This window comes from Aegilops tauschii, chromosome 2 (assembly GCF_002575655.3).
Source record: "Aegilops tauschii subsp. strangulata cultivar AL8/78 chromosome 2, Aet v6.0, whole genome shotgun sequence".
Taxonomy (NCBI): domain Eukaryota; kingdom Viridiplantae; phylum Streptophyta; class Magnoliopsida; order Poales; family Poaceae; genus Aegilops; species Aegilops tauschii.
The window spans coordinates 156,065,933-156,138,021 of NC_053036.3; the positions used below are offsets into that span (position 1 = coordinate 156,065,933).

General features: G+C 46.8%; 1 long non-coding RNA gene across 2 annotated transcripts; it reads left to right on the forward strand.

Annotated features, from left to right (window-relative positions):
• The first annotated feature begins 12,310 nt into the window (after positions 1–12,310).
• Positions 12,311–53,078, forward strand: LOC120973192 (uncharacterized). Of its 2 annotated transcripts, XR_005767339.2 has the most exons (4): positions 12,311–12,774; positions 12,834–12,932; positions 49,342–50,817; positions 52,846–53,078. It is a non-coding gene; the product is annotated as an uncharacterized lncRNA (long non-coding RNA). The 2 variants fall into 2 exon arrangements; XR_005767338.3 differs by lacking the exon at positions 52,846–53,078 and having other exon boundaries at positions 49,342–51,241.
• The last annotated feature ends 19,011 nt before the right edge of the window (positions 53,079–72,089 follow it).

A 72,089-nucleotide genomic window follows, 5' to 3' on the forward strand; every position in this document is an offset into this window, starting at 1 on the left:
GCATCAGCATGAGCCATCAGCCAATAAAAACCATGACGGAAAGCCTTGGCCACAAGGGACTTTGTACCGGCATGATGGCCACAATCCCCTTCATGGATTTCACGAAAGATCTCTTGACCCTCCTCAGGGGAGACACAACGCTGAAATGCTCCCGTGACACTGCAATGATGCAACTCTCCATTGATAACGATCATTGACTTAGCCCTCCGGGTTATTTGCCTGGCCAAAGTTTCATCCTCAGGCAACTCGCCCCGGGTCATATAAGCCAGATATGGCATCGTCCAATCTGGTATGACATGAAGAGCCGCCACCAATCGTGCTTCCGGGTCAGGGACAGCCAAGTCTTCCTCTGTAGGCAACTTAACCGAAGGGTTATACAGGACGTCCAGGAAAGTGTTAGGCGGTACCGGCTTTCGCTGAGAACCTAGCCGGCTTAGAGCATCAGCCGCTTCGTTCTTCCTGCGATCAATGTGCTCTACTTGGTAGCCGTGAAAGTGCCCAGCAATTGCATCAACCTCACGGCGATAAGCCGCCATGAGAGGATCTTTGGAATCCCACTTGCCTGATACTTGTTGAGCCACCAAGTCTGAGTCACCAAAGCACCTTACCCGGCTCATGCTCATCTCCTTAGCCATCCGAAGACCGTGGAGCAAGGCCTCGTACTCAGCCGCATTGTTAGTGCAAGGAAACATTAACTATAGCACATAATGGAACTTGTCACCTTTAGGGGAAGCCAGTACAACACCAGCCCCCGAGCCCTCCAACTGCCTGGACCCATCGAAGTGAATAGTCCAATATGTGTTATCCGGCTTTTGCTCGGGCACTTGTGACTCTGTCCAATCATTGATGAAATCCACCAAGGCCTGAGACTTAACAGCAGTGCATGGCACATATTTGAGACCATGAGGTCCAAGTTCTATAGCCCACTTAGCAATTCTCCCTGTGGCCTCTCTGTTTTGAATGATATCGCCAAGGGGGGCAGAGCTGACCACAGTGATTGGATGACCCTGAAAATAATGCTTAAGTTTCCGTCTTGCCATGAACACACCATATACCAGCTTCTGCCAATGCGGGTACCGCTGCTTGGACTCAATGAGCACTTCGCAGACATAATAAACCGGCCGCTAAACCGGATGCTCCTTACCCTCCTCCTTGCGCTCCACCACAATAGCCACACTGACGGCTCGTGCGTTCGCCGCCACATACAGTAGTAAGGGCTCCTTATCAATCGGAGCAGCAAGGACTGGGGGCTCTGCCAGCTGCTTCTTCAAATCCTCAAAGGCGGTATTAGCTGCATCATTCCAGACAAAGTTATCAGTTTTCTTCATCAACTGATATAAGGGCATGGCCTTCTCACCCAAACGGCTTATAAACCGGCTTAACGCAGCGATGCGACCCGCCAAGCGCTGAACGTCATTTATACACGCCGGCTTAGCCAGGGAGGTGATGGCCTCTGTCAGAAACCAAGAAGCCCAAGAGTTTGCCTGCAGGAACACCAAAGACACACTTGGCCGGGTTAAGCATCATCTTATAGACCCGGAGATTATCAAAGGTTTCCCTTAAATCATCTAACAGGGTTTCCTCTTTGATGGATTTAACCACAATATCGTCCACATAAGCGTGAACATTGCGTCCGATCTGTTTATGAAGACAGTTCTGCACACAACGCTGGTAAGTCGCCTGTGCACACTTGAGTCCAAAGGGCATAGACACATAGCAGAAGGCTCCAAAGGGAGTGATGAACGCCGTCTTCTCCTGGTCCTTAACTGCCATCTTGATCTGATGATAACCAGAATAAGCATCCAAGAAACTTAAATGTGCACAACCTGCCGTAGCATCAATGATTTGATCAATACGGGGGAGGGCAAAAGGATCAGCCGGACACGCCTTGTTCAAGTCCGTGTAGTCCACACACATCCGCCAGGTGCCGTTCTTCTTGAGTACGAGCACCGGGTTAGCCAACCACTCTGGGTGAAAAACTTCAACGATAAACCCGGCCGCCAAGAGCCGGGCCACTTCTTCACCAATGGCTTTCCGCCTCTCTTCGTTAAACCGCCGAAGGAACTGTCTGACCGGCTTAAATTTCGGATCAACATTGAGAGTATGCTCAGCGAGTTCTCTAGGTACACCTGGCATGTCAGAAGGTTTCCATGCGAAGATGTCCCTATTCTCACGGATGAACTCGATGAGCGCGCTTTCCTATTTTGGATCCAGAGTGGCACTGATGCTAAACTGCTGAGATGAATCTCCTGGAACAAAATCGACAAGCTTAGTTTCATCAGCCGACTTAAATTTCATCGCCGGCTCAGCCTCCGTAGTCGGCTTTTTCAGAGAGGTCATATCTGTTGGGTCAACATTGTCCTTGTAAAACTTCAATTCCTCTGTAGCACAGACAGATTCTCCATAAGCCGCATCACCTTCCTCACACTCCAGAGCCACCTTCCGGCTGCCATGAACCGTAATGGTCCCACTGTGGCCCGGCATCTTAAGCTGTAAGTACACATAACACGGCCGTGCCATGAACTTGGCGTAAGCCGGCCGTCCAAATATGGCATGGTATGGACTCCTTATCTTGACCACCTCAAAGGTCAACTTCTCCACCCTGTAGTTGTTCTCATCACCAAAAGCCACTTCCAATTCGATCTTGCCGACTGGATAAGCCGACTTACCAGGTACCACACCATGGAAGATAGTGTTTGACTGGCTGAGGTTCTTATCAACCAACCCCATACGGCGAAAAGTCTCATAATAGAGGATGTTGATGCTGCTGCCTCCATCCATGAGTACCTTTGTGAACTTATAACCTCCCACCTGAGGAGCCACCACTAAGGCCAAGTGGCCCGGGTTATCCACCCGGGGAGGGTGATCCTCCCTACTCCACACTATAGGTTGCTCAGACCACCGCAAGTAGCGTGGGACCGCCGGCTCAACAGCATTCACAGCCCTCTTGTGAAGCTTCTGATCTCGTTTGCACAAACTAGTCATAAACACATGATACTGTCCACCGCTAAGCTACTTTGGATTGGTCTGATAACCCCCCTGCTGCTGTTGATGACCCTGGCCAGACTGTTGATTAAAGCCCCCTTGACCGTTCTGAGGACCAGAATTTGAGCCGCCCCCCGGGCCATGAAAGCCGCCGGCACCTGAGCCGCCGCCCGGGCCATTGTAGTTTTTAAAGGCCTTCATGATTGCACAATCTTTCCATAGATGAGTCGCTGGCTTCTCTCTAGAGCCGTGCCTCGGACAAGGCTCATTCAACAGCTGCTCCAGTGAAGGTCCTGACCCGCCGCCTCGGGGAGGGGGCCTCCCCTTGCGTCGCTGGTTATTGCCTTGCGTGCTGGCGTTGGCCACAAACTCTAGGCTGCCATCTGCCTTGTGCTTGCCTCCTCCTTGGTTCCCCGGGTTAAACTGGGGACCCTTGCCGTTGCCGTTCTTCTTTCCCTTCCCTGCCCTTTCATCATCTGAAGGGGGATCCTTGGTACCATCAGAATCGGCGTACTTGACAAGAGCTGCCATTAGTGTACCCATATCAGTACAGTCGCGCTTAAGCCACCCGAGTTTCATCTTCAGGGGCACAAAACAACAATTCTGCTCCAGCATTAAAACTGCTGAGCCGGCATCCATTTTGTCTGATGAGTGTATGATCTCCTTAACCCGGCGAACCCAATGTGTCGTGGACTCACCCTCCTGCTGCTTACAGTTAGTCAAATCCACAATTGACATAGACTGCCTACAGGTATCTTTGAAGTTTTGGATGAACCGTGCTTTCAGCTCCGCCCAAGACCCAATGGAATTCGGTGGTAGCCCTTTCAACCAAGTGCGGGCAGTCCCATCTAACATCATGGTGAAATACTTGGCCATGGCCGCCTCACTGACCTCCAGCAGCTCCATAGCCATCTCATAACTCTCAATCCAGGCTGCGGGTTGTAAGTCAGCCGTGTAGTTAGGCACCTTCCTAGGGCCCTTGAAGTCCTTAGGTAGACGTTCATTACGGATAGCTGGCACTAAACAAGGGACACCCCCGGTCCTGGTAGGGATACCCACGTCGATGGAGGTCGTCGGATAAGCCGGGGGGGTCTGATAAGCCGTCAATTGAGGCACTTGCTCCGCCTCTTGCCATGCTTTGTCCTGGTATGCCACGTGAAAGGCTCCGTCATAAGCCGGGCCGTGGCCAGGGGGCGGGTCGTGGCGTCGGACGTTACTTGAGCCGGTCGCTGAGACCATGTGCCTGCTGTAACTCGGGCTCTGACCCGGACGAGGGGTCGAGTGCATCCTGTCCCGGCTATAGGAGTACGCCTCTTGCTGCGCCAGTGCTGTCTGAAGGAGTTCCCTGACCCGGCGGGTTTCAATAGAAGTCGGAGAGTCGCCGTCAACTGGGAGAGCCTCCAGCCGTGCTGCCGCAGCGACCATGTTCTCCAGCGGGTTATTATAATGACCCGGCGGTATTGGCACATATTGAGGCGGGGCAGGGGGCACCTGGGGAGGCCCCATCACTCGTGGCTGAATAAGGGGTCCAGACCCGGGCGCTATGACCCCTGGCGGGTTACTAGACCCTGCACCTGGCGTGTTGAAGAGGTTGCGTGGATCGTAAACCGGAGGGAGTCGGGACTGGGCCTTTTGATGCCTCCTTCTCATGACATCATTGGCCGCGTTCTGATCCATCGTGAGTTGGAAGGACTGCGCCTGAATCAGCTGAGTCTGGGCATCGAGAGCCGCCCGCTCCGCAGCCAGCCTGATCCCTTCCGCTGCAAGATCCTCCTTAGCTTTTATTAGATCCAATTTTAACTGTGCCACCTTGGCATCGTGCTGAGCTTGATCTGCCGGGTCAACCTTGGCGGTTAACAGGGCCGTCATCTTGTCCGTGAGATCCATTAGCACCTGAGCCGGAGAAGGCACCGGGTATCCCACTCCAACAGCGGGGTTCTGAACAGGCTGCGCACCAGCCATAAAAACTCCAACCTGACTTGGCGGCTCAAAAAGGTCTGGAATACTGTCACCATCCGAACAACCCATGAGCCTGCCATCTTGAAGTTGGTACAACGAGTTTGACTCATCGGTGGCCGACTCGCCGTCAGAGCCGGCGACCGTCTCCTCACCAGATCTAGATCGATCGGAGAGTCCTCCATGGATGCATCCCACAAAAACGCGCCTGAAGGCAGGCCGGGCCTGGGCGGGTTGTGCGCGCTGAGCCGTTTCGATGAGATCGGCGCAGAGATCCGGTTCAAGGCCCGGCTCACCAATCTTGCCAATGAAAACATGAATTCCGCCGAAGGGGACCCGGTACCCGTACTCAATTGAGTCGGCGTCGGGGCCCCAGTTTGCATCGTCGATGTAGAGCTTGCCGCGACGACTCTTGGTCATCCGACCCACAGCGTATCCCATGAGCCCTTCGAAGCTGCCCTTCAAGAACTCATATCCACCGTGCGTTGGCCCCATGGTGGGCGCCAACTGTCGTGGAATTGTCACGGCAGATGTCCTCGAGCTAGGACTTAGTCGTGGAGCCATCGCAGCTAGGAAGCTTGAAGGGGTTATGCGGGACAAGGAACACGAGGGTTTATACTGGTTCGGCCCCTTACGGTGAAGGTAAAAGCCTACGTCCAGTTTGAGGTGGTATTGATTAGGGTTACGATTACCAGGGAGCTAAACAGCTATGCCCGGCTCTCGATGAGATTGTTGTCACCCCTCAACCGCTGCCGGGTCGTCCCTTTATATAGGGAGGCGGACGCCCAGCAGCCCTTAGAGTCCCGGCCGGCTCATAAGAGTGTCCGGCTCGGACTCTCAACTATACTTGCCTTATACTACAAGTTCTACCATAATAATGATTATAACTACGGGCCTTAAGCCATATCCGGGTCTTAGCCCATCTCTGGCCCATCGTCTTCAAGCTTGGCTCCGGGCTTCTGGCAACGACCATACGAGTAACCCGGCCCCTCTTGGCGGGTGACTCTAAGGTCTATATCCTCAACAAAGTGCCTCCTTATTACGCGGAAAATAATGATTCCTCCACCTGACAGCTGGGACCCACCGGACGGGCCACTGTATTTTGCAAAAAAACGTTTCCCCCTGACTGATGGGACCCACCAGCTACATCTTTGCACGCAAGGAAGTGCGTCCGGGCAAAAAAAAACAAATTGCCCACCTGACTGCTGGGACCCACCAGCTACATCTTCGCACGCAAGGAAGTGCCTGAGAGTCGGGACCCACCTGGTCGAAGCGTACGTAGCATTGTTATTCTGGTCACGAACTTGTACGTACATATATACTGGTGGATGTAGAGGCGCGCACGTGTCGTAGTAGAGGCGCGTACGTGTCGTAGTAGAGGCGCGCACGTAGCATGTACACGTACGTACAGCGGCCAGGGTGCAAGAAAGAAAATACGGCCACGTATGTGTACATACGGGCGGGGTCTCGAGCGCCTACTCGCGCATACGTACGGCCAGGGCTCGTGTACATGGCTGGGTCGGAACGGAGAAACAGCGTCGTCGTCGTGTTCATGGGGAGGCAACGGAATGCGTCGTGTTCATGGGGAGGCAACGAAATGCGTCGTGTTCATCGGGAGGCAACGGAATGCGTGGGAGCCAACCGGCTGGGTCGGAACGGAATGCGTGGTCGTGTTCATCGGGAGTGCTTGGACGGAACAGGCGATGGAAACGAGGCCTGGCGTACCGCACAACGGAGGAAACAGACCTCCTACGTTCGGAACGGGGTCCTGTTGATCCTGAGGGGTCTGGCGTACCGCAAAACGGAGGAAACGGACCTCCTACGGTCGAAACGGGGGTCCTGTTGATCGGGAGGGGTGTGGCGTACCGCAAAACAGACGAAACGGACCTCCTACGGTCGAAACGGGGGTCCTGTTGATCGGGAGGGGTGTGGCGTACCGCAAAACGGACGAAACGGACCTCCTATGGTCGAAACGGGGGTCCTGTTCATCGGGAGGGGTGTGGCGTACCGCAAAACGGGACTCCACGGGATACTGTTCATCTCCACCGTCGACCTCCTCCAGCCTCCACGGGCTACCGTCGACCTCCTCCAGCCTCCATGGGCTCCTATTCATCCAGCCTCCACCGCGCGCTACTCCACCGGCTACTGTTCAACCACCCCTCCACGGGTACCCCTCCACCGTCTACTGTTCATCCAGCCCTCCACACCACGGGGTCCTGTTCAACCACCTCTCCACGGGCACCCCTCCGCCGTCTACTGTTCATCCAGCCCTCCACACCACGGGGTCCTGTTCATCCAGAGGCAACGTCACCGCTCACTGTTCATCCAACCCCTCCCCCCCCAACGCTCACTGTTCATCCCAGAGGCAGCATCGATCGGCTTCAGTTAGCAGCAGTAGCGAAGGAAACGCTTGATCGGGTTTGGTTAACAGCCATCGATCGATCGCTCGGGTTCAGTAACGCGTAGCCTGCAGTGCAATCGCTCGGGTTTAGTTAGAGCCCAACGCCTCGCTCGGGTTCAGTTAGAGCCAACGCCTCGCACACACGCGCGTACGTGTACGAGAGAAACACGCATCGCTCGGCCCCCGACCTCCCACCGTAACCGGGAACTCCCCAAAATTTTCCTCCCCCTCGCTTCTACCACAGTTTTTTCCGTCATGGACGGCCCAAAGAATGTCATGCAGCTGCGTCTCCGGCCCGCCCAGGACGAAAAGCCCATTTTCTGTCATCATTTTTTGTCATAGAAGTAGGAGCCCACCACATCTATGATGCTACCGGGTTTTGTCACAATTATCGTCATAGAAGTGTCATGTATGACAGAAAAAAATTCGTTCGGCCCGAAATGTCACGGATGTGTCTTTTTTTGTAGTGATGGTAAACAGAGCATTTGTAAACACAGGATTTCTGTCAACTTGGTGTTTGGTTTACAAGAGTTGGAAGAGCAGAGGAATGCAAATAAACATGGCCAAAATAAAGTGAAACCATATGAAAGCGTGTACAGTTAGAATGTTATTCTGCCACTAATGCACTTGGTCTTGTTCTCATGCATAGGATTTTGAAAAGTAGGTCGAGGTGGATGTTTTGCTTCATTCCTTTCAACAAAATGCATGAATAATTGAATAGTAGAGTGCCATTGGAAAATTCCTATTGCTATGTTTTTTCGTTGAACCAAAATAGCCCTAATGGATCGACATGAATGTATAATAATAAGTGATGCAACAAGTGTACAACCTCTTTGCCGTAGCCATGTCGACCTCAGCATCATTGGGTTGGTCGCTGAAGCAGTTGAGGCAGAGGTGGTTGTCGGAGGTGTGGAGGAAGATCTGAGGAATCTGTAGACGGCGTCCAGGGCACTGCTCTGTTGTGATGGATCGTTCTGTCGTTGGAGCAGCCAGGTGAGCCGTAAGACGTCAAGGCTGAAGCAGCACAAGACAGACATCGTCAATCTCAAGTGGGATTCTAATAGCATCTCCAATAGATGATGTAAAATAGATGTAAAATTTACATCACCAAAAACCACCTGACTACAACAGATGAGGTAAAAACTGTTGACTCTGAACTTAACTGTTGAAACTGAAATTTACTGTGGAATCTGAATGTTACTGTCGAAACTGAACGCAATGGTAGTAGAGAGGAACTTGACATGTAGTTTAGGGAGGGCCTGCAGTTCATCTTCAACGTGCACCCCCTGAGCCGGCAGCCACCACCGGCCGAACCGCCGACGCCAGCACCGCCTCGCCGCCCCGAAACAACTCCCCACCGCGAGCCCCCCCACCCCCTGAAAATCGACTGACCCAAAAGTCGATTCAGTCGACTGAAGTGTAGCTAAATCGGAGCAGAGCAGCAGCACGAGCGAGGGGGAGAGCAGCAGTAGCAGCGCGAGCGAGCGAGCGAGAGCCGGAGCAGTAGCAGATCCGGCTGGTGTGGACGCCTCTGCCGAAGGGGCCTCGCACTGGGGGAGAGCCGCCGTTGAGATGTCGCCCGCGGCGCCGGCTTCAAGGTAGCCGCCCCATGGGGGTGCGGGATGGAGCACCGTTGGCGCTGGGAGGTCGAGCTAAGGAGAAGGTGCGATGCGATGAGTGTACAACCTCTATGGTGGCGCCGAGGCGTCGGTGAGGATGTTGCAGTTCCGGTGGAGCAGGTTAAGGCGACGCTGTGGGGATGGAGCAGCCGCGATAGACGAGGCGATCATCGGAGCAGCTCCTTGGAGGTGGAGGACGGGGCGGCTGAACCGGCAGGAGGACGAGATTGACGACGGATCCTCATCCGGGGAGGTGGACGAGGGACGTCGAGCTATTGCGATGGACGACGTCGTCGGGGAAGAGGCTCCGGCTAGGCCGCGGTGAGGTGGCAGACGGAGGAGGGTGGGGTTTTGCGGCTGGAGCGGAGAGGTTATGGCGGCCTGGGATTTCGAATGGCAAAAAGGAGGCGATGGGAGGGGGTGAACCATGACTTAGGGACGCGCTTGTCCAAAATGTAGGGTGTGTTACAAAAGTACCCCCCACCGATTTGAACTAGCGGCCCTTTCGGCTCAAGGTTAGAAGGGGGATTTCGCGTGTCGGGATTTGGCAGCTGGAGGGAGTTTTCGCGCTTGTTGTAGTTTCGGGATAGCAAGGCGCGGGTTGTGAAGGAGCCAGTTTTGGGAGCACGATATCTGAATTTTCGGGATATAACAAGGCGCGGGTTGAATTTTAGGGACAAGCCTAATGTGTAATATTGTACTTGTACGTACCAAATCAATTCGCACTTCCCTCAACCAAAAAGAAAACAAAAAAAATAAAACTATTCACACCACACAAAGAGAGAGAGTCTTGCCCCGTTTTACTATAAAAATGTTATTCAAAGCTACTCCCTCCTTCCATCTATATAGGGCCTAATGCGTTTTTCGATGCTAACTTTGACCAAATATTAGACCAATAATATATGACATGCAACTTACACAAAGCACACCGTTAAATTCGTCTGTGAAAGGTTCTTTCAATGATATAATTTTCACATTGTGCATGGCATGTACTATTAATCTTGTCAATAGTCAAAGGCGGTCTTAAAAAACGCATTACGCCCTATATAGATGGAAGGAGGGAGTATGAATCCATGTTATGTCCAATTAAATTTTTTCGCTTGCTGTATAATGCATGTAACCTACTCATACCAACATTTTAGTGCATTCCAAATGTCTATACTACCGCTGCAATTCGAACTGAATTTGAATTCGTTTCTCTATTTCAATAAGAATCTACAATCATGATTGTTGCCAACTTCAACCATCATTCGTGTATTACCTTAATAACACACCACATGATTAGTATAGAGATAGATATGAACTATGTGTACTACATGAACTCGAATTCTATTTTTTGAATACACTTGATGGTGATTCCAAATAATAGTACATTTGATGTACTAAGTATATATTCATAATCTAAACCATGTTCCATACGTGTACACCGTGTATTTCACACATAGTATAGTGCCCCGCCCCTACATTATGCACATTAGCCCAAATTATGATCAATGTTCTATATATTATACGTAGTACTAGGAAGATGCCCATGCGTTCCACAGAACATCAACATGATCAAGGGGAGGCCTAATTTGCAAATATGGAGAGGGATGTGGGTTTTTTTTCAAAATTGCCATAGTTTCCTTCCTATCCGTCAGATATAAATCGTACGGCCTATATTGCAGGATGGCAGGCACGCCATCATCAACAACTCCATTTTTTTTATAAGAGTAGAGATAAAATATATTATATGTAGTATAACATGTTCATAACCACACCATGTGTATCAACGTTATATCTATTCACACATGCGTCGGTTTAAAACACTATGATAAATTCTTCAAATATCCGAATTCGCTTTTTATAATGAAGTATGATCTCTATTCGTCTTTTACACCCACACAATCCTCTTATCTTTGTAGCTAGCCAGCGCTAATTAACTTTCTCAAGTGCATGCACACACCCGCATCCCTCTCACCCTCCCTTAGCATTCTCTAGCTCCGTCGCGCAAATTTGTCTTTTCACTTTAGGTCGTTTACCCACGGTGTGTGTAGGCCCCCAGCTCCTTCTTTACGGCACACATCGATCGATATGCCTCTCTAGCCAGGTGTGCCTAGCACAAAACACAAGCTTCCGCTCTTCTCTTATCACCGTCCATGCCTCACTCCCACCACTCTTTTCATCGATCTCGTACTCGCACACTCCTCCCCCCTCGATATAGTATGACTCTCGCACCACCTCCTAGATGCATCCCTCTCTCTATATCCTTCTCCCCGTGCCTCATTTTCTTCTAACACACACATGCATGTATACCGATCGATCTCCCAACATATACCTAGGTCGACTTTAACTATTCCCCACCCCCATCGATCGACGTACCTCACAAGTTATGTCTCTCCTTTCTCTGACAAGGACGATTGATCTTCCTATGTAGTTATGTCTGCTTACCACAGCCATATCGCCCCCCTCATCATTCATGCCTGCCTCCTGACCCGTCTCTCACACGCACATGCACAGACAGGCAGCCATCCCCTCTCTTATTGATATTGCAGGCGTGCCCTCCGGTTGTCTAGCAAGCCTATCCCACCATTTGTTGGAAGCAACTCCACTACCACCCCCTCCAACACTCTAGCTCTGTCTCTCTCCCAACCTTATTCCTCTCCTACACATATGCATGGATGCCGATCGATCTCCCTTAATACAAGAGGTAGATCGATCTCCCTTAATACATGAGGTAGGCCTCTCTCCTCCTCCACACATATACCAGCCATTGTACCTCTATAGTTAATTAGGCCTCCCTCCCCCCCAACCACACACCGATAGTCGAGCGCTGTAGGTAGGTATCCATGCCATAGAGACAAACTGCACATGTCCCCTCTCACGTTCCAGTAGGCCAGCCACTCTATATCTTTGACGTGGGCACACACAAATTCGATGGCACTCTTTATCGATCGTGCGCGCGCAGATACACACATCATCCCTCTCTTCGATTCTATGGACACCTCAAGCCGATGATACCTCCACTCTCTTCTCGTGGATCGCCCCCTCTATATATATGATATATCCAAGACTCTATTTCACACACACACTACACCGCGGTACAGTATTCCCTACTGACGTGTGTTGGAAAAGATGTCTATTACCGACCGATCATTAGTTGGGAAAACTCTCGTCGGATTGTTGGTTGGGAAAACACTCGTACGGTAACAGATTGTGGGTCGGGAATGCATGCACAATTGCCATCGAGCCATCGGTCGGGAATTCTCGTGTATCCATCGAACTGTGGGTCGGCAAATAACGCCGACCGACCGCCTGGGGTTAAATGGCCAAGCGCGCGCAGACGTAAATTATTAGCGCTAAATTTTGGCCCAGCCCGCGAACCTCACTGCTCTTTCCCTCCAGGTACCCTGAAATCCCTAAATCCCCCACCACGAGCAGCCACTCGCGCCGCCCCAACAGCGCGACGCTCACTGTTCTCTCCGGCCGGCCGCTGCACCGCGCCGTCGTCCTCCAAAACTCCCGCCGCCCCACACCGCCGATCCCCCACGAGCTCGAACCCTCTCCTCAACCAAGGTGCTCCATCCCCACCCTGTCACCAAGAACTCCGGCCTCGTCGTCGTCCTAGGCACCGGGTAGATCCAGGTGAAGACCAGGCTCAACCGGTGTCAAAAGCTCCTATCGGTTGTGGCGGGGTGCTGCTCCACGCCATCTAGCTTCTCCACCGCCGCCCCCGCGTCATCCTGCCTCTCCACCAGTGCCCCCACACCGGCCTGCTCCCCCGCCGTCGCCGCCCACTCCCTGCTGCCGGTGCCGGCGATTTCCCACGGTGAGGTAACTCCCTCCCCCCCCCTCTCCCTTTCTCGAACCTGACAAACAAATTCATCTCCCAGATCGGAACACATCAGCACCGGCAGGTTCTTCTTCAGAAGGCAGACGTCTAGCGTTCATCTTCAAGAGACCGCATCCATTTGATGTGCAACCACAATCTAGTGAGTTTCTCTGCCCCAAGTCCTGACGACCTCCTTATCTGTGGATGTCAAAAGATGTGTGGGGGATTGCTGGAATTTTATCTATTTATGGGCCAGCCCAATAACAATTTCAGAAATTCCTAATAAATCCTAGAGTCCCACTTAGCCCATTTGTGCAAGGCAAGGGATACTACTAAAGTTTAGTCCCACATTGCTAGTTTAGTGGGAGTTGGACCTCCTTATAAGGGAGGTTCTTTCCCCACTTGTATGAGCATGAGAACAAGAGGGACATCCACGCGCACTCCTCCTCCGCCGCCCGCCTCGCCATGCCATGCCTCGTCACGACGCGCCGCGGGTTGCGGGAATGAGCCGATGTCTAAATTTTTGCCACGCACTACGGGTATATGAAAGGCCACTCGGGAGCTGGAAAGTTTTTGCTGTAGTGGATATTGAATACAAACGCTGCACCCCTCGGCTGCTGCCCGTTCGTTTCGTCTCCCGCGTTCCCTTCAGCTTCCGGCGCAGCCTCTCGCCTCCTTCTCTTGCGCCTATAAAAGGGAGGTCGCTCCTCTCAGAGAGACGCACCAGAACCTCTTCCTCCTCTCGCCACAAGATCCTGAGCACTGCGCTGCTGCTACGATCTTCCCCATCCTGGCTTGCGGCGTGTACCGCAGGTCGGGACAGTAGGCCTCCGAAACTGTACCTCTTTGAGTCCTGTACGGGAGAAGGGTGATAAGGTTTTTGGGGAGCGCTCTGCGCGACTACTGGCTTCTTCATCACGGACTCCGACGACTACTTCCCCGACGACGACTTCTTCCCCGACGTCGACTACCTCAGCAACGACATGGTTGCAGAGGATGTCGACCCCAAGTCCAGTGCTTCTGCTGCTGCTGTCCCGTACGTGTTCTTGCTCTTTCTGTTAGATATCATGACACAATTCTTTGCTCTAGTTTATGCCCTACATATGATAGGTTCTACTTCATATATGCAACTTCATCTAGTTTCTGTTCTAGATGTGTTTAGTTCAAGTTCATATATGCAGATGCTATTTACTTTCTCTCCGTCAGATTGCATGACTTGCTTTATCGCGGCTATATTAGTCATGCTTTATCTAGTATTTCTGTTAATAAAATCATTTGGTAAATTGCTCATATTTCCAACAGTTTTTGCAACTATGAAATGACCGGTGAGGCAACTCTCTGTAAATTGCTCATATTATAGGCAATTTACCCTGAGTGGTTTTGCTGCTTCCATGAGACCTCCTATGTTTGAGGGTATCCACTATAAGAGGTGGCGCGTGAGAGCAGTCTTATGGTTTCAAACCATGAGTTGCTATGACGCCACTCTTGGCAAACCTGGAGGAGAGCTTGATGCTCAACAGGCACAAGCCTTTCAGAAAATGGATACTCTGTTTAGGGCTGCTCTCTTGAGTGTTCTTGGTGAGAACATAGTTGATGCTTATGCGTCAATTGATAATGGAAAAGATATGTGGGATGCACTCGAGGCCAAGTTTGGGGTCTCGGATGCTGGCACTGAGCTGTACATCATGGAGCAATTCTATGATTACACGATGACTGAAGAGCGCTCCGTGGTTGAGCAAGCTCATGAGATACAGTCATTTGCTAGAGAACTTGAGCACTTCAGTTGTATGCTACCGGACAAGTTTGTTGCCGCAGGTATTATCACTAAGCTTCCTCCTTCACGGAGGAACTTTGCTACCTTACTGAAGCATAAGAGACAGGAGTTTTCCTGTCACGCCCAATATGCGATACTATCCTAAAGAGACTCGAAGGCCCCACCAAGGATAGAACCGCATATTGAAACGCTTTGCAAGGTGGATATCATTACATCAACATTACATAATATTTGGGGATACATACAAGGCATACAAATGCCGCAAGAATACATCAATACAACATACATGAGATCAACATCCGACTACGGATGAAACATAAACAGAAACTCAAATGACATCCACCCTGCTAGCCCAGGCTGCCGGCCTGGAACCTATCCCCTGATCGAAGAAGAAGCAGAAGAAGAACTCCAAACAAGCGAACATCGCTCTCGCATCATGATCATCGCATAACCTGTACCTGCAACTGGTGGTGTAGTAATCTGTGAGCCACGAGGACTCAGCAATCCCATTACCATGGGTATCAAGACTAGCAAAGCTTAATGGAAAAGGAAGGGGTAAAGTGGTGAGGTTGCAGCAGCGACTAAGCATGTATGGTGGCTAACTTACGCAAAGAAGAGCGAGAAGAGAAGCAAAGGAACGGTCGTGAACTAACAATGATCAAGAAGTGATCCTGAACTCCTACTTACGTCAAACATAACCCAGAAACAGTGTTCACTTCCCGGACTCCGCCGAGAAGAGACCATCACGTCTACACACGCGGTTGATGCGTTTTAATTAAGGTCAAGTGTCAAGTTATCTACAACCGGGTATTAACAAATTCCCATCGGCCACATAACGGCGGGCACGGCTTTCGAAAGATAATACCCTGCAGGGGTGTCCCAACTTAGCCCATTATAAGCTCTCACGGTCAACGAAGGATATTCCTTCTCCCGGGAAGACCCAATCAGTCTCGGAATCCCGGTTACAAGACATTTCGACAATGGTAAAACAAAACCAGCAAAGCCGCCCGAATGTGCCGACATATCCTGATAGGAGCTGCACATATCTCGTTCTCAGGGCACACCGGATTGTCCAAGCTTCCGATAGGCCAGCCCAGAGTTGCCCCTGGTGGCCACCGGCGACTGACAGGTTGGACCAACACTCGGAGGAGCACTGGCCCGGGGGGGTAAATAAAGATGACCCTCGAGAGCGCGACTCCCAAGGGAAAAGAAATAGGCTGACCAAATGGTAAAACCAAGGTTGGGCCTTGCTGGAAGAGTTTTATTCAAGGCGAACTGTCAAGGGGGTCCCATAAATCACCCAACCATGTAAGGAACGCAAAATCTGGGAACATAACACCGGTATGACGGAAACTAGGGCGGCAAGAGTGGAACAAAACACCAGGCATAAGGCCGAGCCTTCCACCCTTTACCAAATATATAGATGCATTAATAATATAAGAGATATTGTGATATCCCAACATAAATATAATCCAACATGGAGCAATCTTCATCTTCACCTGCAGCTAGCAACGCTATAAGAGGGGCTGAGCAAAGCGGTAACATAGCCAAACAATGGTTTGCTAGGAAGGGTGACAAAGGTTAGAGGTTCATGGCAATTTGGGAGGCTTGAGGAACAAGAGAATAGGTAGCGCAGCAAAGCGATAGAACGAAGCAACTAGCATAGCAATGATAGTAATGAGATCCAAGGTGACGGTCATCTTGCCTGAAATCCCGCTAGGAAGAAGAACGAATCCATGAAGAAGAAGACACGAAGACGAACGAATCCTCACGATCGCAACGACACGGGAACTATCGAGAAGAAGCACACAACAAGGTAAACACACCACGCATGAACAAGGCATGATGCTCAACCAAGAATGATGCATGACAAGGCTAAACGAAGCTACTCATGACAAAAGATGATGCATACAAGAACAACACGTCAAGGCAAGTTTAAATGAGGCCGGAAACAACACATAACAATTCCGGTAAGTCCTCATATGCAAATTTCGAAATTGGTCCAGAACTGAATAAACCTTATGTTCAAGTTATTAAACAGCAAGTTAAAGAGCACCATGATGATCTACACGAAATTCTAGTCAAGTCACATATAGAGTTCATTAGATTCGGAGTTACGGCCTAGAAGATATGAGCAAGACAAGATAAACATGGCATTGATGCAAAATGCATACAAACATCAAGCAAACACCTCAAAACAAGGATGCAACATGATAATATGAGACTACATGCAAAACTAAGCAAGTTTCATATAGAGCATGCTCAAAACGGAGCAACGGTGCAACACATACACTCCAAACAAGACATAGCAACAATCTGTCCAAAACAGCAACTATGCATCTAGCAAACATCAAATCAATATGCTAAAGCAACTCAACATGAAAACAAAAGGCATGGGCATGATGTACAGGTAAAGCACAACAAAACATGAACACTGAGCTATCTCCAGAAATCACTAGAACATGCTCAAAAGGACATGACAAGATTGCAAATAATAACAGGTTCACAGACTTGGTGAAATTACTGGACATGGCAGAAATAACATCAGGTTGCAATGTTCAGAGCACAAAATCAACATGCTACATGAACTTAACATGGCAAAACAAGGCGTGGCATGAAGCTACTAAAAACATATAACAGAAGTCCCTTACTGACCATAAGCCAAAAAGGACCATAAGATATGATGGCATGCAAGTAAACATAGCAAGTTTCGTTATCAGGTTTCAGACTTTGCAGAAAACAGAGCATGGCAGAAATAATAATATGTAGGCCTCTTTGTGAGCTTGCTTCACTCACTACAGAGCAATGCACTACAAAACAAGCACACCTAGAGCAATATGGCATGTTTATAAAGCTATCCATGGGAAGAACAAAAGCATAGCATGTATGGATCAACTACAATAAGCTTGGAAAAATTGCATATCATGTTAAGAATCTGCTAGAAATATTTTATAGCAGAAGTAGAGCAAGATTGAGTCATGCTATGGCACTCCATAATTGCAAACAATTGCAGGAATGGATCTATTACAACAATAGCTACAAAACATCCTTACTGAACATCTTCAAAATATGCATGGATCTCTCTGTAGCATCAAGTTTACATGGCAACAAAATTACAGCAGACAAGGACTTAGAGAAATCACTGTCCCTGAAATCAGAAATATTACGGGGCCTACTTTGCATGCTCGTGCTAGTCACCACAGAGATCACAAAAATATACATGGACTGCACCAATGGAAAGATGGCATGGCATACTTCAAAACACATGTAGAGCTCATGCTCATAAGATGCACAGATTTAATGATACAAAAATGACAAATCTCCAAGTTCTGTTAAGAACCAGAGAATAACAGCAACTAGCCCTCTTCCAACAGAAATTTGGGCATCAAGATGACCTCTAATGAACATGGTGTAATTGAACAAAATGAAGAGCATCACGAGGCGAACAATTTGACATATTAAACGCGCGAATTGTAACTACATGCAAGAAGTTACACACAGTTGAACATGCACACATAATAATAAAAACTAGGGACTTGGGAATATTTTCGGGGTCAACCTCGGGCACACTGTAGATCTGGATCGAGGGAAGTTGCTCGAGCTCGGGCCCGATGCGCCGGAGGGAGGAAGGAGACGCGCGGCCGGGCGGTGGCCGGGGCCGGCCGGAGACGGGCCCGCACCGGCGGAGGGTGGCGCGGGGACACGGGGCGGCCAGCAGGCGGCGCTCGCCTCTCCGGCGAGCTCGAGCTCGGGCTCCCATGGAGGCGCGGCAGGAGGGCGGCGGGGCGAGGCCAAGCGGCGGCGGGGCGAGGCCAGGCGGTGGCGGAACGGGCTCGCGGGGGCGGGGTGCCGGCGCTCGAGGGGCTCGGCGGGCGGTGGCGCCATGGCCGGGCGGCGAGGCCACGTCCGCGGCGGGGACTGCCACGGGCGGCGGCGGCGAATCGGGCCCGCGCGGGCCCCGGATGGGCTCCGCGGGCCGCGGCGGTGGTGGGACGGCAGCGGACAGGTGTCGCGCCCGGATTCATCGCGGGGGCGGTGGCGGACATGTCCGGTGGGAGGAGAAAGCGTCCGGCGGCGCGAGGGGAAGGAGGCTAGGGTTCATCTGTGCGAAAATCTCGGGAGAGACACACATATATAGGTAGAGGGAGCTAGGAGAGTCCAAACGAGGTGCGGTTTTCGCCCTCGCGATCGTGATCGAACGACCGAGAGCATGGCGGAGGCTTAGAGGGGTTTTGGGGCTGTTGGAAGGGGGGTTTGCTGCAATACCAAAACGGACTTTGCGGATGCCCGGTTAACCGTTGGAGTACCAAACGACCTCCAAATGGAACGAAACTTGACCGGTGGTATACCAAGGCCACTTGACAAGACTCGGTCCATTCCGAGAAAGTTTGACACCCGCACACGAAAGAAAACAAGAGGGGTGCATCGGAGGAGATAGGAGCGCCGGATTGCAAAATGGACAACGGGAAAAATGCTCGGATGCTCGAGACGAACACTTATGCGAATGCGATGCACATGATGACATGGTATGAAATGCAGATGATGACATGGCAAAATGCAACACGCAAGCAAATGACAAGGCAATGACAGCGAATAACTGGCAGTCACCTGGCGCATCGGATCCGGGGCGTTACAACACTCCTCCACTAACAAGAGATCTCGTCCCGAGATCTTAGGACCGAGACGGAAGGGGAAAGGAGATGAGGTGAAATAAGAACAAAAGAGAGAGGATGAACAAAGTTAAGAACACTCGAGAAGGAAAAAGGAATGTTGAATGAGACAAGAGGCAAAAGCTCAAGGAATAAGACTGAATTCGAAACCACTCCGGTTGGGAGAAAATAGAAAAAAGAATAAGAACGCAAGAGGAAATCAAAGAATCGAGAGCACTCGAGAAGAAAAAGAACGACGAGAATGATGAGAATCAAATGCTCACGGAATCAGATATTCTCTGAAACCATTCCAGTCAGAACGAGATAAGAAACCAATAAGACTGAAAAGATTTAGGCAGCACTCCGGCTGAACAAGGAGAGGATCGAACATGAACTAGAGAAGATGAAATGATACTTGATGAAGACACGATACAGACCTCCGGAAAGGATTGAAAGAGTTGAATGAAAAGAACGGAGAAGAAAATGACACTTGTTCCATGAATGAAATAGAAAGCAACCTTAGAAGAAGGGATTGAACGGGATTGTTGAGAAAAATCAACAATGAAAAGAATAAGCTTGTTGTGGACTTATGTTTAACATCTCAAAATTTTGAGGTAGTAAACTACCACAAATGGAAATGATTGGATAGCTGAGGAGAACGAAGAAATGCAAAACTCCACTTCAAAAGAATACAGAGAATTAATTGCACTTCGAAAAGCAAGAAGGAAAAGGTACTTGAGCTCCTTTGATAAGGATCTTGATGAACACTAGAGGAATGAATTAAATCATGACGAACCACCATGAAGAACTCCGGTAACAAAAGAATGCCGAGATAAAATAGACGGAAGAATAGCATAAGCTCTGAGTCTTGCGATGATTTAGAAGGAGGTTCCGACGAGATGGCCGAGTAATTTGAACTCTGGAAAAGAATAGATGAAAAAAACACTTTGCACCGAGAAAGTGATGAGATGATCAATCTCCGAAAAGAAAAGATTAATCCACCTGAAGAAAGAATAATAAGAATTACGTTATGCTTATCCTCCACCAATTAAATTGATGGGAAAACAATGGATTTACATACCACTTATTCTCGTTGGAAAGATTAAGGGGGACATAACGCAAAACTTGAGCAAGTCTTCATGAACCACCGGTAGTATTTGGAAAGAACGACTGAATTGATGTGATAACAACAGAAAGAATCTTGAACGAACCACCGTAAGAATTCAAAACTGACTGACGAAGGAGAATGACTCACCGGGAAAAATAGGAAAGCACGAATATACTTCAGGGAATCAAGAAGCAATTGAAAGGAAGGGATCACGAGCTGATAGAAGCATACTTGAACGAAGCACCGGAAGAATAAGGAGACGAACGAGAAGGCATGAATATAGAATAATCGGAGAACGGATTAGAAAACTTAGGAAGAAGAAATATTCCGAAAAGATGACCTCCGGATAACTGAGACGGAAAAACAGATCCTGAAATACTCCGGATGGGTGAAAATAATTGCATGACTTGAAACAATTGAGAGGATAACGTCAAGCTAGCGACAAGAATCTTCGAGAGAACGAACATGATTTAAGAGAAGCTCTTCTCGGTCTTCGAATATTGAGAAAGATGACGAGAAAACACCAAAATTGATGAGATACTCCGGGAGACTGAAAATCGAAGAGGTAGAGTCAACAATGAAAATAATTTGAAATTGGAAAGCGTCTGACTGATGAAATTGATTCTTACGTCAGACTTCGGAAAGGATTTGAGAATAACTCCGGAAAATTAGAAGAGTCAGGTAAGATCCTGGGAAAAGACATGTGGGTTAAGGCCCACTGAAAAAGAAACGCCTTTAAGAAAGGATTGTTGATCAGATAGATGATGCACCGAAACAATTGAAATATTATGAATAAGGTGACAACCTCGAATTAATTTGAACACAGACGAATCTCCTGAGATGTCTTCATCCGTCCGGAACGATAAAATGACGGGAGAGGAACGAGCAACGGAAAACATTTGAGCCGAGGAAAGAATATAATTACTACCGAAAATTGGAATTGAATCCACCGGAGAAGAAAAGAGAAGAAGAATGTCGAGCGAGACGAGAAATCCACCGGTTGAAATAATTGACGAAAGATTGAAGAGGTCCGCATGAATGAAATAGATGCTTGAATAGCAGCTCAGACTCCGGGAATAAAAGGGTTAGGGCGGGAAAAGCACAGGCAGCTGGAATGACGAATAATTGAATAGAGAAGCACCGGTTGAAATGATTGAGGAGAGAATGCAAAGATTTCGCACGAGTAGAATGGATACTCGATTACAGGCTCCGGTTCCGAGAAGAAGGGTGGGCGGGTGGGAAAAACAAGGACAACTTCGGACAGGGAAACAACATCGGTTGAAAAGAGAAGAGGATTAATCTAGCAAAAGATGACGAGGATCGAAAACACTCGAAGAGAAATGCGCCGGATTGAAAAAGGATGGACAACGAACGAAAACTAACCACGTGATCCTAAGAAAAATTTGAAAGGGAAGAGAAGTAAGTCGAAACACCTACGTCAAGATTCTTCACTAGAGCAACGAAGGGGCAGAGGAGTAAAAAGAATTCCTACTATCCGATATAACTAGACTCAAAAAAAGTTTTCTAGACTCAACAACGGCCAAACTACACGATCAATCAAGGGGGGCTCCTAGGGTCGGTCGAGGCTCTGATACCAACTTGTCGTGCCCAATATGCGATACTATCCTAAAGAGACTCAAAGGCCCCACCAAGGATAGAACCGCATATTGAAACGCTTTGCAAGGTGGATATCATTACATCAACATTACATAATATTTGGGGATACATACAAGGCATACAAATGCCGCAAGAATACATCAATACAACATACATGAGATCAACATCCGACTACGGATGAAACATAAACAGAAACTCAAACGACATCCACCCTGCTAGCCCAGGCTGCCGGCCTGGAACCTATCCCCTGATCGAAGAAGAAGCAGAAGAAGAACTCCAAACAAGCGAACATCGCTCTCGCATCATGATCATCGCATAACCTGTACCTGCAACTGGTGGTGTACTAATCTGTGAGCCACGAGGACTCAGCAATCCCATTACCATGGGTATCAAGACTAGCAAAGCTTAATGGAAAAGGAAGGGATAAAGTGGTGAGGTTGCAGCAGCGACTAAGCATGTATGGTGGCTAACTTACGCAAAGAAGAGCGAGAAGAGAAGCAAAGGAACGGTCGTGAACTAACAATGATCAAGAATTGATCCTGAACTCCTACTTACGTCAAACATAACCCAGAAACCGTGTTCACTTCCCGGACTCCGCCGAGAAGAGACCATCACGGCTACACACGCGGTTGATGCGTTTTAATTAAGGTCAAGTGTCAAGTTATCTACAACCGGATATTAACAAATTCCCATCTGCCACATAACCGCGGGCACGTCTTTCGAAAGATAATACCCTGCAGGGGTGTCCCAACTTAGCCCATTAAGCTCTCACGGTCAACGAAGGATATTCCTTCTCCCGGGAAGACCCGATCAGTCTCGGAATCCCGGTTACAAGACATTTCGACAATGGTAAAACAAAACCAGCAAAGCCGCCCGAATGTGCCAACAAATCCTAATAGGAGCTGCACATATCTCGTTCTCAGGGCACACCGGATTGTCCAAGCTTCCGATAGGCCAGCGCAGAGTTGCCCCTGGTGGCCACCGGCGACTGACAGGTTGGACCAACACTCGGAGGAGCACTGGCCCGGGGGGGTAAATAAAGATGACCCTCGAGAGCGCGACTCCCAAGGGAAAAGAAATAGGCTGAGCAAATGGTAAAACCAAGGTTGGGCCTTGCTGGAAGAGTTTTATTCAAGGCGAACTGTCAAGGGGGTCCCATAAATCACCCAACCGTGTAAGGAACGCAAAATCCGGGAACATAACACCGGTATGACGGAAACTTGTGCGGCAAGAGTGGAACAAAACACCAGGCATAAGGCCGAGCCTTCCACCCTTTACCAAATATATACATGCATTAATAATATAAGAGATATTGTGATATCCCAACATAAACATAATCCAACATGGAGCAATCTTCATCTTCACCTGCAGCTAGCAACGCTATAAGAGAAGTTACACGCAGTTGAACATGCACACATAATAATAAAAACTGGGGACTTAGGAATATTTTCGGGGTCAACCTCGGGCACACTATAGATCTGGATCGAGGGAAGTTGCTCGAGCTCGGGCCCGATGCGCCGGAGGGAGGAAGGAGAGGCGTGGCCGGGCGGCGGCCGGGGCCGGCCGGAGACGGGCCCGCACCGGCGGAGGGTGGCGCGGGGACACGGGGCGGCCAGCGGGCGGCGCTCGCCTCTCCGGCGAGCTCGAGCTCGGGCTCCCATGGAAGCGCGGCAGGAGGGCGGCGGGGCGAGGCCAGGCGGCGGCGGGGCGAGGCCAGGCTGTGGCGGAACGGGCTCGCGGCGGCGGGGTGCCGGCGCTGGAGGGGCTCGGCGGGCGGTGGCGCCATGGCCGGGCGGCGAGGCCACGTCGGCGGCGGCGAATCGGGCCCGCGCGGGCCCCGGATGGGCTCCGCGGGCCGCGGCGGCGGTGGGACGGCAGTGGACAGGTGTCGCGCCCGGATTCGTCGCGTCGGCGGTGGCGGACATGTCCGGTGGGAGGAGAAAGCGTCCGGCGGCGCGAGGGGAAGGAGGCTAGGGTTCATCTGTGCGAAAATCTCGGGAGAGACACACATATATAGGTAGAGGGAGCTAGGAGAGTCCAAACGAGGTGCGGTTTTCGCCCACGCGATCGTGATCGAACGACCGAGAGCATGGCGGAGGCTTAGAGGGGTTTTGGGGCTGTTGGAAGGGGGGTTTGCTGCAATACCAAAACGGACTTTGCGGATGCCCGGTTAACCGTTGGAGTACCAAACGACCTCCAAATGGAACGAAACTTGACCGGTAGTCTACCGGTGGTATACCAAGGCCACTTGACAAGACTCGGTCCATTCCGAGAAAGTTTGACACCCGCACACGAAAGAAAACAAGAGGGGTGCACCGGAGGAGATAGGAGCGCCGGATTGCAAAACGGACAACGGGAAAAATGCTCGGATGCTCGAGACGAACACGTATGCGAATGCGATGCACATGATGACATGGTATGAAATGCAGATGATGACATGGCAAAATGCAACACGCAAGCAAATGACAAGGCAATGACAGCGAATAACTGGCAGACACCTGGCGCATCGGATCCGGGGCGTTACATTTCCGTCCCGGATCTCATTGGTACTCTTGATGTGGAAAAAAAAGCGAGAGCAAAGGACACACGTGCTCGAGGTATTGAGGGAGGATCTAGTGCCAATCTGGTACAGAAGAAGAACTTCCAGCCCCACAAGTTCAAGAACAAGGGCAAGTTTGATGGTAAAGCAAAGTTTGATGGGAAGAACAAGGCTGTGCAACACACTAACTTCAAGAAGAAGAATGACAAGAAGAAAGGTGCTTGTCATGTGTGTGGGGATCCTGATCATTGGACTCCTATTTGCCCTTATCGCTATGACAAGCGTCATCCTGGGAAAGGCAGCAAGACCGCTAATGTTGTCATTGGAGACACTGACATGAAGGATGCTGGACCGCAGGGACTTCAACCGTGCTGATGGGCAACGGTTCAAGTGCTTCTGTTCGTGGTGTTGGCACGGTCGATCTGAAGTTTACTTCGGGGAAGATCGTGTGGCTGAAGAACGTGCATTATGTCCCCTCCGTCAATAAAAATCTTGTTAGCGGATCTCTTTTGTGTAGAGATGGCTACAAGCTTGTCTTTGAGTCGAATAAATTTCTAATATCCAAGTATGGAACCTTTGTTGGTAAAGGTTATGAGTCAGGAGGCCTATTTCGTTTATCCTTATCAGACGTTTGCAATAAAGTTGTTAATCATATTTGCAACAATGGTGAATCAAATGTGTGGCATTCACGTCTTTGTCATGTTAACTTTGGTTGCATGTCGCGACTAGCGAAGTTGAACTTAATCCCTAGTTTCACCACTTTCAAGGGATCTAAGTGTCAAGTGTGTGTGCAAGCTAAGCAACCTCGTAAGTCTCACACGACTGCGGAAACGAGAAATCTTGCACCACTAGAGCTCATACATTCAGATCTATGTGAAATGAATGGTGTTTTGACAGAAGGTGGAAAGAAATATTTCATGACGTTAATTGATGACTCCACTAGATACTGTCGTGTGTATCTTCTGAAATCTAAGGATGAGGCTTTGAACTTTTTCAAGATCTATAAAGCTGAAGTGGAAAACCAACTTGATCGAAAAATCAAGAGGCTTAGGTCCGACCGTGGTGGAGAGTATTTTTCCAATGAATTTGATGCCTTTTGTGCGGAACATGGTATAATCCATGAGAGGACGCCTCCCTATTCACCTCAGTCAAATGGGGTGGCCGAAAGAAAGAACTGTACTCTAACTGATTTGGTTAACGCCATGTTAGACACATCGGGTCTCTCCAAGGCATGGTGGGGGAGGCGATATTGACGGCATGTCATGTCCTAAACCAAGTTCCCACAAAGAACAAAGAGATAACTCCATTCGAGGAATGGGAGAAGAAAAGGTTAAAACTCTCTTATCTACGAATATGGGGTTGTTTGGCGAAAGTCAATGTTCCAATTCCGAAGAAGCGGAAGCTTGGACCAAAGACTGTGGATTGTGTTTTCCTGGGATATGCTTTTCATAGCATTGGCTATAGATTCTTGGTTGTAAAATCTGAGGTACCTGACATGCATGTCGGTACGATCATGGAGTCGAATGATGCGACTTTGTTTGAAGATATCTTTCCCATGAAGGATATGGCTACCTCATCTAATCACGAGATGCCTAGTTCATCGAATCAGGAACCATTTACAATTACCGAACCTACCTTTCGATGGAACACTTTGAAAGTCCTGTGGAGGAGAACAATGAAGTTCCTACTAGGAGGAGACAGAGGACTGCAAAGTCCTTTGGGGATGATTTTCTTGTGTATCTCATAGATGACACTCCCAGTTCTATTTCAGAGGCCTATGCATCTGAAGATGCTGACTACTGGAAGGAAGCTGTAACGCCCACGATGCGGCTATATCTCCCACGTGTCGAGGCACGACTTAGAGGCATAACCACATTGTGGTTTTGTCGCAAGAAGGGTCATCTTCACACAATCCCATGTAATGAACAAGAATGGGATAAAGAGTTGGCTTACAATCGCCACTTCACACAATACATGAATAAGTCATACATCAATCAGAGATACACACATAGGTCCGACTACGGAACCAAAAGAAAGAAGACAACCCAACTGCTAGATCCCTGATCGTCCCAACTGGGCTCCACTACTGAACAACAAGAAAAGAAACAACACAACGGACAAGATCTTCATCGAGCTCCCACTTGAGCTCGGTTGTGTCACCTGCACTGGTATCCCTGGCACCTGCAACTGTTTTGGAAGTATCCATGAGTCACGATGACTCAGCAATCTCACACCCGCGAGATCAAGACTATTTAAGCTTATAGGAAAGGATGGTGTAATGAGGTGGAGCTGCAGCAAGCACTAAGCATATATGGTGGCTAACATACGCAAATGAGGGCGAGAAGAGACGCAACGGAATGTTCGTGAACTAGCAATGATCAAGAAGTGATCATGAACTCCTACTTACGTTAAACATAACACAAGAACCGTGTTCACTTCCCGGACTCCGCCGAGAAGAGACCATCAGGGCTACACACGCGGTTGATGCGTTTTAATTAAGGGCAAGTGTCAAGTTCTCTACAACCGGACATTAACAAATTCCCATCTGCCACATAACCGCAGGCATGGCTCTCGAAAGTTTATACCCTGCAGGGGTATCCCAACTTAGCCCATTATAGGCTCTCACGGTCAACGAAGGATATTCCTTCTCCCAGGAAGACCCGATCAGTCTCGGAATCCCGGTTTACAAGACATTTCGACAATGGTAAAACAAGACCAGCAAAGCCGCCCGAATGTGCTGACAAATCCCGATAGGAGCTGCACATATCTCGTTCTCAGGGCACACCGGATAAGTCAAGCTACGAGTAAAACCAGACCTCGAGTTTCCCCGAGGTGGCCCCGCAGGCTGCTCGGTTCGGACCAACACTCGAAGGAGCACTGGCCCGGGGGGTCTAAAATAAAGATGACCCTTGAGTCTGCAGAACCCAAGGGAAAAGGGGATAGGTGGTAGCAAATGGTAAAACCAAGGTTGGGCCTTGCTGGAGGAGTTTTATTCAAAGCGAACTATCAAGGGGGTCCCATAAATCACCCAACCGCGTAAGGAACACAAAATCAAGGAACATAACACCGGTATGCCGGAAACTAGGGCGGCAAGAGTGGAACAAAACAAGAGGCATAAGGCTGAGCCTTCCACCCTTTACCAAGTATATAGATGCATTAATTAAATAAGAGATATTGTGATATCCCAACATATATATGTTCCAACAAGGAGCAATCTGCAACTTCACCTGCAACTAACAACGCTAGAAGAGGGGCTGAGCAAAAGCCGTAACATAGCCAAACAACGGTTTGCTAGGAAGGGTGACAAGGTTAGAGGTTCATGGCAATTTGGGAGGCTTGACAAGCAAGTGGTAGGTAGCGCGGCATAGCAATAGAGCGAACAGCTAGCAAGCAAAGATAGAAGTGATTTAGAGGGTATGGTCATCTTGCCTGAGATCCCGCAAGGAAGAAGAACGAGTCCATGAAGAAGACAAACGGGTGTAGTCGAACGAATCCTCACAACTCCGGAACGAAACCGAAGCTAACGAGAGAAGCAACCCGGAAAGAAACAAACAACATAGTAAACAACCACCACATACACATGGCATGATGCAAAAACAAATATGATGCATGTCCGGTTTAAAGAGGCATGGCATGGCAAAGTGCAACAAACAACACTACAAATTAAGTGGAGCTCAATATGCAACGAGTTGCATATTGACGAAACACCACATTTAATTATTTATTTCTCTCTCGTTATGTACCCAACAATATTAAATGTTGTTAACCATGGCAAGAGGGGAAGCATATGGAAACTACCTATTTTAGACAATTTAAATGAGGCCGGAATGACAAACAACAATTCCTGAAAAATCCTCATGTCCATAATTTAGATTTGGTACTGTTCTGCCATAAACACAATTTTAATATTGTTAAACAGCAAAATGAAGTGCACCAAGTTAATCTATGCATTTTTGTACCCCATTTACACATATAATTTAATAAAATCCGAGCTACGGTTATTTAGTTATGAAATAAATCATTTTAACATGGCATATATGCAAAATTAAATAAACAGCAAGTTTAAACATTTTAACATGGGATGAAAGTGGCATATTATTAATCTACACAAAATTCTAAGCATTTTACATATTTAGATTATTTTAATCCGATGCACGGTTGTGAAGTTATTATATGCATGAAGTTCAAGGGTTTTTCTGCAAAACTGGCAGTCTCTGGATAATTGGACAAATCGCAACACACAGAAAAAAACATATGCGGGCTGAAACTGAGGTGAACTGGGCTGGTTGGGGCTGCTCACATTGGGCCAAGGCCTGGCTGGAAGAGCGGAGGAGGCCCAAGTGGCGCAGATCTGGGCTTCAGGCGAGCATGCGGCCCAGGAGGCTGGCCACGCTGGCGCGGTCGAGGACGGGGTCAACGCGGGCGAGGCGTTCGTCTCCTCGTTCGTGAAACAGGGGATCGGGCAGTAGGAGGAAGGAAGCGGCGGCGCTGGAGGGTTCTGGTGGCCGGATTCGGCAACGCGGCGGGACAGACGAGGTCCTGGAGGAGGCGGACCGGGGCCCTTGGGCAGGGAAGCAGCGGTCAGCCCCTGGTGGTGGTGGTCGACGCCTTGGTTCTTGCAGGTTGTCGCGCGGCCGGCGAGGAACTCGGGCGACGGGTGGCAGACGGTGACGCGAGCACCAGCAACGGGCAGAGGGAGGCGGATCCGGTGAAGCTCAACTCCGGCGAGCTACTGCTCGTTGTCGGCCGGACGGAGAAGGGTCGAGGGCGGCGGCGCTCCTGCTAGAACGAGGTGAGAGAGACAGAGGGGTGAGACGATGGAGAAGCACGGGAGAAAAGGAAGGCACGGAGCGACGGGACTGGCCTGGTCGCTGCTGCAGCTGGTTGGAACCTCCGGCGGGGAATCACCGGCAAGGAGGAGGTCGTTGGGAGGCTCGGGGTCGAGCTCCTCTCGATCTGGATCGATGAGGGAGCAGGAGGCGCGGCTGCGGTGGTGAAATCGAGGGAGAGTGGGTGGCAAGCGCTGCTTGGCCCGGCGCTGAAGACGAGGGGCGCTGTCGGTTCGGCTGGGTAGAATGGATGGATTGGATCGGGGAATCCTGAGGAAGAGGGTGGCGGCGGCAGGGAATAGGTGGATGGGACAGGTTAGGACTAGGGTTAGGCTGTTTAAATAGCTAGGTGGACTAGCTTAAGGCAAAACAGGCCCTCCGATCAAAATTGAACGGTCGAGAAAAAAAAGGTTGTGGAGAGATCAACAAAGAAAACGGTGATGTTTTGTAGATGTTTGGGGATGATCCGAATCCAACGGTGACAACAACCCGGGTCGGGTTCGGGGAGGTTCCGGACGCGCGAGAGGGGTCTATGCACTGCGCAAGGAGGGGTTCGGTGGTTGTGCAGAGAGGGTCAAACGGTCAGACAAGAGAGAATCGAAAATCCGGTTAGGCTCAGAATGGTCAATGAACGCAAGGGGGGACGCGGCAACTACGAGCGGATGCAAGTTTGAAAAACAATGACGGCAACAGAGTGCCGATGCAATGTGAACGATGCGATGAAGAATGCAACAACAAAATAAATAACAGAGCTGACTCGCCAAACAAGGAAGGCAATCAGGGCGTCGGTCTCGGGGCGTTACAACACTCCACCACTATAAGAGGATCTCGTCCCGAGATCTAGGATGGCACCGAAGGGAAACGGAAGATGAGGAGAAGAGGTAAAACTAAATTGCTTCTATGACAAACGAGTGAAACCAAAGAACCTTGGGAGGTCGCAAAGCTTGAAGAAATGACACGACAGAGGTGCACAAAATTGAGAAGACTCCGGTAGAAAAGAGAAACAAGGAACACCATGTGAACTTTGGAGTTTGCAAAGCTATGAATGACGAGAACAATGGACGAGAAGTACATGCAAGCACTCCGGTTGAAACGAGATGAAGAAGGAATGAGAATGGTATAATTTGGGCAGCACTCCGCCTGTAAATGGAAGGAATTGAACATGATCTTGACAAGATGAGAGGATACTCGATGAATTTAACAACACACTGCCTCCGGGACGAACGATTATAAGATAGATCGTCGGAATAAGAGAACGGAGAAGGAAATGATAACTTCTACCACCATCTAATTTGGGAAGCATCCTTAAAAGAAGGATAGAACGGAGTTGTTGAAAAATCAACAAAGAAAGGATATGATCTTCGTGGGCTTATGGAGACATCCCAAAACTTGAGGTGAAATTCTGCCACTAACGAAAAACAACAGATTGGATTGATATGAACAAGGAGACGAGAAATTTATTTCACCGGGAGGATAAATGAAGGACTTGGGTCATTTATAAGCACCATAATTAGCAACAATCCTTAGGGAAAGCTTTAGGTGAAAAATAACCCAAGATAACTTCAACAAGGAGATTGATGGATTTAAAATATCTCATTCTTGACAACATGTGAAACATGAAACGCGAACTCAAATTGTCAAGAATGACATAACACCACCTCAAATGATAAGGTAGAACGAATTGCACTTTAGAATGCAAGATGAAGAATGCTTGAACTCCTCAAAACAAAACATGTGTTGAACACCATGTTTATTTTAGAGTATAGCTTGACGGATCATAACTCCGAGAGAAATCTTGAAGAACAACTGAAGAATGAAAAGAATCTTTGACGAAGCACCATGTAGAGCCTCCATGCAGAACTCCGGTAATAAAAGGATGATACAAAGAAAGAGAAGTTGACAACACAAGGTGAAGCCTTGCAATGATTTGGGTGGAGCTTTGAAATGATATAATCGATAAAACTTGGAACTCCGGAAAGAAAAGATGAACAACTGAAAACAAGAATTTTGCTGAATCTCCGGAATAAGGAATTAATCACTTGGAGGAAACAAGAATAAGAATTACATTATGCTTAGCCTTCACCAATTTAGATTGATGACAAGCAACGGATTTTGCATACTACTTATTCTCGTAGAAAGGATTAAGATAGATATTGCGCAAACTAGTGAAGGTCTTCATCGAAACACCGGTAGGATTGAAACAACGAATAATTTAATATGCAGACATAGGAAAAGGAATCTTGAACGAACCACCGTAAGAATTGGAAAAGAAAGAAGCAAAGGTGCAATTCACCGGGAAGAATTGGAAAAAACGAATGAAAATACCTGAGGGGATTTAGATACATGAGAACGAAGAGATCGTGAACTGATTAGAGGATACTTGGACGATGCACCGGTAAGATTTGGAGAACAAGAGCTGAATGTTGAAAATGAATAAATCTTCTGAAACGATGGCCTTCGGAGAATCAAACTGAAAAGACTCATGAAATGCTCCGGATCGGTATGAAAAGAATTCTCACAATCGAAAACAACTATGAGAGGATGGCATAAGCTAGAACTATGAATCTTCAAGAGAACGGATTAGATTTGGAGGAAAAACTCTTCTTCGGTCTTCAAATGTTGAGAATGATGATGATAAACACCATCAGGAATTATTGAGGCACTCCGGATTGAAAATTGGAAAGGTTGAACCAACGACGAAAAGAATTTAAAAGATCTTGGAGAAAAACATGACTGATGATAATTCATTCTTACGTCAAACTTTGCAATGAATTTGAGAGTAACTCCGGAAAAATTAGAAGAGTCAGGTAAGATCCTGGAAGAAGACCTGTGGGTTAGGGCCCACTCAAAAGATACACCATTGGAATGATTTAAAAGAGAGATCGTACTAGTTGAATTAAATGGCTTGAATGAGATAACATCCACAAAAAGAACTTGAGTGAATTGAGAATGGGAACTTGAATCCTCTGGGATAACTTCAGCACTCCGGAACAATTGAATAGCGAGAGATGAATGATTAAAAGATACACCGGCATGAGAAAACATTTGAAACAAGGAAAGGAAAGTGACCAACATTGAAGGCTTGAATTTAGTCCACCGGAGAAGAAAAAGAATGAAGAATGATAAACTTGAAGCTCCGTTAATATCTTCATGGGAAACCACCGGATAAGAACATTGACGGAAAAGAATGGAGAGACTTCCCATCTATAAGATGGATACTTGATTAAGAAATCTGAGTCATTGAAGAAAAAGGGTGGGAGGGCGGGAAAAACAAAGGCACCTTGGGACAGATGAAACAAACACCGTTGAGAAAAGCTTAGAATTGATCTTGCGGATGGGAAGAATGATGGGATCATCTCGAAGAGAAATGTACCGGTTGGAAATAGAATTAAGATGGCAAACTCGATGATCAAGAAGGATTAGTATTCACATAGCAATGTGAGAACACCGCTTAGGATAAGGTATGGATTCAACCTTTGACTTCGGAGCAACTCGATTACCACAAATAAAACAAAACAAAGGATTGGCTTGCAGAATAATCCGGAACAAACATATGATAGAGATTTCGTCCGAAGTTTTCGTGGTGGGGCCCACACGGGCTCAATCGTACAGCACCATCATGTACAAGGTTGTGCACATGACATACGAAGCGTCCCCGAGTCGGCATAGCCAAGGACTCTTTAAGACACTACGAGACCACTGTAAAACCAACCGTGGAAAGGCGGACCACTAGACGTCGAACCCCAATCTCATATCATGCATCTGTCGGAAAGATATCCTAGGAGCTACTAGAATTCCCAGTTATAAACTCCCGAAACTTTCTGGTTATGCAATCTGGTGTTGGGGATACAGGGGACACAAAAATATATCACCCAAACTAACAATACCTAGATCCAGCTGTATCCATCCGTCAACACATAACCAAGAAAACTCCGGAAATCGTTTACCTCAACCTTCGAAAAACATCCGTTATACGATTTATGGCAATACTCCCAAACTCCCACCCCAGTACTAGGTGGCGTCGAGGTGATCTCACCAACAACTGCATAAAAGAGATTTCGATGTCGGCGAAACTCAGGTATTCCAGAACTGCAACGATAAAATTGTGACGACAACACCTCAGAGCTCAACTCCCCGGGACACTGCGACAACCCCTAAATGTCAGGAGGTACCAAGAACAATGTCCTCGTCACAAAACCATCGGAACGATTCCAAGATACCCGCGTGATCCTAAAATTTTTTTTAGTGAAATTTGAGGAGAGAAAAGTCAAAACTTCTACGTCAGGAGGCCTCACCAGAGCGACGAAGGGACTGAGGAGTAAAAAGAATCCTACTCTCCGATATATATAATCCTAAGACTCAAAACATTATTGTTCTAGACTCAACAACGTCAGCGATTCGATCAAGCAGGGGGCTCCTAAGTCGGGGATGGCTCTGATTACCAACTTGTAACGCCCACGATGCGGCTATATCTCCCACGTGTCGAGGCACGACTTAGAGGCATAACCGCATTGTGGTTTTGTCGCAAGAAGGGTCATCTTCACACAATCCCATGTAATGAACAAGAATGGGATAAAGAGTTGGCTTACAATCGCCACTTCACACAATACATGAATAAGTCATACATCAATCAGAGATACACACATAGGTCTGACTACGGAACCAAAAGAAAGAAGACAACCCAACTGCTAGATCCCTGATCGTCCCAACTGGGCTCCACTACTGAACAACAAGAAAAGAAACAACACAACGGACAAGATCTTCATCGAGCTCCCACTTGAGCTCGGTTGTGTCACCTGCACTGGTATCCCTGGCACCTGCAACTGTTTTGGAAGTATCTGTGAGTCACGAGGACTCAGCAATCTCACACCCGCGAGATCAAGACTATTTAAGCTTATAGGAAAGGATGGTGTAATGAGGTGGAGCTGCAGCAAGCACTAAGCATATATGGTGGCTAACATACGCAAATGAGGGCGAGAAGAGACGCAACGGAACGGTCGTGAACTAGCAATGATCAAGAAGTGATCCTGAACTCCTACTTACGTCAAAGATAACACAAGAACCGTGTTCACTTCCCGGACTCCGCCGAGAAGAGACCATCACGGCTACACACGCGGTTGATGCGTTTTAATTAAGGTCAAGTGTCAAGTTCTCTACAACCGGACATTAACAAATTCCCATCTGCCACATAACCGCGGGCACGGCTCTCGAAAGTTTATACCCTGCAGGGGTGTCCCAACTTAGCCCATTATAAGCTCTCACGGTCAATGAAGGATATTCCTTCTCCCAGGAAGACCCGATCAGTCTCGGAATCCCGGTTTACAAGACATTTCGACAATGGTAAAAGAAGACCAGCAAAGCCGCCCGAATGTGCCGACAAATCCCGATAGGAGCTGCACATATCTCGTTCTCAGGGCACACCGGATAAGTCAAGCTACGAGTAAAACCAGACCTCGAGTTTCCCCGAGGTGGCCCCGCAGGCTGCTCGGTTCGGACCAACACTCGAAGGAGCACTGGCCCGGGGGGTCTAAAATAAAGATGACCCTTGAGTCTGCAGAACCCAAGGGAAAAGGGGATAGGTGGTAGCAAATGGTAAAACCAAGGTTGGGCCTTGCTGGAGGAGTTTTATTCAAAGCGAACTGTCAAGGGGGTCCCATAAATCACCCAACCGCGTAAGGAACGCAAAATCAAGGAACATAACACCGGTATGCCGGAAACTAGGGCGGCAAGAGTGGAACAAAACACCAGGCATAAGGCCGAGCCTTCCACCCTTTACCAAGTATATAGATGCATTAATTAAATAAGAGATATTGTGATATCCCAACATATATATGTTCCAACAAGGAGCAATCTTCAACTTCACCTGCAACTGACAACGCTTGAAGAGGGGCTGAGCAAAAGCGGTAACATAGCCAAACAACGGTTTGCTAGGAAGGGTGACAAGGTTAGAGGTTCATGGCAATTTGGGAGGCTTGACAAGCAAGTGGTAGGTAGCGTGGCATAGCAATAGAGCGAACAGCTAGCAAGCAAAGATAGAAGTGATTTCGAGGGTATGGTCATCTTGCCTGACATCCCGCAAGGAAGAAGAACGAGTCCATGAAGAAGACAAACGGGTGTAGTCGAACGAATCCTCACTACTCCGGAACGAAACCGAAGCTAACGAGAGAAGCAACCCGGAAAGAAACAAACAACATAGTAAACAACCACCACATACACATGGCATGATGCAAAAACAAATATGATGCATGTCCGGTTTAAAGAGGCATGGCATGGCAAAGTGCAACAAACAACACTACAAATTAAGTGGAGCTCAATATGCAACGAGTTGCATATTGACGAAACACCACATTTAATTATTTATTTCTCTCTCGTTATGTACCCAACAATATTAAATGTTGTTAACCATGGCAAGAGGTGAAGCATATGGAAACTACCTATTTTAGACAATTTAAATGAGGCCGGAATGACAAACAACAATTCCCGAAAAATCCTCATGTCCATAATTTAGATTTGGTACTTTTCTGCCATAAACACAATTTTAATATTGTTAAACAGCAAAATGAAGTGCACCAAGTTAATCTATGCATTTTTCCACCCCATTTACATATATAATTTAATAAAATCTGAGCTACGGTTATTTAGTTATGAAATAAATCATTTTAACATGGCATATATGCAAAATTAAATAAACAGCAAGTTTAAACATTTTAACATGGGATGAAAGTGGCATATTATTAATCTACACAAAATTCTAAGCATTTTACATATTTAGATTATTTTAATCCGATGCACGGTTGTGAAGTTATTATATGCATGAAGTTCAAGGGTTTTTCTACAAAACTGGCAGTCTCTGGATAATTGGACAAATCGCAACACACAGAAAAAAAAACATATGCGGGCTGAAACTGAGGTGAACTGGGCTGGTTGGGGCTGCTCACATCGGGCCAAGGCCTGGCTGGAAGAGCGGAAGAGGCCCAAGTGGCGCAGACCTGGGCTTCAGGCGAGCTTGCGGCCCAGGAGGCTGGCCACGCTGGCGAGATCGAGGACAGGGTCAACGCGGGCGAGGCGTTCGTCTGCTCGTTCGTGAAACAGGGGATCGGGCAGTAGGCGGAAGGAAGTGGCGGCGCTGGATGGTCCTGGTGGCCGGATTCGGCAACGCGGCGGGGTAGACAAGGTCCTGGAGGAGGCGGACCGGGGCCCTTGGGCAGGAAAGCAGTGGTCAGCACCTGGTGGTGGTGGTCGACGCCTTGGTTCTTGCAGGTTGTCGCGCGAGCCGGCGAGGAACTCGGGCGATGGGTGGCTGACGGAGACGCGAGCACCAGCAACGGGCAGAGGGAGGCGGATCCGGTGAAGCTCAACTCCGGCGAGCTACTGCTCGTTGTCGGCCGGACAGAGACGGGTCGAGGGCGGCGGCGCTCCTGCTAGAACGAGGTGAGAGAGACAGAGGGGTGAGACGATGGAGAAGCATGGGAGAAAAGGAAGGCACGGAGCGACGGGACTGGCCTGGTCGCTGCTGCAGCTGGTTGGAACCTCCGGCGGGGAATCACCGGCAAGGAGGAGGTCGTTGGGAGGCTCGGGGTCGAGCTCCTCTCGATCTGGATCGATGAGGGAGCAGGCTCGGCTCGTGGCTAAGGGTTATACCCAAAAGGAAGGTGAAGACTTCTTTGATACTTACTCACCTGTGGCTCGACTGACCACTATTCGAGTTCTACTTTCACTAGCTGCCTCACATGGTCTTCTCGTTCACCAAATGGATGTTAAGACTGCTTTCCTAAATGGAGAGTTGGACGAGGAAATTTATATGGAACAACCAGATGGGTTTGTACTAGATGGTCAGGAAGGAAAAGTGTGCAAGTTGCTGAAGTCTTTGTATGGACTCAAGCAAGCACCCAAACAGTGGCATGAGAAGTTTGAAAGAACTTTAACAGCTGCAGGCTTTGTTGTAAACGAAGCCGACAAATGTGTCTACTAACGCCACGGTGGGGGCGAGGGAGTTATCCTTTGCTTGTATGTTGATGACATACTAATTTTCGGAACAAATCTAAATGTTATTAAGGAGGTCAAGGATTTCCTATCTCGCTGTTTCGAGATGAAGGATTTAGGAGTGGCTGATGTCATTCTGAACATCAAGTTGTTGAGAGACAATGATGGTGGGATTACATTGCTTCAATCTCACTATGTGGAAAAGATCTTTAGTCGCTTTGGCTATAGTGACTGCAAGCCCTCTCCAACACCATATGATGCGAGTGTGTTACTTCGAAAGAATCAAAGAATTGCTAGAGATCAATTGAAATATTCTCAGATTATTGGCTCGCTTAGCCAGTGCTACAAGACCTGACATCTCTTTTGCTGTTAGCAAATTGAGTCGGTTTGTCTCAAAACCAGGAGATGTGCATTGGAAGGCTCTAGAGAGAGTTTTGCGTTATTTGAAAGGCACTGCGAATTATGGAATTCACTACACCGGGCACCCAAAGGTTCTTGAAGGGTGTAGTGACTCAAACTGGATCTCAGATGCTGATGAGATAAAGGCCACGAGCGGTTATGTATTCACTCATGGAGGTGGCGCTGTTTCTTGGAAGTCTTGCAAGCAGACCATCTTAACGAGGTCAACAATGGAAGCAGAACTCACAGCACTAGATACAGCTACGGTCGAAGCAGATTGGCTTCGCCGGCTCTTGAATGACTTGCCGGTTGTTGAGAAACCTGTACCGGGTATTCTTATGAACTGCGACAATCAAACTGTGATCAAGAAAGTGAGCAGCTCAAAGGATAACATGAAGTCATCGAGACACGTTCATAGAAGGTTAAAGTCTGTCAGGAAAATGAGAAACTCCGGAGTTATTGCATTGGATTATATCCAAACGTCTAAAAATCTGGCAGATCCTTTTACTAAGGGTCTATCACGTAGTGATAGATAATGCATCGAGGGAGATGGGTATGAGACCCACAATATGAGTTGTTCACAGTGGTAACCTATTCTTTGTGATCGGAGATCCCGTGAATTAGATGTGGAAGAGAAGCTGTTGGTCAACTGAGAGGAGAGTATCCTTACTATCAACAATACCACTCCATGAAGATGCAATACTCTCCTAATCTGCATGGCAGGTTGATGTATATCTTAATGTGTTCTAAGTGGCTCATTTAAGTAGAGATGTTGTCCTGCAAAACATCTTTTGAAGAACACACCTATGTGAGTCTGATTGTCAAACGTCGCAATCTATGAGAATAGGGTTCTCTTTAGTAAACTCATGAAAGGTCTCGGAGTATGACGCATAAGCTCCACCCGCGGGGAAGACCCACGGTAGCCACGTATCGGTCAAGGCTTTATGTGAAGCTAGATTCGCAGAAAACTTGCAGTTCAAGGCCCAGTCCACTGTTCAAGTTGCTTACTAGTGTAGCATAGACTTCTAGGTGGAAATTCAACTTAACAGTCTCCACTGCAGTACCGGTATATAAAACAGTGTTTTGGAACTAAAGGCAAATTCTATGTGCCTCTAGGATCTGGTGGGGGATTGCTGGAATTTTATCTATTTATGGGCCAGCCCAATAACAATTTCAGAAATTCCTAATAAATCCTAGAGGCCCACTTAGACCATTTGTGCAAGGCAAGGGATACTACTAAAGTTTAGTCCCACATTGCTAGTTTAGTGGGAGTTGGACCTCCTTATAAGGGAGGTTCTTTCCCCACTTGTATGAGCATGAGAACAAGAGGCACATCCACGCGCGCTCCTCCTCCGCCGCCAGCCTCACCACGCCACGCCTCGTCATGACGCGCCGCGCCGCGGGAATGAGCCGAGCCGGTGTCTAAATTTTTGCCACGCACTACGGGTATACGAAAGGCTTCTCGGGAGCTAGAAAGTTTTTGCTGTAGTGGATATTGAATACGAAAGTTGCACCCCTCGGCTGCTGCCCGTTCGTTTCGTCTCCCGCGTACCCTTTAGCTTCAGGCGCAGCCTCTCGCCTCCTTATCTTGCGCCTATAAAAGGGAGGTCGCTCCTCTCAGAGAGACGCACCAGAACCTCTTCCTCCTCTCGCCACAAGTTCCTGAGCACTGCGCTGCTGCTACGATCTTCCCCATCCCGGCTTGTGGGGTGGACCGCGGGTCGGGACAGTAGGCCTCCGAAACCGCACCTCTTTGAGTCCTGTACGGGAGAAGGGTGATAAGGTTTTTGGGGAGCTGTAACACCCACGATGCGGCTATATCTCCCACGCGTCGAGGCACGACTTAGAAGCATAACCACATTGTGGTTTTGTCGCAAGAAGGGTCATCTTCACACAATCCCATGTAATGAACAAGAATGGGATAAAGAGTTGGCTTACAATCGCCACTTCACACAATACATAAATAAATCATACATCAATCAGAGTACACACATAGGTCCGACTACGGAACCGAAAGAAAAGAAGACAACCCCAAATACTAGATCCCCGATCGTCCCAACTGGGCTCCACTACTGATCATCAGGAAACGAAACATAGTAACGACCACGTTCCTCGTCGAACTCCCACTTGAGCTCGGTTGCATCGCCTGCACTGGTATCGTCGACTCCTGCAACTGTTTTGGTAGAATCTGTGAGTCACGAGGACTCAGCAATCTCACACCCGCGAGATCAAGTCTATTTAAGCTTATAGGAAGGATGGGGTAATGAGGTGGAGCTGCAGCAAGCACTAAGCATATATGGTGGCTAACATACGCAAATAAGAGCAAGAAGAGGAGCAATGGAACGGTCGTCAACTAGTAATGATCAAGAAGTGATCCTGAACTCCTACTTACATCATACATAACCCAAAAGCCGTGTTCACTTCCCGGACTCCGCCGAAAAGAGACCATCACGGCTACACACGCGGTTGATGTATTTTAATTAAGTCGAGTGTCAAGTTCTCTACAACCGGACATTAACAAATTCCCATCTGCCTCATAACCGCGGGCACGGCTTTTGAAAGATAATACCCTGCAGGGGTGTCCCAACTTAGCCCATTATAAACTCTCACGGTCAACGAAGGATATTCCTTCTCCCAGGAAGACCCGATCAGTCTCGGAATCCCGGTTACAAGACATTTCGACAATGGTAAAACAAGTCCAGCAAAGCTGCCCGATGTCTCGACAATCCCGATAGGAGTCGCACGTACCAAGTTCTCAGGACACACCGGATGAACACTACGTACAACTAGAACCAGCCCTCAAGTTTCCCCGAGGTGGCGCTGCAAGTGGCTCTAGTTTGGACCAACACTCGGAGGAGCACTGGCCCGGGGGGGGGGTAAAATAAGATGACCCTTGAGTCTGCAGAACCCAAGGGAAAAAGGCTTAGGTAGGCAAATGGTAAAACCAAGGTTGGGCCTTGCTGGAGGAGTTTTATTCAAAGCGAACTGTCAAGGGGGTCCCATAAATCACCCAACCGCGTAAGGAACGCAAAATCAAGGAACATAACACAGGTATGACGGAAACTAGGGCGGCAAGAGTGGAACAAAACACCAGGCATACGGCCGAGCCTTCCACCCTTTACCAAGTATATAGATGCATTAATTAAAGTAAGATATATTGTGATATCCCAACATGTCCATGTTCCAACATGGAACCAGCTTCATCTTCACCTGCAACTAACAACGCTATAAGAGGGGCTGAGCAAAAGCGGTAACATAGCCAAACAACGGTTTGCTAGGAAGGGTGACAAAGGTTAGAGGTTCATGGCAATTGGGGAGGCTTGATAAGCAAGTGGTAGGTAGCGCGGCATAGCAAAAGAGCGAAAAACTAGCAAGCAAACATGGAAGTGATTTCGAGGGTATGGTCATCTTGCCTGAGATCCCGCAAGGAAGAAGATCGAATCCATGAAGAAGACAAGCGGACGTAGCCGAACGAATCCTCACAACTCCGGGACGAAACCGAAGCTAACGAGAGAAGCAACCCGGAAAGAAACAAACAACATAGTAAACAACCACCACATAAACATGGCATGATACACAATCAAGTATCATGCATGTCCGATTTAATGAGCATGCCATGGCAAAGTGCAACAAACAACACTACAAATTAAGTGGAGCTCAATATGCAACGAGTTGCATATTGACGAAACACCACATTCAATTATTTAGTTCTCTCTCGTTTATGTACCCAACAATATTAAATGTTGATTAACATGGCAAGAGGTGAAGCATAAGTAAACTAACTATTTAAGCAAGTTAAATGAGGCCGGAAACAACAAACAACAATTCCGGAAAATCGTCATATGCATATTTTGAATTTGCTACTGTTCTGCCTAAAACCATATTTTATTGTTGTTAAACAGGAAAATAAAGTGCAACATGTTAAACTAGGCATTTTTCTACCCCATTTACATATTAAGTTTATTAAATTCGGAGCTACGTTTATTTAGTTATGAAATAAATCATTTTAACATGGCATTTGAGCAAAATTAAACAAACAACATTTTAAACATTTTAAATGTTATCATGATGCGGATGACATATGCAAGGTTTAAGCAATTTATGAAAATGTTGACATGAAGGATGATATAGAGCATTTGGTCACCATGGCGGAACGAAAGGGTGCCATGGCAACATATCGGTACCGGTAACTCGATTGAGATACCGATGCAAAAGAGAAGTGTGTGGATGTGTGGAACACGCAAGAGATGGCGGGGTGCTCCCGGTAACCGGGTTCCCACGGGTCGACGGCATGGCAAACTATGAGAAACGTGCAATGACAATTCAGAAACGGTGCAACCACGAGCATCTCATACAACACACATGCATTCGTTCACGAGCGTCGCCTCGGGGTTATACCTTCGAAGCGTGCGTTTTCGGGACGGATCGAGTCGGTGCGATGTAGAGGAAGTAGACGTTCTCGGAATGGTCGTCGTGGAAGTAGTGGCACACAGCGACGGTAGTGGAAGTAGTGGTTCACGTTTCGTAGTCGTACACACTCCGTAGAGGATCGGGGTCACAGTGAGGAACTTGACGTCCATGGGGTCGACGGTAGAGTTACACACGTTGTCGGGGTACTTGTTGTTCCGGTCTTGGCGTCCGTAGATGTACACGGCAATCATAGTTGTACTTGGCGGTTCCGTGTAGTCGAACTTGACGATCCGAGGGGGTACTTGCCGGATCCACAACACTGTGACCGTTCGTGGCAGGGGAACTTGGTGTTCACGGGTCTCCCAAAGACATCGTGGTACTTGGCGTCCTTGGCGATTTCGGAGACGGCGGTTGAGGTATTTGACGTGTCACCATGTAGTCGTACATGGGTCAAACAGAGGCATTGACACATCTGGAGGGGCATCAAGGGACTTGTCAAGGCCCTGCCTCGGGAGTTCACTGGAGGTGCGTAGAGGCGGCAGAGGTGGTGTTGCGCGGACGCGGGCACAAGACGGGTGAAGGGGTGGCGAGGTGACCAGAGGCGCGAGGAGGGAGATCCTGGTCGCGACAAGAGAAGGCAGCGGGGCAACGTCCTTGTCGGACGGAGATGGTGCAGGCGAACCATGGCGAGGCCGAACGTGGGTCTCGGGCAGGAGGTGAAGAAGATGGCAGGGACGCGATCTCCGGCGAGAAGGCGAAGCAGAGGAGGCTGGGGTCGAGCACGGGCCTGGACTCGCCGGCCGGAGGGGCGACGGGGCATGGCTTCGGGCGCCATGGAAGGCAGGGCGTGGGGCGCATGGTGGTGGTGGTGGTGGGGTGCTCCGGCAACAACGAGCTGTAGGAGGCCGGCCTTGGAGCGATGCGGGTTGGCGAGGTGGCGCGTGGGGAGGAGGAGCAGAGGAAGGGGTCACGCGGAGGGGCGTTGTGCTCGCCAGCGCGAGGTGAGAGGACTGGAGGTCGCGCTCCTGGCGCACGACGAAGATGGCGCGGAGGAAGAGGAGCCCGGGAGGAGAGCCGACGAAGGGGCCCAAGGAGGTCGCAGAGGGCTTGCCGGCGGCGACCAAGGTCGCTGAGGCGCGGCCTCGAGGGAAACAGCACTGCTGCGCGTGGCGTGCGTGGCCATGGGGATCGGGATCCCTCTCCTGTGCGTGGTGACGACGTGAGGGAGGAGACGAGGGAGAGTGGGGGATCGAGCAGGGGGTCGGGCTAGGGTTAGAAGGGTTAGGTGGGCCGGCGCTGGTTGGTTAGGCCCAAGAGGCCGGCTGGGCTACAAGGCTGCGCTCTCTCTCTCCCTCATATTTCTTTTAATAGAAAAGAAATTAGAGAGAAGAAAAGAAAGGAGGGGTTAGGGAAAGGATTTGTGCAAGGGGCTATTTTCCCGGACTCATAAAAATGTGCTTGATCCCGAAAAAATAGAAGTGGGCACACGAGTGAAGTTGAATTCAAACTTATTTGAATTTAATTCAAATGGTTTGAACTAGGACGAGGTTCTAGGAGTGTCCAAAAAATGTTGAGAATCTTAGAGGATCCTCGATAACAGAGATGAGAATTATTGGCAAAGTTTGGGGAACAAACTTGAAATGGAAAAGGCATGGCGTTTATTATGCAAGTGTGTTATGGTTAATTACAAAAGAATGGAATATTTATTATAGCTCCCTAATATTGGGAGGATATGTTATAAAGAGAAGTCATCATATGAATTCCCTCAATTTAAATAGATCAAAAATCTATGCAATTTATTTAGTTGAGTTTTAAAAATTAAATGACATGATGCAATGCAAAATAAATAGAGCAAGCAAAAGAAACACCCGGCGATCACGAAATATATGGAAGGCGTCTGGAGCGTCAGTCTCGGGGCGTCACAACACTCCACCACTACAAGAGGATCTCGTCCCGAGATCTTGGATGGCACCGGAGAGAAACGGAAGAGGAAGAGGTAAAACTAAGTTGCTTCTTCGACAAACGAGTGAAACCAAAGAACCTTGAGAGGTCGCAAAGCTTGAAGAAATGACACGACGGAGGTGAACAAAATTTAAAACACTCCGTTCAGCAAGAGGAACAAGGAACATTACAAGAACCTTGTAGGTTGAAGAATATGGAACAAGAGACGGATCAAAAGGAATATGAAAGCACACCGGTAGAAAAGAGAAACAAGGAACTCCATGTGAACTTTGGAGTTTGCAAAGCTATGAATGACAAGAACAATGGAGGAGAAGTACATGCAAGCACACCGGTTGAAATGAGATGTACAAGGAACGATAAGGATCAATTACGATAACGCTCCGGTCGGAAATGAAAAGAATAGAATTTGAACTTGGCAAAATGAAAGCATTTGGATGAGACTCCGGTTAGAAGAGGAATGATAGACACAACACTCCGGTTAAAACAAGATAAAGAAGGAATAAGAATGATATAATTTGGACAGCACTCCGACTGTAAATGGAAGGAATAGAACATGAACTTTACAAGATGAGAGGATACTTAATGAAATGAACAGCACACTGCCTCCGGAACTATTGAAAGAATGGCACAATGGGTCAGAAAGATTTCAGACAGCACTCCGGTTGAGAAGGGACGCAAAACTTGACAGAATGGGATGAACTTGAAAAGAGGGCACGACACTCCAGTTGGAAATGGATAAGCACGAAAAGAACACGGTCCTCACAAATCGAGATGATGAGTGAAGAGAGCAACATCACAATGCCTCCGGGAGAAATAAATAATAGAAGATAGATCCTTGGAATAAAGAATGGAGAAGAAAATGCCAGCTTCTGCCACAAATTATCTTGGAAAGCACCCTTCCAAGAAGGTTAGAACGGAGTTGTTGGAAAACCAACAGCGAAAGGATAAGCTTGTAGTGGGCTTATGAAAAAGACCTCAAAATTTGAGTTGCAATTCTGCCACTAACGAAAACAAATAAAATAATTGATAACACTAGCGAGATGAAAAAACTTCTTTCACCAAGAGGATAGAAGAAAACTTGGATCAATGATAGACACCACAATTAGCAACATTCCTTTGAGAAGGCTTTAAGTGAAATATATACCAAGATAACTCCAGCAAAGAGATTATTGTGGGTTGAAACAACTCATGGACGAAGAAAAATATGATGGGTTTAAATATCTCATTCCTGACAACTTGTGAATCATGAAACATGAAGAAAATTATCAAGAATGACATAACACCACCTCAAAAGATAAGAGAGAAAGAATTGCACTTCGAATTGCAAGATGAAGAATGCTTGAACTCCTCAAAACAGAACATGTGTTGAACACCATGTTTATTTTGGAGTATAGGTTGACGGATCTTGACTCCGAGAGAAATCTTGAAGAACAATTGAAGAATGAAAGGAATCCTTGACGAAGCACCATGTGAACCTCCATGAAGAACTCTGGTAAACAAAAGGATGATAGAAAGAAAAGAGAAGTTGACAACACAAGGTGAAGCCTTGCAGTGATAAGATGAAGCTTTGAAATGATATGACCGAGAAAATTTGGAACTCCGGAAAGAAAGATGAACAAATTAAATCAAGATGATGAACCTCTGGAAAGAAGAAACTAAATCACTTGGATGAAACAAGAAAAAAAATTATGTTATGCGTATCCTTCACCAATATAAATTGGTGACAAGCAACGGATTTTACATACTACTTATTCTCGTAGAAAGGATTAAGAGAGATATAGCGTAAACTTGGAAGGTCTTCAACGAACCACCGGCAGGATTGGAAAGAACGAATGAATCTATATGATAACGAAGGAAGAGAAATCTTGAACGACCAAAAAGGAAGAGAAATCTTGAACGAACCACCGCGAGAATTGAAAATGAACGAAGAAAAGATAAAGAACCACCGGGAAGAATTAGAAAACGAATAAAGATACTTGACAAAATTTAGACACATGAGAACGAAAAGATCATGAACTGATTAGAGGATATTTGAACGATGCACCGGAAGAATATGGAGATGAACGAAGAAACATCAATTTAGAATAATTGGAGAACGAGGCTGAAAACTTAGAACGAAGAAATCTTCTAAAATGATGGCCTTCGGAGAATCAAACTGAAAAGACTCCTGAAATGCTCCGGATGGGTGAAAAGAATTCTCACAATCAAAAACAATTATGAGAGGATGGCATCAAGCTAGAACCATGAATCATGAAGAGAATGGAGCAAGATTTAAGAGAAACTCTTCTTCGGTCTTCAAATGTTGAGAATGACGATGAGAAACACCACCATGAATTGTTGAGGCACTCCGGAATGAAAATTAGAAAGATTGAACCAACAATGAAAAGAGTTTGAAAGATCTTGGAGAAAGACATTTGACTGATGATAATTCATTCTTACGTCAAACTTTGCAATGAATTTGAGAATAACTCCGAAAAATTAGAAGAGTCAGGTAAGATCCTGGGAAAAGACCTCTGGGTTAGGGCCACTCAAAAGATACACCGTTGAATGATTAAAAGAAAGATTGCATCGGTAGAATTAAATGGCTCAAGAGAGATAACAACCTCGAGATAGCTTGAACGGATTGGGAATGGAAATGTGAATCTTCTGAGATATCTTGTACACTCCAGATCCAATGAAAATAGTGAGAGGTGAATGATTGAGAGGTGCACCGGCATGAGAAAGCATTGAAGCGAGGAAAGGAATATGATCAACACTAAAAGCTTGAATTGAATCCATCGGAAAAGAAAGCGAGTGAAGAGTGATACACTTGAAGCTTCGTTAGTATCTTCCTGAGAATCACCGGATAAGAACATTGACGGAAAAGAATGGAGAGACTTCCCATCAATAAAATGATACTTGATTAAGAAATATGAGTCCTTGAAGAAAAGGGTGGGAGGGTGGGAAAATAAAGGCAACTTGTGACGGATGAAACAAACGTCGTTGGGAAAAACATAGAATTGACCTTGCGGATGTGGAAAAATGATCGGATCCACTTGAAGAGAAGCACGCCGGTTGGAAAAGAATTGACATGACAATCTCGATAATCAAGAAGGATTAGTATCCACCTAGGAATATGAGAACACCGCTTAGAATAAGGTATGGAATCAACACTTGTCATTGAAGCAACTCGAATACCACAAAACAAAACAACAACAAAGGATTTGGCTTGCAGAATAAGCCGGAACAAACATATGATAGAGATTTCGTCCGAAGTTTTCGTGGTGGGGCCCACACGGGCTCGATCGTACAGCACCATCATGTACAAGGCAATGCACATGACATACGAAGCGTCCCCGAGTCGGCATAGCCAAGGACTCTTTAAGACACTACGAGACCACTGTAAAACCAACCGTGGATAGGCGGACCACTAGACGTCGAACCCCAATCTCATATCATGCATCTGTCGGAAAGATATCCTAGGAGCTACTTGAATTCCCAGTTATAAACTCCCGAAACTTTCTGGTTATGCAATCAGGTGTTGGGGATACAGGGGACACAAAATATATCACCCAAACTAACAATACCTAGATCCAGTTGTATCCATCCTTCAACACATAACCAAGAAACCTTCGGAAATCATTTACCTCAACCTTCGAAAAGCATCCGTTATACGAGTTATGGCAATACTCCCGAACTCCCGCCCCAGTACTGGGTGGCGTCGAGGTGATCTCACCAACAACTGCATAAAAAAGATTTTCGATGTCGGCGAAACTCAGGTATTCCAGAACTGCAACGATAAAATTGTGACGACAACACCTCGGAGCTCAACTCCCCGGGACACTGCCACAACCCCTAAATGTCAGGAGGCACCAAGAACAATGTTCTCGTCACAAAACCATCGGAACGATTCCAAGATACCCGCGTGATCCTAATTTTTTTTTTGTGAAATTTGAGGAGGAGAGTCAAAACTTCTACGTCAGGGGGCCTCACCAGAGCGACGAAGGGACTGAGGAGTAAAAAGAATCCTACTCTCCGATATATATAATCCTAAGACTCAAAACATTTTTTTCTAGACTCAACAACGTCAGCGATTCGATCAAGCAGGGGGCTCCTAAGTCGGGAATGGCTCTGATTACCAACTTGTAACAACCACAATGCGGTTATGCCTCTAAGTCGTGCCTCGACACGTGGGAGATATAGCCGCATCGTGGGTGTTACAGGAGCGCTCTGCGCGACTACTGGCTTCTTCATCACGGACTCCGACGACTACTTCCCCGACGTCGACTACCTCAGCAACGACATGGCTGGAGAGGATGTCGACCCCAAGTCCAGTGCTTCTGCGGCTGCTGTCCCGTACGTGTTCTTGCTCTTTCTGTTAGATGTCATGACACAGTTCTTTGCTCTAGTTTCTGCCCTACATATGATAGGTTCTACTTCATATATGCAACTTCATCTAGTGTCTGTTCTAGATGTGTTTAGTTCAAATTCATATATGCAGATGCTATTTACTTTCTCTCCGTCAGATTGCATGACTTGCTTTATCGCGGCTATATTAGTCATGCTTTATCTAGTATTTCTGTTAATAAAATCATTTGGTAAATTGCTCATATTTCCAACAGTTTTTGCAACTATGAAATGACCGGTGAGGCAACTCTCTGAAAAATCTTTCAACATTATGTTTCTTCGTTTGTGATTTAGTGCACTGTATGTGTTTGTTCTTTGTTTAGAAAACATCATCGTCAGATCTGTTGGTATATGATGACTCGAACTAATTTCAGTTTTAGATGAATTTTGTTCATAAGATGTGGTGTGTCCACGCTCTTTTCTCTTTCTTCCGGTATATGGTGTTGTGATTTAGTAGCTTGGAGCCTGTCACTTTAATTCAAAACTTACGTGAATACCTAAAATGATAAAAAGAGCAGGAAATGGTGGCTAGCAAACATATCTTCTTAATAAAATCGATGAGCTCAGTGTCCAGGTAATGCTTTGTCTATAACTAATTTGGCTGCTAGATTTTTTGAAGTTGTTAGACTGAAGTTTGATGGTTATATATTAGGTAATGCTTCGTCTATAACTAATTTGGCTGCTAAATTTATTGAAGTCGTTAGACCGTATTTTGATGGTTATATATTAGAGCTAAAGAACAATATGTACTGAACAATAAAGAACAGTATGTACTTTTTCTCTTAACAGAGCTTCTCTAAGCTTTTCTAATATGATATCCTAGTTTATTCCTAGTAGCTCCCAGCCAAAGCAGTGTGTGAACAAGTACTGAATGTTTTGTTTAGGCTTTGGTTCTTATGTGATTTTTCTTCAGAAAACTACACCGTGGGCGTTTATCTTCAAGTCATTATCCATCTAACGTGCTTGTTGCAACCGCTTCAGTGAGTTTCTGCACCCCATGTATCGAGGCCCTCCTTATGTGGGGATGCAATTAATGTATACAATCCCTTTTCACATTTTGGATTTTCCTTAAACACAGATCATGCATGTTGATTGCTGAAGTAGATTACTTTAGTATTGCAAGAGTTTTCACCTACATGTGACATCTGAACTAGCAGTTTTGTCTAGTACAGTCTCTCTTTTAAAGCTTTGAAATTTCCATTGCAGCCATCAAAGTCTGTTCACCCTACGATTTAACTTCTAGATATTACTCATGGTAATCATAGTCCAATTAATTATGTTGTTCATGACCATGTCCTGCTAGTGCGGCACAGTTTGATTCCTTCCTAGGCTAGTGTCTTGCTTACATGCTTGATTGAGTTAAGTGTACAATAAAGAAAGGGGGCCTATTTCTTGTCACTTTCAGTGAAATTTATCAGGTAATTTGGTTATCCTTTAATAAAGTTCCTTGATATTCACTAGCTATTTCTGCTGCTCCTCCTCCTGTGTAGACCATGCAATATATATAAATTATGGCATATATGTCATTCAAGGCCATTTGCTGTTAATATCATGGCATACTAATCTCAGGTGTTAATCTGAAACTACCACAGTAAATTGTACGGCTGGTATGTCTGAAAGTTCATCCAAGAAATAAGCAAAGAGAAAATTGGGTTACATTTTCCTACAGTCTTCTAATTACTACTGTCCAAGTGCTGCGGTTGCATTCCTTGCATTATGTTCCCCTTTCTCCTTGAGTAAAAGGGTTGTGGATAAGAAGAACTGTCAAAGTTTCTGTAGTCGCTCTACTGTATTCCTATATTTTTTCCATCTGTACAAAAAACAAAAGCGCCAAATATATTCTTACCTCTGCCATGTCAGGGGCACTTAGACAAGAAAGTAGATGGTTCGGATATGAAGGTATAAAAATATAGCAGATCTGAATATCAACAAAAAAATGCAGAATTTAATTAGTTCCTGGAGCATATAACTAAATGATCATAGATCATGCAGGTCCATAACATGGAAATGCTCTTAGAAAGGTGGTTTACATGGATGTTGTCGTCTATTTGTCTAACCAAAGTATGGCGAATGTTACTACAATGTAGTAGTTACACTGTCGTTCACTTATAGTAGGATATTCAAGTGATTATTTTTCGCTGTTGTTTTTGTGTAAAAAAAAATAGGGTACAATCTGGAATATTAGTATATTGGTTCCAGCCTACTTGCTGCAAATGCCTGATTTTGATGGATTTTGTTCATGGCTTTGATTATACAATCTGAAATTTTACCCTTTTGGGACGAATTCAACAGAGTATATAGTCCAATACTAATGATCTCAATTATCATGGTGTATTCAGGTCAAACCTAAATAGTAGTCTGCGTCCGCCTACCTTGGCAGGGATACCAGGTTAATCTACTTTGGTGTTGTAGCCTCTTTTCTTCTTACTCTTATTTTTTAGGAGCTAAGAGATACTTTTGGGCATTCAAAAAGAGTCACATCTATAATTAGCTATCAGGTAGCTATATCCAGTGTGAACTACTAGAAAACTGTACATCTACTGAAAGAGTCACATTTATATTTATTTAGCTTCCGGCTCATTTTATCCACTATCTATAAAGTTTTTTTTTGAAACAAGTGTTGGAATTTTGGTTGCTAGTACCTATGTACAGTAACTTGAGTATATCCCCAGCATACTATATTATCAGCAATCATACAAAGTAAACGATGCATTTCGACACTACTAGGAAAAGGGCTATAGATAATATTAACACTAATGGCGCACCACAGATGTGGTGCGCCACTACTATATACTAATGGCGCACCATGTGTTGGTACGCCATTAGTGTCCAAATACTAATGGCGCACCACATCCACGGTGCGCCACTACTAACATTTTTTTTTTTCAAAACTAGTAATGACGCACCAGGAGATAGTGCGCCATTACTAGTTTAACTAATAATAGCGCACCACACCCTCGGTGCGCCACTACAAACAAATTTTTTATTTTTTTTTCAAAACTAGTAATGGCGCACCGAGGGACAGTGCGTCATTTCTAGTTTTAACTAGTAATGGCGCACCACACCATCGGTGCGCCACTACTAACAATTTTTTTATTCTTTTTTCAAAGTTAGTAATGGCGCACCACACCTACGGTGCGCCATTACTGACTTTGCCCAAAAATTCCACCGAATGCACCACCCCTCCGTGGACCGCCTTTTCAGTTTTAGAAAAAATAAAAGAAAATGATGGAAATGTCAAAAAAATAAAATAAAATAAGTTTCCCCTGTGATATGTGGTCTAGTTGTTGGGAAAATTTACAAATATAAATTTCGACTTTATTTGCAAAATCTCTCTGGAATTTGTAAAATGGGCATAACTTTTGCATACGAACTCGGATTAAAAAGTTTTTTCTATGAAAAATCATCTACTCGAAAAGTTACATACGATTTGAACCGGGGAAACTTTGTTCAACATCTTCAAAATCCCCAAAAACCTAACAGAACGAAAGATACGAGGCTTTTAAGATCTAGAGGGGGGAAAATGAAAAAATATTCAAACTTACAAGTGGTGCACCATTTGCTAGGTGCGCCACTAGTAACAGAAAAACAATTGGTGTCAAAAAAACTTTTTTTTTGGAATTTTTTTTCAAAATATGATACGTAATATGACCGGGAAGTTTGAAATATTTTTTCAAAATTTCATGACACTCATGAACATGAACAAAGTCCTAGATATCAACAAGGTTTAATAGGATTGATATGATAGATATATCAACAAGTGCCTGTGAAGTGAGCTGGTGTTGGGGTTGGATAGAACTGCGAAGTTAAGCGTGCTCGGGCTGGAGTAGTGTGAGGATGGGTGACCTTCCAGGAAGTTTGACCACGGAGTGCGATTTGACTTGAGATTAAGCCATAGTGACTTGAGATTAAGAAAAAAACGGAAAAAAATCTGAAATTTTTTTGAAAAAATTTGTTAGTAATGGCGCACTTCTATGTGGTGCGCCATTACTAAGTCAGATAGTAACGTGCGATATACTAATGGGACACTCCCTGGTGCGCCATTAGTATACCAGATACTAATGGCGCACTTGTGGTGCGCCATTAGTAAAAAATTCTAATGGCGTGATGCTAGTGGCGCACCTGTAGTGCGCCATTAGTAGCCAAAACAGGTGCGCCACTAGCAGGCCTTTTCCTAATAGTGTTCCTTTCAAATGGATAGACAAAAGGTGGACAGAGGGCTTCAATGCCACATACATGGCTACTGCTGGATGTTTATTGGCGGTCTTCAGGACCAGAAATGCTAATTTTGTAGATTAGGTAAGTGTATTCTTCTTTCTGCTGTTGCATGTGCACAGTGCACATGTGAATTCTGCCTGCATTCAACTTCATAAATTAATTGAGCATTCTAATAAGGGGGCTTGTTTAACTTTTGTAGGAAGCAAACATAAGGACTCGACTCACAATGAACCATGAAGCCCGCGATCCGCGTCAACTGAATGTTTTACTTCTCATTTTGTACAACTGATGTCTCATACTTGCAGTCTTTTAGTTGTCCTTTGCTGAACTTGATGTATGGTGTATTGGTGGTTATGTTTAGAACAGAATGAAGTGTATGTACGTGACCATTAGTTAATGGAATAAAAAATGTTTGGTGCACCTGATGTATGATGTCTTCGTGATTATGCTTAGAACACATGAACTATATGTATGTGACAATCAGTACCGTATGTTAGTTAAAGTTGTGATTGGATAAATAAAATGTAAATGATTTTTTGGTCGCAAAAGAAAACACCGTCTGATTGTTGGTCGGCAAAACAAATCATGCCTGACAATCGGTTGGGAAAGGCTAAAACTAGGCCCAACAGAATGTTGGTCGGGAAAGAATTCCCATCCGATAGTTGGTCGGGAAAGGCCCACGGCTACCCCAACGGACTGTTGGTCGGGAAAGGCCCATGGCAAGCCCAACAGATTGTCGGTCGGGAAAGGTGCACCATAGCCGTCAAGCAGTCGGTCGGGAAAGGGTTTTCCCGTCTGGACTTTCCCCAACAGACACGATCGGTCGGCAATAGTCTTTCCCGACCGACTGTTTGTTGACGGAAGTTGTTTTCCCGACCAACTTGGTTGTTGGGAATCTAGTGTTGTGGTGTAGTGACATCGCATATGTGACATTTTTTGATTGACCCCACCCCCCCCCCCCCAAAACTCTCACGAACCCACACACTATATCTCTCTACGTTTGTATCTCTCTCACACAACCCCATGTAGGTGGTGTACGTATACAAGAAGAGAATAGGTGCACCGTGCACGTACTCACACTTCATGCCCAACCACACCCGCGTGGGTACACGGTGGAGCTCATTTCTGTACGAAATGGCAGCCCACGTGCTAATTTGAACGCGTGTAGCGGTTGTTTACCTACGGAGGTCGTGTACCACGCGTGCACGAAACAAAGTTCAACTTGATGCGTTGGCGCATTATTTTTAAATAAAGTTATATCGCTCAATGACACGTACACAGAATATAAAATGATTTTTATGGAGAAAACGGTAGTCTGCTCCACTATATACAATGGAGCCTGCCTGCCTGGTTTGTCTCTCTTCAGAGTGTCTCACACAAGGCTGCGGTGGCCTCTTTCTCTCTCATCGTTGGTCACTGATCCGGCCGCATCCCGTCCGCCGGCGGAAAGGGAGGACGTGCATCGTTTCTCCGTTCGACGGCGCCGAGGCAGTAGGTCCCGATCTGTACTACAAGCCGTTCTCTCTGACCAAGCTCCGGCGTGGTAGGGCCTACGCCACCTGCTCGCTGCCGCAGTATGGGTAGATTCCGCCCGCCGCCGCTCACCTAGTTACATCCCGACGACCTCCAGGTATCCCCTCCGGCCTTGCTCCACTTCCCGTCTTCCCACATCGCTTCATGTGGATCTTCCATAGTTCGTTGCCCAAAATGTAGCTCGTCCGGCGTACTTTCCATATTGCAATCTCGTCCTCACACCGTTTTTGACAAACACAACCGTGTTGTTATCTTCCCTTAGGACAAGGAATATGCTTCTTTTTTGTCGTCGCATGTGTCATCAACTATTATTGGCCAGTAATTGTTTCCTTTCTACCTCTTTTTTGCAAACAGGGCTATCCATTTCACCTCGTTGCTATTGCGACCTTTTGGTGAACTGCAGAAATGATTTTTTTCTTAAGAGTGTTTTGTGCAGTTCTACCAAAATGTCACACGGGCAACGTCTCTACATTTCAGTGCGACTGCACAAAGGGAGATTGGTTTTGCTCTATCCTCCTCATCCAACTCCGAGCCTAATCTTCTCCAACTAGTTAGTCTTAAGAGAGACTGCAAAGGTGACCGGCTTCTATTTTTGTGTTTATTGTTTCATCAGCAGTCCTCTATTATCGTAATCACACTTAATATCTTTGGAACAGGGACGCTCAGCTCTATTTTAGTGGAACTGCACAAAATGATCGGAATGTTGCATGCTCCAGAAGCTACTTTTTTTCCCAACATGCCTTGTTGATTTAGACAGAGCTGGGGGACGTTGCTGCAATGAAAGCATGGATCAATTTTAATTTAACACCTTCTCACAACTTTGTCTTCAGTTGTGATGTAAATATTAGCTCTGATTAGCAAGGAAGATAGTTTTTTATTGTTTCCGAAAGAGCATCAATGGCAAGACACACGAAACAAAAGCTGAAAGCTCACACCATTGTACAATTTCATATCGCTGGAAAATTATTTGTATAGTACATCAATTATGTAAACAAATGTTGGAAGCTTGATAGCATTGCCAGAAGCCTCTTCGGCATCCGGGTCCATGTGCCATGCACAAAATTATACTCCTTCGTTCCTAAATGTTTATCTTTTTACAAATTTCAAATGGGCATATTTTAGAGTGTAGATTCACTCATTTTGCTTCGTATGTGTACTCCCTTCGTTCCTAAATATTTGTCTTTCTAGAGATTTCAACAAGTGACTACATACGGAGCAAAATGAGTGAATCTACACTCTAAAATATGTCTATATACATCCGTATGTAGTAGTCCATTTGAATCTCTAAAAAGACAAATATTTGAGTAGTCACTCGTTGAAATCTGTAGAAAGACAAATACTCCGGAGTATATTTAAGAACCGAGGGGGTAGTGCACAGCCGCGTGGGAGACTCAGACCAGTCATTGCGCCACATTAATAGTGAGTAATGAGCAGTCAAATCATAAGCCCCACCTTTCCCACTGTAAGTTGCTCGGAAGAAGCAGCCATCAATACGCTCTTCTTTGAATCCGCTCATACTACATGCGTCAATGTTTATAGAGCGCGCTTCAGAAAAAGAGAAAATCTCTGGGACCAAGGCGATTAGCGATCGGCCTGAAAAATAGCATTGGTAGTTATAGCACGACGTCTGTTACTACTAGAGGAAATAATGCGTACACACATGCATGCAATGCTTCCACCCCGGGTACACAAATGCATGCACTTACTCCACTCCGTAGTACTACATCGAGAGAAAATTGCGGTTACCACGCCCTAATTAATTGAGCATTAAACCAAACGCGTCTAAAGTCTCTCTGGTGGTGGAAATGCATCGAGAGAAATGCATCATAATGAAGCGCGCCCTGTAAACTGTGACGGAGGGAGGAGTAGTATGAAGGTGCAAAACCAAGTACGCGTTAGGCCAGTCAGTCAACGCACCTCCTCTTGGCATATCATTGACATGTGGGACCGGAGTGTGAGCAAACGATCACAATTGACGGCAAAATAGCCAACCCGCCGTTCCTTGAGAGAGACGAGGAGCGAGAACACACAGACGGGCTCGCACGGAGGCCAAGATATATTCGAGCATGGTTGATCGATATCATCATTACATGTTGGGCTGCCGTTTTCCGCCCTTCTCCGGAATAAATGTGTACTTTATCAGAGATTAAAAAAATAAGAGTACAGAGGCTCCACCATGTGGTTCTAGTAGTAGTACTACTCGTACTACTAAACCTTGCGCTTGGCTCTTCGCCTCTTCGTGAAGTCGAACAATGATGGTACTCCGCATGTTCGGTACTATAGTGTATGCCTCTGGCAATCTGACACCGAATGAACTGATGCATGTCCACCGCCTGGGCGAGGGTACGTTGGATTAGTCAAAAGGCGTAAGTGAGCTTCACCTTGTCCTGCAAGCTTCTCCTCGTTCTGCGAGTTGACGGGACACACCAACAAGTAGTGCTAGTCCATACTCCCTCCTTTCCGGTTAATATGGCTTAATTTTTTTTGCGGGTAAATGAGAGAGCTTTATTCATATATAAGCATTCTTAGGACGATCAGCCAAGACACTGGTCGCTAGGAAGCGAGGTACCCCGCAAAAAAAGAAGTAGGAAGCGAGGTGTTTCAGCAAGCCAACTCTCGGCCACATTCAAAGTGCAGCAAGCACGGTTCGCACAAAGATGCGCCGCAAGGTTTGCTGACCCGTTTACATGCTGAATAACAAAAAAAAGGAAATATTATCGAGCGCTCCTATTTGTAACAGGATATGAGCCAGAATTAAGCGAGAATTGTGGCGAGTGTTCCATGCAATCAACTTCCATTATCACATGCGAGAACCCTCGAAGAGAACCAAATGTGTTGAAGATTGCTTTATCACATTTTAAAAATATAATAAGAGTGCAGACCCTCCTCCATCCGGTTCCTAGTACAAGTATAGTACATACCTCTATAGACTATACTCCCTCCATCCATTTTTACAGGGCCTAATTTTCGAATCTCTCGTACCAAGGCACTCCTTGAAACCTAGAGAAATTTTTGGGACTCACCATCATTTAAACGTCTATTAATTGCGGTAATCTCTTCCTCTCTCTTCTTTTAATTTTCCTCTTATAGCCGTGCTTAAGCATTGGCTTGCATGCCAAAAGAAAACGGCTTCCATGCATGCATGCCATTAAGTGCCTCTGTTGTCAACGCCCAGGCACTCCTTACCAGAGAGTATTAAAGGCTATATGCATTGGTTACCTAATTTGGCCTTGTATATATGGAAAAATGTAAATTGGTGTTAGGCCTTATAAAGATGGATAGAGGGAGTAGTAGTAGTAGTACTAGTACTAGTAAACTTTGCGCTTGGCTGTTCGCCTCTTCGGGAAGTGTAACAATAATAGTACTAGTATAGTGTATGCTTCTGGCAATCTGACACTGAATTAACTGTTGCACGTCCACCGCCTGAGCGAAGGAGAGCTTGCATTAGTCAAAAGTTTCTCCTTGTCCTACGAGCCACCGCGCGCAAGCTTCTCCCGTCCTGCAAGCTTCTCCTCGTTCGGCAAGTTGACGGGACACAACAAAGTAATGCTAGTCCATACTGCCTCATCTCCGGTTAATATAGCTTAATTTCAAACGAGATAAATACACTGTCTGTCACTTTATATTTGTAAAAATACGGTCAGTGGACTTCATAATATGCTCATTGCGCTCAATATATACATTTTCCGGTGTTTATACGGACACTAGCTCACCCTGGCTGAACATGTGTGTGCATGCACGTGTAGGTTGAGCACTTGAGCATGACCGTGTGTGTTCCGTCGTGTGCTCAGACATGCATGCATTAGGGCGTTGCGCGCGCTTTTTGCGTCCATGTGTACGTGTGACTGTTGCATACACGTAGGGGGAGTACGTGTAGGGGCCACTATAAGGAGCAGTCAAATCACACAGTAAGTTAGTCAGAAGAAGCAACCATCATTTCACTCTTCAATGACACCTACGCAATATAAAATGGTTGATATGGAGAGAAAAAGAAAACCACTATATATACACTAGCAGGAGCCGAAGCTACAAGCCTGCTTGCTTGGGTTGCTCTCTTCACAAGCATAGAACGACGGTGCCACACCGCTGGTCACATATCCGGCCTGATCCCGCAGCTGGGGGAAGGGAACAACACTACAAAAAAATACACTTCTGTGATGATACGTGTTTGTCACAGTAGGTCACGTTTTCTGTCATGCATGTACATCCATGACAAATTTATGACAGAATCAAGATAGTCATACCTGTGCTATCGTAGAAGTGTTCCATGACATTACCAAAATTATCATCACGGAAGTGTCCACTTCCATGACGATAAATCGCGCGTCATAGAATGTCACGCCCAATATGCGACCCTATCCGAGAGGAACACGAAGGTCCCACCAAGGATAGACCTGCATATTGAAACACTTTTGCAAAGTGGATATCATTACATCAACATTACATAATAGATGGGGATACATACAAAAGGCACAAACGCCCCAAGAATACACCAATACATCATACATAAGATCAACATCCGACTACAGATGAAACACAAACAGAAACTCAAATGACATCCAGCCTGCTAGCCCAGGCTGCCGACCTGGAACCTATCCCCTGATCGAAGAAGAAGCAGAAGAAGAAGTTCAAAACAAGTAACATCGCTCTCGCGTCATGATCATCGCATAACCTGTACCTGCAACTGGTGTTGTAGTAATCTGTGAGCCATGAGGACTCAGCAATCCCATTACCATGGGTATCAAGACTAGCAAAGCTTAAAGGGTAAGGAAGGGGTAAAGTGGTGAGGTTGCAGCAGCGACTAAGCAAGATATGGTGGCTAACGTACGCAAATAAGAGCGAGAAAAGCAATGGAACGGTCGTGAAACTAGCAATGATCAAGAAGTGATCCTGAACTCCTACTTACGGCAAACATAACCCAAAAACCGTGTTCACTTCCCGGACTCCGCCGAGAAGAGACCATCATGGCTACACACGCGGTTGATGCGTTTTATTTAAGTCGAGTGTCAAGTTCTCTACAACCGGACATTAACAAATTCCCATCTGCCACATAACCGTGGGCACGGCTTTCGAAAGATAATACCCTCCAGGGGTGTCCCAACTTAGCCCATTATAAGCTCTCACGGTCAACGAAGGATATTCCTTCTCCCGGGAAGACCCGATCAGTCTCGGAATCCCGGTTTACAATACATTTCGACTATGGTAAAGCAAGACCAGCAAAGCCGCCCGATGTGCCGACAATCCCGATAGGAGCTGCACATATCTCGTTCTCAGGGCAACACCGGATGAGACTAGCTACGAGTAAAACCAGACATCGAGTTTCCGATAGGTAGCTCGGTTCGGACCAACACTTAGAGAAGCACTGGCCCGGGGGGGGGTTAAAATAAAGATGACCCTCGAGATGCGCGACTCCCAAGGGAAAAAGGCTAGGTGAGGCAAATGCGAAACCAAGGTTGGGCCTTGCTGGAAGAGTTTTATTCAAAGCGAACTGTCAAGGGGGTCCCATAAATCACCCAACCGCGTAAGGAACGCAAAATCAAGGAACATAACACCAGTATGACGGAAACTAGGGCGGCAAGAGTGGAACAAAACACCAGGCATAAGGCCGAGCCTTCCACCCTTTACCAAGTATAGAGATGCATTAATTAAATAAGAGATATTGTGATATCCCAACATAAACATAATCCAACATGGAGCAATCTTCATCTTCACCTGTAACTAGCAACGCTATAAGAGTGGCTGAGCAAAGCGGTAACATAGCCAAACAACGGTGTGCTAGGAAGGGTGACAAAGGTTAGAGGTCCATGGCAATTTGGGAGGCTTGATAAGCAAGTGGTAGGTAACGCAGCATAGCGATAGAACGAAGCAACTAGCATAGCAATGATAGTAGTGAGATCCAAGGTGACGGTCATCTTGCCTGAAATCCCGCTAGGAAGAAGATCGAGTCCATGAAGAAGATGAAGCCACGAAGACGAACGAATCCTCACGATCGCAACGAAATAGGAACTAACGAGAAGGAGCACAACCGGAAAAGAAGCAAACAACACGGTAAACACTCAACACATAAACAAGACATGATGCTCAACCAAGCCGGATGTATGACAAAGCTACAAGAAGCTACTCATGGCAAGAGATGATGCATACAAGAGCAACACATCAAAACAAGTTTAAATGAGGCCGGAAACAACATAGGACAATTCCGGTAAGTCCTCATATGCAAATTTCAAAAAATTTCCAGATCTGAATAAGCCTTATGTTCAAGAGGAATCAACTGACTTCTCCCTTCTTCATTGATCCGGGGGATTGGATGCTTTATCAGAGATCGATTTTGACTTGGGCTTGAACAAAGCCATTCTTCGCCTTTCTTCGCTAGTTCGCTTAAGTACATAGGTTATGGCAGAACATGAATGAATTCAGGTACATCACATCAGAGTTGTTAAACATCAAGTTAAGATGCACCAAGATGATCTACACGAAATTCTAGTCAAGTTACATATAAAGTTCATTTAGTTCGGAGCTACGGCCTAGAAGATATGAGCAAAACAAGTTAAACATGGCATGGATGCAAAATGCATTCAAACATCAAGCAAACACACTCAAGACAAGGATGCAACAAGATAATATGAAACTACATGCAATTCTAAGCAAGTTTCATATAGAGCATGCTCAAAACGGAGCAACGGTGCAACACATACACTCCAAACAAGATATAACAACAATCTGTCCAAGACAGCAACTAGGCATCTTGCAAGCATCAAAACCATATGCTACAGCACCCCAACATGAAAACAAAAGGCATGGACGTAATTTACAGGTAAAGCATGACAAAATATAAACACTGAGCTATCTCCATAAATCAATAGAACATGCTCAAAAGGATATGGAAACATTGCAAATAATAACAGTTTCACAGACTTAGCAGAAATCACTGGACATGGCGGAAATAACATCAGGTTGCAAAGTTTAGAGCTATCAAACAAGATGATACAGGAAAAGATCATAGCAATCAAAGGCATGACATGAATCTACTAATTGCGTATAACAAAAGTCCCTTAATGATTACGAGCCAAAAAGGCACAGAAGATATGATGGCACCCATGTAAACATAGCAAGTTTCATAAACAGATTCAGACTTGGTGAAAATAACAGTTCATGGTAGAAACAACGATAAGTAGGCATGTTAGTGAGCTTGAACCACTCACCACGGAGAAATACATGGCATGAAAAGGTGATCAACATCCATATGTCATACATATGAAGCTAAGAATGGCAATAGAATGGTCATAGGGTGCATGGATCACTAGCAAAACACATGTCAAAACTGAACTTCACATTAACAGGCTGACAGCAGCATTATTTTGCAAGTTGAGAGCAAGCTAACAGCAAGCTGCAGTAGGCTATCAATGCGAACAATGGTATGGATGGATAGAGAATAACATGTATAACATAACATAGTTAGTGAACGTCTCCAGATTATGCATAGAACTCATGTTGACAGCAGGTTTACATGGCATCACAATGTTACAGCTACAGACTTAGCAGAAATGACTAAGTCACAGAAATCAGCAACATCATGGAGGCTACTTTGCATGCTTGTTTCAATCAACACATGGAATATCATAAAGAGTGGATTGCACCACAACAAACATAGCATCTTGTAGCACATAAAACATGTAGACATCACGCTCAAAAGAAAATCACACAAAAAGATATAAAAATGACAAATAAGCAAGATCTGTTAAACTACAGCAGACAACATCACATAGCAGTCTTGCAATGATGATTTGGGCATCAACATGGACTCCAAAAAGAATGGGACAATGGAACAAAATGGAGCGCATCTCACAATTAACATTTGGACATATTATGCACGCAAAACGAAGCTATGTGCAAGAAGTGATAGCAGGTCAAAGATGCACACATATCATGAGTTTTCAGGGACTTGGACGAAAAATCACCTCGCGGGAAAAGTCAACGCGGGATCGAGCGGAGCGGGACGGCGGGATCTAGGGCGCGGGGAGGCCGTTTGGATCGGGGGAGTGGTGGATCTCATCCCACTCCCCAGATCTAGCGACGAGGCGGCGGTTCCGGCGATGGTCCGGCGAGGGCGCGGAAGCCGAGGCAGTGGCTCCGGCGGGATCTGGCCAGGGGACGGGCGCGGACGTCGAGGAGGGGCGGCACTGGAGTTGGGTGGCGGAACTCGCCGGCGTGGGGCGGTGGCGACCTCCGGTCGCGGTGGCGCATGGCGGCCGGGCGGAGGGAGCCGGGCAGCGCTCGGGGCGGCACGGCACGGCCGGGACGACGCGCGGGGGCGGGCGACCGGCGGCGGGGTCGAAGGGGCGCCGGGCGGTGCGCGGCGGCGGGAACCGGCGGGGCGAGGAGGCGCGGAGGCGGCGGCCAGGGGGTCGCCGGCGGGCGACTCCGGCGAGCCGGACGAGGAGGCGGCTGAACAAGGACTCCGGCGGGCGCGGGCGCTGTCCGGCGAGGCGGGCACGGGGACGGGGCCCGATGGGCTCGGCGGGCTTGCCCCGGGCCTGGGCGGGCCGCGGCGGCGCTGGAGGAGAGAGAGGAGGCGCGGGGCTGACGTGGCGCGATGCCACTGGCCGGGAGCCGCGGCGGGGTGACGTGGCCACACTGGATTGGCCAGAGCGAGGTGGCCGGTGGACGCGTCAGGCCGGAGCGGACGTGTCCGGCGGCGCGGAGGAGCGGGGCTAGTGTTTGGACCCGAAATTTCGGAGGGGGAGGTCTATTTATAGATAGAGGGAGCTAGGAGAGTCCAAATGAGGTGCGGTTTTCGGCCACGCGATCGTGATCGAACGGCGGAGAGCATGGAGGGGGTTTTGCTGGGATAGTGGGCTGATTTAGAGGGGTGTTGGGCTGCAAGACAAAAGGGGCTTTCAGTTAGCTCGGTTAACCGTTGGGGCGTCAAACGACCTTCAAATGGAACGAAATTTGACGGGCGGTCTACCGGTGATATACCAAGGCCACTCGGCAAATCTCGGCCCATTCCGAGAACGTTTTTCTCCCGCTCACGAAACAAGGTCTGAGAGGGGCGACGGGCGCGTGCGAGTGTGGTCTGGGCTCAGAACGGACAATGGAGAGAACCGGGAGGACCCGAACGGATGCAAGTTTTGAAAAGCATGCAGATGAAATGTAGATGATGACATGGCAAAATGCAACACGCAAGCAAACGACATGGCAACAACAACGAATAACTGGCAGACACCTGGCGCATCGAATCCGGGGCGTTACATAGAAGTGCTTTCGTCAAGGGTGACCGACATGTGGCATCCACCGTAACGGAACACTGTTAAGCTATCGGTCCGGTTTTGGATCCGATAACCCGTTAACAGCCCCGACCAATGGGGATTTTCCACGTGTAAAATCATCATTGGCTGGAGGAAACATGTGTCAGCTCACTGTTGGGACAGACGTCATCCACTCATTGGACCCAAAGCGCCTATGATACGTCGACACGTGGCACGGCCCAACAGAGGCCCCTTCCTGTGAAAAGGCTGACCCGTTTGACTTGGTCAAAAGGTGGCGGGCCGGCCCACGGCAAGCCTGTTAACGGCCTGTTCGCATATAGCCCATTTACAGCCCACTAACCCGGGGCTCGTTTATGGCCTATCCAAATTAGGCCCAGTAGCGTCATCTGGCCCGTCCAATATAATTCCAGCCCGTTTTAACTTCTGGCCCATGTATGACCCATGACGTCTTTTGGCCCATATGAGGCCCTTAGTAACCCTCGGCCCATTAACGGCCCGTGGTAAAACTGGCCCGTAATGAACAGTGTATCACTTTATACCCATTAACGGCCCATTATTCCGTTGGCCCGTTTCCAGCCCATGTTATCTTTCGGCCTTCTTAGGGCCCATTTATTCTTGGGCTCATTTCCAGCATTCGTTTACTTTTGGCCCGTTACTGTCATTTTCAGCTTGTGGGCCAAATACCATAACGGGCCGCCGTTAATAAGCAAGTAGCTTACACTAGGCTATCACGGCTATTACACATATTACATCCACTGGGCATCATAGTTCGCCACCAGTGCAAATATAGGGAACAAAGCAGCATATAAACGCCGTAGCAAAACAAGTCTAGAACTGAAACCACTTCAGAAAAGCTCAAGAAACAATATCCTGGGTACCCATAATGCTGGCAAGATGCTTAGCAAGCTTATTAACTTTCTCTTGTTTGGCCCTTAAATCCTCCAGCACTTGTTGTTGCACCAGAAAGTATGCATCTGAATTCTGCAGGGACTTCCTCAGTCCTTCGGCTTCCTGTCGCATAACATCTGATCGATGTCTTTCAACTTGAAGTTGAGACTCAAGAAGCCGAACTGATTCAGGCAGCGAGTACGAAGAGCTGGTGCCAGCAGTAGTAGCCAGTAACTTGAACACTACATCAAGAGAGGACTTTGGGGTTGTCTCAGTGCCTTCAATATAGTTTTTATCAGCTTTCTTGGAGAATAACAGGGATGTCTCACTATCTTGAACCTGATCTGCATTACTTCCTTTACCATTGCATAACGGGGTACTCTTCTCCAATATTTTATCCGCGTTCTAAAGGAGAAACAAACAAACACATCACAGGTTTACAATGTAGTATATGAAACTCATTCTGGTAAACCAGTTCAGTAGTAAGGTGGACAGGATAACAGCATGAAACAAACATATATCTATGTAGTATGGTCACTGTATGGTCTATATCATTCTAGTTTATGTTGCCAAATCAAGATAGATACAGTTCGAATCATATCTATTTAAGACAAAGCAGCATAGACAGAATATAAGTGTGGGAAACTACACAGCAATAACAACACTTGTATGTGCATGGCATGAGAACATAACTGTTTATTCAATTGAAACTGAAATCAACATAGAGCAAGTTACAACAACAAACACGTTAAAGAAACAGGTTTAAAACATACCTGTTGTGCCATTGGAGTTTCAATTGCATCCTTCAAATTTGAAATTAGTTGGTATGAGTAAATACAGTGATGCAAGAGCAAAGTAGTATGAACCATAGCTATGGAACCTGACCTGAGAACAATTCTTCTTCTGCTTTAAGCGTTGACTTGGGGTTCGAAGTGGTGGTCCTCGTGCTTTGGGCACTGCAGTTGCCTTACTAACTGCTCGTGTTTGGGTGCTGTGTGGTGGAGACGGTGCTGTGTCAACGGGAACTGGGTTACTATCTGCTGGGGTTGGGGTTAGAAGGAGTGTAACTGGTTCTCTGTCCAACTAGGTAGGGGTACAATCTGCGTGAGTCTGGGTTATGTGTGGTGGGGCTAGTTCTTGGGCAAGTACAACCGTGGTTCTATCTCCATCGACAGGTAGCACGATCTTTTCTGAAGACCGTGTTTTTACTCCCACAGATACTGCCATCACCCCCTCCAATTGAAATGGCTGATAAACAAGAAAAGTAATTGAATGTACAGACATTGTAAGATAGACAGGTGCAATGGATAGTAGGGAAGAAAACAGGGCATGAAATAATTCACATTTATGTTGTCTAACCAAACAGAATAGCAGGACATAATTTCAAATATATGATGGCTAATTAAACAGGATAGCATGACACAATTTCACATGTATGATGGCTAACTAAACAGGATAGAATGACATACTTCAAAATATGATGACTATGTAAACAGGATGACATGATATAACTATACGATGTTTCGGGGGGGGGGGGGCATGCCATAAATCACAAACATGCCGTCGATGGAAACATGATGGCATGATATAATTCACGAATAGAATGACATAATTCAAAATATGATGACTATGTGAACAGGATGAGATGATATAACTATATTATGTCTTTAGAAAATGGGTTGGCATGCCATAATTCAGATACATGCTGTCTATGTAAACATCATGGCATGATATAATTCAAATATATGATTTATATACTAAGGAAGTGAGCAGAGGGCAATCGCATATATGATGTGTCAACTAAGGAGATGGCATTCAACATCGTGTATATGATGTAAAGACTAAGCATTGCAATACAACATATACATGATATGAGTAATATAACCCTGCCGAGCTTGAGCATACACCTCACGGGGATAATAGGGCTGGTCATCTGCCTCTGAATCCTCCTCTGAAGAGCTATCTGTAACCAGCAACATATCTGCTTCACCAAGTAGCATTGTCTGCTCTGAAGACCTTGTTTTCACTCCAGATTTCTCCATCACCAATTCAAATAGCTGATGCACAGGAAGAGCAGTTGAATATACAAACATTGTCGACAAAAGCAATGAGAAATACAAAAAAAGGATGGCATGATATAATTGACATATATGACGCTTGGCTAAGCAACATGGCATTGCATAATTCACATATATAATGCCTTGCAACAAGATAGCATTGCATAATTCACATATATAATGTCTTGCAAAAAGATGGCATTGCATAATTCACATATATGGTAATTAGACACTAAACAAGTGGCATTCACACAAATCATGTCTAAACTAAGCAAATGACATAGCAATGCAAGATACCATACGCACGATATGAGCAACATAACCCTGCCAAGTTAGAGCATGCACTTCGGGGGGGGGGGGAATAGGACTGGTCATATGTCTCTGAATCCTCCTCTGAGGAGCTATCCGTAACCAGCGAGATATGCGCTTCGTCAGATAGCATAGTCTGCTTTGAAGACCTTGTTTTCACTCCAGAATTTTCCATCACCGTGTCAAATGGTTGATGCACACGAAGAGTAGTTGAATGTACTAACATTGTTGACAAATGTAATACGTAATGAAAAAAAGGATGGCCTGATATAATTCACATATAAGATGACTGGCTAAGCAGGATGGCATTGCAAAATTCACATATATGATGCCTGGCTAAACAAGATGGCATTGCATAATTCACATAAACGATGAATAAACTAAACAGATGGCATTCACACAAAGCATGTCTAAACTAAGCAGTTGACATATTTGATGTATAAAGTAAGCAATGCAAGGCACCATATGCATGATATAACCAACATCAGCATGCCAAGTTAGAGAGAAGACCTCATGGGGTAAATAGGAGTGGTCTTCTGCTTCTGAATCCCCCTCAGAACAGTTATCTTCCTCTTGATTACGATCCGAAATGGGTGGAGGGGGGCTGCCTTTGCGCCCACCATGGAGCGACGTCTGCATGAATTTTATTGCCACGCAAGGCTCGTCTCTTTTGCTCTACATGTTCAGTTCCATTGTGTACAATAACTGACATGCATAGGAATAAAACATAGTGAGATTATGTAAGGAGTGCATGCACAAATCCAGAGTGATGGTAGCAAACTGTGGATAGACCCAAAACCAATGATAGCAGGTAGATAATGGCTTTAGTTAAAAAATACAGATAATGGCTCCTTTAATGTTTGTTTGCACCCAACATGAAACTCATAGTAGACACCCGAGATTAACCAGATAGTAGACAGATAGTACTGATTGCTGCCCCAATATGTACCCCACAACCATTTAAAAACTCAAGTTTCAGCATAAGTTTGGACCTGAGTCGGAGTATAATAGGTGAACACGACGATAAAGTAGCATGTCATCATATTAAGTGGGCATAACGTAAGCAGACACGGAAGAGTGCAACCTCTCTTGCGGACCCGTGTAGTCCTCAATGTCATCTGCTCAGTTGATGATGGTAATGCAGTTGTCGTGGCTATCGGCGGCGGGGAAGACGATCTGAGGCGGCGAAAGACAGTCTGGAGAGCAGATCCCTGCTGTGGTGAACCCTTCCGTCGTTGCAGCAGCTGAGCTGGGGTGGAACACAGCACCGCAGGAGCAGGACAAACCACACAAGGTTTTCTTTGACACATATCTGTAACAGAAGTAATTGTGTAAGGGCATGTTTGAATTCGAGGATTCTAACAATGCAGGGATAGGAAATAGACAGGAATAGGATAGGAATGCACGTGCAAAACAGAGAATTTAAAAACACAGGATTTCTGCCAATCTGGGTGTTTGGTTCACAAGAATTGGAAGATCACAGTATGCAAAGAAGTATGGTGAGATTAAGTCAATCCACAAGAAGTGTACAACCTCTTTGGCGAAGCCATGTCGATCTCAGCGTGATTGGGTTGGCCGGTGAGGATGCTCCGGCAAACTTGGCTGTCGGAGGAGGGGAAGAAGATCTTAGTCGTCTGGAGATGGAGCCCGAGGTACTGCTCCGCTGTGATGGAGGGTTTCGTCGTTGGAGCAGCTCCGGTGAGTTGTACGACGCCGAGGCTGAAGCAGGACAAAAGAGACAACGTTAACCTGAGTGGAATTCTAATAGCATCTCCAATAGATGACGTAAAATACATAACCACAAAGTGCTAGATGTATACATCAGTCGCTCATCTCTGAACTTAACTGTCGAAACTGAATTTAACTGTCGAAACTGAATGTAACTGAACTGAATTTTGCTGTCGAAACTGAATTTTACTGTCGAAACTGAACGCACTAGAGGTGAGGCTACACGTCAGTCGACTGACTTTTTCATCTCTGGTCAGTCGATTTTGCAGCCGTTGGATATGAAATCAAGGGCCTGCAGTTCATCTTCAACCTCCACCCCCCCTGAGCCGCCAGCCACCACCGGCCAAACAGCCGCCCCGCCCGCCCCGAAAACACTCCCCACCGCCGGTCCGCCGCCGCTCCGGCCATCCCTCTAGCCCCCCCGTACCGAGCTTTTTCTCCGGCGATCCCCACGCCACCGCCCCACCACCGCCGGCGACCACCGCCCCCACCCTGAACCCTAAGATAGATAGTGGGGTACTTCTCCGGCGAGCCCCCCTCCCCGCTGCGGCTGGTTCTTCCTTAACTCCGGTGAGCTCCCCACCCCCTATCGACTGACCCAAAAGTCGATTCAGTCGACTGAAGTGTAGCTAAATCAGAGCAGCATCGCAAGCAAGAGCAAGAGCGAGAGCAGCAGCGCGAGCAAGAGCAAGAGCAAGAGCAGGCCAGGCAGGGGACCGAGAGCAAGAGCAGAGCAGCAGCGCGAGTGAGAGCTAAAGCAGCAGCAGCTCCTACTGATGTGGAGGTCGCTGCCGAGGGAGCGACGCCGTGGAGGAAGTGGCCGGCGACGCCGCGGTTGATGGAGCCGCGCCGTGTCGGCCCGGGACCGAGCGCCGGCAGCACCGTGAGATCAAATCAAGAAGAAAATGCGGCGATTAGTGTACAACCTCTTTGGTGGCGCCGATTAGGCCGCAGCTTCATCTGAGGAAACGGTGATGTTGATGCTCTTCCGGTGGTGTAGGTGAAGATGGCGGTGTGCGAATGGAGGTGGCGCGAAAGACGAGGGGAATGTCGGGGCAGCTCCTTGGAGGTGGTGGACGGGGTGGCTGCACCGGCGGGACGACCAGATCAATGACGGATCCTCATCCGGTACGGTGGATGAGGGACGTCGAGGTGTTGTTGTGGACGACGTCGTCGGGGAAGAGGCTCCGGCTGGGTGGCGGACGGAGGAGGGTGTGAGGCTTCGCGGGTTTTCCCGGCGTCGGTGTACGAATGGGTGGGCGGATGGGATGGGAGTGGGGAACCATGGCTTGGGGACGCGCTTGTCCGAAATGTGGGGTAAGTTACGAAAGTACCCCCATCGATTTGAGGCGGTTCTTTTGGTTCAGGGGTATCACGGGCATTTCGCGTGTCGGGATTTCACAGGAGGTGGGAGTTTTCGCGCGCGTTGTAATTTTGGAATAGCAAGGCGCGGGTTGAGATGGAGGGAGTTGTCGGAGCACAACGAGACAAAGATATATCTTAAATATTTCGGGCTAACAAGGCGCGTGTTGAAATTTTCGGACAAGCCTAACGTGTACTGTACCAAATCAATTCGCACTACAAATGTCATTCAAAGCTTTGAATTCATGTTATGTTCAATTAAAATATTTCGCTACCTGTATAATGCATGCAACCTAGTACTCAAATGAACGTTTAGTGCATTCCAAACGTATATACTACCGCGTCAATATGAACTAAATTTGAATTCGTTTCTCTATTTGAATATGATCTACAATAATGATTGTTGTGAAGTCAAAGCGTTTGAATCCGTTTCTCTGTTTTAATAAGATCTACAATCGTCATTATTGTCAAGTTAAACCATCGTTTCTGTATTATCTTCACAGCACACCACATGATTAGTCTCGAGTTACATATGAACTATGTGTACTATATGAACTCGAACTCGATTTTTTGAATCCACTTTATGTTGATTTCAAATCATAGTACATTTCAAGCTCTAGCTAGATCTTCACAAACTAAACCATGTCTCATATGTATAATATGTTTATCACATTATGTATGGTGCCCCGCCCCCTACGCCTACAAGTATTTAGATGTGAGTTGCCAACACCACACATTACCACAAATTCAAATAATATTTGAGAATGTTTGATATATAGTATTGTTTAGATTGTTCGATATTCAGTTGTAAGCTGCAAACGCCACACATTATCACAAATTCAAATAAAATGTGAGATTGTTCGATGTATAGTATGGTTTAGATTGTTCGAAATTTAGCTATGAGTTGCAAACGCCATGCATTATCACATTATGGTATAACATGTGCAAAACTACAACACGCGTATCACCGCTATATTCATGCATGCATATGTTTAAAACACTATGATCTCCTATTCAAATATATGAATCCACTTTCATATCAAATTATGATCTTTGTTAGTCTCTTACACCCAAATAATCCTCTAACCTTTGTAGCTACCACTAACTTTCTCTCGTGCATGCACACGCCCTCCTCGCCCTCCCCCTCCCTCAGCATTCTATCCATCACGCACATTCATTTTTTCTTCTTCTTTAGGTCGTTCTCCCACAGTCTCCACAACTCCTTTCCGACACATACCGAGTGATAAACCTCTACAGCAATGTCTGCCTACAACATACACACGCACCTTCAATCTCCTCCTTTATGTGTCCTTGCCTCGTGTCTCTCATACGGTCCCACTCACGTGTAAACTCTTGCCCCTCTTTTCATCGATCTCACAACCGCACACTCCTCCCCCTTGTTGGGGAACGTAGTAATTTCAAAAAAATTCCTACGCACACACAGGATCATGCTGATGCATAGCAACGAGAGGGGAGAGTGTTGTCCATGTACCCTCGTAGACCAAAAGCGGAAGCGTTAGCACAACGCGGTTGATGTAGTCGTACGTCTTCACGATCCGACCGATCAAGTACCGAACGTACGGCACCTCCGAGTTCAGCACACGTTCAGCTCGATGACGTCCCTCGAACTCCGATCCAGCCGAGCTTTGAGGGAGAGTTCCGTCAGCACGACGGGGTGGTGACGATGATGATGTTCTACCGACGCAGGGCTTCGTCTAAGCACCGCTACGATATTATCGAGGTGGATTATGGTGGAGGGGGGCACCGCACACGGCTAAGAGATCAAGAGATCAATTGTTGTCTCTAGAGGTGCCCCTGCACCCATATATAAAGGAGCAAGGGGGGAGAGGCGGCCGGCCAGGAGGAGGCGCGCCAGGGAGGAGTCCTACTCCCACCGGGAGTAGGACTCCCTCCTTTCCTAGTTGGAGTAGGAGAAGGGGGAAGGAGGAGGGAGAGAGGAAGGAAAGGGGGGCGCCGCCCCCCACCTTGTCCAATTCAGACTAGAGGGGGAGGGGGCGCGCGGCCTGCCCTGGCCGCACCTCCTCTTCTCCACTAAGGCCCATCTTGGCCCATTAAACCCCCGGGGGGGTTCCGGTAACCCACGGTACTCCGGTAAAATCCCGATTTCACCCGGAACACTTCCGATATCCAAGTATAGGCTTCCAATATATCAATCTTTATGTCTTGACAATTTCGAGACTCCTCGTCATGTCCGTAATCACATACGGGACTCCGAACTATCTTCGGTACATCAAAACACATAAACTCATAATATAACCGTCATCGAACTTTAAGCG